Below are 72,089 nucleotides of genomic sequence, written 5' to 3'. Positions count from 1 at the left end.
CCACTACCATTATTATACTTTAATCCCTGGTAGCAGAATTCTTTTTAGGGAGAAGGCTGCTTTTGTTAAAAGATGCTTTGGCTGGCAAGTGATTCCCCTGGTGCCTGGAAGGACACTGATGCCAAGGCTTCTAAAGAAGGAAGAAGCCACATTTAATCATAGAGGAGACTTTTTATTTGTGTATTCCTTAGGACCAACTGGGGAGGAACAGAATAAGAAATAAATGTAAAGGAATGTGAAGAAAGCACACACATGAAAAAGGTAGAAATGTTAGAAAAGCTGTTTCCTCTCCCCGTAATCTTACCACTCTTTAATTACTAGGTGTGAGTAAAATTTCTCACGGAAAAAAGCAAATGTACTGTATTTTGCATTTGGGTTATCACAGATGTAAATTAAGATACTGTGAGAAAAAACTGAAGGAGGGAGATAGAAGTAAAGAGAAATAAACCGTGAAAGCACAGAGTTGGGTCATTGGCCAATTTTAACCACATCTCCCAAAGTCAAGGAAACCTACCTAACATCTGGGTTATATGTGGAAAACTGTTTCATCATTTCTACAGAAGTTAAGAAATGTATATTCCATTGAATTCAATAAAAAGTTTTGATACTGTATTAGTCAGGGTTCTTCAGAGAAATAGAACCAGGCTTCCACTGGGGGTGGAGAGGCAGCTTCCACTGGCAAAGAAGGCTCCAGAAATCAGGGGATCAATGTCCCCAGCTTCATTAGGGTCTTCCCACACATCTCATTACAACTTTCAGGATCCCATTGCTTTCTAATCAGTGGCCTCACTTGAACAGTAGACACCATGAAAGGCTGGGAGTTCAAATTGCATTGAAATTCAGCCAGTCACAGGATGAGATTCTCAGTTTGATTTTCGGCAATCTTGGTGCTTTGGCTACAGGAGATGAGTTCTCCTTCTAGACACACAGAAGCTTTTAGGTCACATGTGCAGTGCTTGAGCTGGGAATTCAAATCCTTGAGCTCATCCTTTACTTTTCCCACATTGTTCAGCAACTTTAGGAGCAACCATCCAATCTCATTTTCATCAGTATGACAAAATGTTCAAAAATATTATATTCACAGTCACCCTGCTACTTGCCTCTTATAAGTGGTTGATTAGGAGTAACTGATGGTGATATTTATATCTCTATAGCCAGATCACTCCATGGACTACCAGTGCTCTCTTTACTACTGGAAATAGAATCATTAGCATCTTTAACTCTAGTCAGATTTGAGAGTCAATTCCAGAGCCCCCAGAACAAATTCGGGAAACTCATCTTAAAACTCTGTTCCTTGAGAGCCACTCTTGGTACCAAATCTGTACAGGTAAGAGTTTTTAAAACAAACAAAAAACCCAGAACCAATAAGTTCCTAATAAGTACATAGTAAATATTAATTTTGATTATTAAGGTCACAGCTGAAGTATTTAATTCCAAGTTCCTCTACTCCACCCAGTTCTGCCCCTCCAAAAGAGAAGCATATTTAATACTACTGAACTGAGAAATTCACTTAGAAACAAAATAATCACTCCTTTCTGATTAGTGAAACAATAATTTCATAAATTTTCACACCACATTTACCCCACCTTTTACTAGGGATAGAGAAAACTAAGGGGAAAAATTTTAATGTCTCATTTCATTATTTTCCTCGATATTATTTGGCAAATTTTTCAAACCTAGTAAAATTAGACAGAAAAGTTAAATGAACATCTATATATTCTTTACCTTTACTTAGATTTACCAATGAGCATAATTCCATATTGCCACATGTCTCCCTCCCCCATCCATCCTTTCCTCCCTCCCTTTTCCCCTCTCTCTCATTCTCTCTCTCTCATTTTTCCCTCAGAACCATTCAAAATTTCAAATTTCATAACACTTCATCACTAAATACTTCAAAATTCACTTTCTAACAGTAAAGGCATTCTCCTGCACAGCCACAATATCATAATCAGACGTAAGAAAATTAACAATTTGATAATATTATCTAAGTGCAATCCATTTTTGAAACCTTCACTTTTTGCCAGTTCTCTCAAATGTGTCGTCTATAGCCTTAAAAAAAAAATCTATCGATAGAACCTAATTAGTGTTTACCCATTTGTGTTTAGCTATTATGTCTCTAAGTTCTAATGAAGTCATATTGGTTATCTTGGCACATTCTGGCTCTGTCTGATGTTTACTTCTGAATAGATTCAGCAAAAATATTTTGGCAAGAATGCCACATAGATGATTGTTTGTACATATTATATTGTATCAGGAGACACTATTGAACAACACTGTGACTATGACATGAGACAAATTCTGTACTATGGATTAACATTTTACAGTGCCACATTTTATATCATGTTATGCCAAGATTCTTCCATGAAAGTTTACCTCATACTTCATTTTTACATCTGAGAAAGCATACCATTTACAGTAGGAGTCTGTGGCATTCTCTTACTCTGGCCTGAGGAAGAACATTTGTTTCCCTAATCACGTCTTTACTAAAATCTGACAACTTTTAAATGTCACTTTCAGCAGGGAAGCCAATTTCATGCACCTTTAGAAATAATAAGCAGGTTATTTTGCCATCTTTTTTTTTTTAATCAGGATAACCGGATGTCATAAATTTTTCTCTAAAGTATCTAATCCCATCTACACTATCCATGACCTTAGATATATTTTGTTTATTCAAATACTTTGTTATACATTTGTTCTCTGTTGTTAACAATGTTGAAAACTGCAGAATACTTACAACCCAGTAAGACAGACAAAGCTGCTTCATCAAGTTGAAGCAAAATTATTAAATTATAATAAATTTACTCTATAATAATTAACAGGCCTTGTATTTTCTGTCTCAATATCTATCATGAATTGATAAGAATTCTTCTGTTTTCAAGTTGTTATGAAACTGAACATCTATTTTCTACCCTGAAATTAAAAAAAAAAAAAAATATATATATATGTATAAGCACATAGGTAAGCACAAGATATGCTTGGTAATAAATTAACAAATATGGTAAATAGTATAGTTCATAATTTATGCCTATTTTATGACTTAACACTAACTTGTTATTTCTTTTTCAACTTAAATCAACTTGTTATTTCCTTTTTTTTCTTCTTTCTTGAGCTAAATTCTTTGTTTCACATAAACTAAAGAAGCTCTGATCAACTGCTGATGGAGACTGTCTCTGTTTTCTAAGTCTCTTTACAAATTGCATGAATAGAAATTGTAGCTATTGAGTGTTTTAAAATTTCAAGTTTATTTAGCTTAGTATAATTTTATCTACTTCACATAATGGGTGTTTTCTAAGGGCTTTTTTCAGAGAAAAGTTTACTACATGAGGAAAATTTTACAAATCACTTTTCTAGGCAATAGAAAATAATTGAGTGACTTGTTTCTAACAGTCATCTCATCTCTGCAAGACTCATCAAGACTAGAAAATGGAGAAACAAGATAGTGTGTGCTATACAAATAAAGTGAAAACCATAATTCTTACTAAAAACCTTGAAATTTTATTTATACATCAAATAAGATATGATTTGACTGCAACAGCAGTTATATGTACCTGAACGTGGCATAAGGCATAAGACCTACTAGAGATTAGAAGAGTAGACAATCATGATTGGCTGGATAAAGCTCAAAAAAGCAGGTGTCTTCAATTAGGCCTCATACCTAGCTGGGATTTCAACATGTAGAAGAGACAAGGGTCAATACACACTCTCCTCATGTACCCTCCTTGTGTTCCTAGAGGATTTTTCCTCATAGCAGGTCCCATCTCTTTACATAAGTGTCATTTATGCACACCAAATTAATTGGATAGCTTTCCTTTCCCTTTATCTTCATGAAGTTGGGTGAGAGGAGCTGTTGGAGAATCATAAATCTCCATCAGTTTTGGTGCTGTGCTGGCTGTTCAGCTCCAAGTAGGCAGCTTATGAGTTGTGATGATTTATAGTTTTAATCTTTTCTATAAATGAGTATGGAGGCTATACAACAGGCCTATATTTACAAAGAAAACAGCAGATAAATAAGTAAATAAATAGGTGGATAATCATAATAACCTTGACATTAAAACATAATGTTACAAGACAAGGTTGAAGAAATGTATTTTTAACCCCTACTTCTGGGGTGATTAGTAAACTGTTATTTCCTGTATGTGTAAATTTTTATGGATGAATAACTCAAAGTATATGGGGTTATTTTATTGTATCCACAATAGTAATGCATTAGAGTATACCCATTATCTTACTGTCCATGACATGGATTCCTGGTTTATCTAACTAAAGTATACTATCTCAACATATTTTCTAAAAGTACAATAGAAATATAAAATATAAGAGATAGAAGACACTTTAAAGCGAGTTTAATCTAGGCCCAAGATTGTTAAAGTATTTTTGGCCAAAGTTATAGTAATAGCTGTTGGCAAAGAGGCAAGTATAGCCCGAGACTCAGTTTTTCACTCTTTGCCCAATATAGCATTCTGTCTGTGTTAAAACTGTGTTAAGATTTAATGTTAACATAACCAATTGAAAGATAAATCTTTGAGTGTTTTACATGAATCTTACTGTTAAAAAATGTGTTCAAAACATATTTTAGACTGGGAAAACTCACCATGGACACTATGCATGTTCATTGGTTTATTGTGATGACCTAATTGATGTTTGAATTAATTGAAGATATTTGCTTTATACATTGTGATGTTTCATAAATTTTGGCAACTACATATTTTTATTTCTGTGAGGTTGTCATCTTCTTTTTCTGTTGCTGTTAGGATAATTGCTCCAATACAAATGCTTACAACAAAGTACTAATTTAACCCATTATGTGTATAGGGAAATGTTATAGTTCAGTTTGTTAGAATAATATGTAGTGAATAAGCATTGAATACAGTTTGATAATAGTGTTTAAAAGTTATGTGGGATAGGGAGCGTGGGAGGAAGACGCAAGAGGGAGGAGATATGGGGATATATGTATATGTATAGCTGATTCACTTTGTTAGAAAGCAGAAACTAACACACCATTGAGAAGCAATTATACCCCAATAAAGACGTTAAAAGAAAAAAATAAGTTATGGAATGACTTAGAATAAAATCTGCTCATTATCATAGCCTGATCAATTTGATCTCTGCACAACTTTGCCATCTTACCTAATGCCCTTTTTCCTCTTTTCCCTTACGCTTTATTTCATAAGCCTTCTACACTTTCAAGAACATGCCAAGTGTGTGACTTTGTAAGTAAGTACTTTGCATCTGCTGTACCCTAGTTGTGGAACATCCCTCTCCTCAACTATTTGCATAACTGATTCCACCTTATTTTCCAGATCTCAATCCAAAAGTTACCTCCTCTTCTGACAACCCCATCTATAGTATGTCCTCCTGATACATTTACCACAATCTGATTGCTCACATAATTAATAAAAATCTGTTAATATTTTTTTAAAGTTATGGCATGGATTTCATTACTTTTTAAAATTAATGTCTCAACTATTAATTCCATACTGGACGGGTGAGATTGTTAGATTCCTGACTTTATGGTCAGTAAGTGATTGTTGTAGGAAAATTCTGTCATGACTAAAGAATTGTCAGAATCTTCATCATCATCTTCATTATTATCATTATAATCACCACAGATACCTGTCATTAATAAGATCCTAGGTGAATTTATATCTAGGTTTAACCTTGACTCTAGAACTTATTATCTGCAAAACATTGAGCAGTTACAAAGTCAGGTCTTCAATTATGAGAATAACAATAGAACTTACGTATTGAGTTTTTATAAAGACTAAATGATTGAAATTATAAAAGTGTGTGTCACAGTGCCTAGCACATGGTAAGCATAGTGATTGCTGTAGTAGTTGTTACAGTTAGAGCAAAAATAGTAGTAGAGGAATATTATTAAAGGATATAGGTAGGATGGCGGTAGTAATATTGGTGCATTGGTGGTAACACCTCATGTTTCCCTAATATTAACCTTGTTGTAGAAATGATGGATAAAGGGCCCTAAATTTAACAGAATTAATTTTAAATTGTATCTGTTTCTCAACAGCAAAATGGAAATAACAAGAATACTCTGAGAACAAAATAAAATCTCATAGGGTTTTCATGACAACTAATGGGGCCAAGGGCAGCCACCTCAAAATATGCTTCAATACATATTATTTTGGATTAAAATTACTTAAGAAATGGCTGATGAAAGAGGGACATTTTGACTCTCCTCTCTATCTCCCTGAAAGCAGGAAATAAATCTCCCATGTGAAAGGTGCCCTTCCTGTATTGGGAGGTAGAAAGACATCACCAGAGAGAGGAAAGTCAGGGCTGAGAGGCCTATATAAACAAACCTTGTTACTTCTATATTAATTTACTACCCAAGCCCAAACTTTGCCTAAGTTCCTTACTAACTAAACGCCCAAACATAAGTTTCTTTGTCTTGTCAATTCCTCTCAAATTTATTGTTTCTTTGTCTAAAAAATGTAAAAGCTGCCAGCTTTGGCCACTTCTTAGGTCCTACTTCCATGAGACCTTCCTATAAACTTTTTTTCCTAATGTTAATCTGTTTTGTATCAATTTAATTATCAGTCTAACCACAAGATTGGTAGAGGTGGGGAATTTCCCCTTCCCTGACAAAACGAAATAAACTAATATACATAAATACTTAGAACAGTGCCTTACTCAAGAAATGATTATTATTTTCTATAGTGTTATGATGTTTTTGTTGTACCACATCACTGGGCTGGAAAGTGATATTGCAGAGGTTTAAATCTATGTCTGTAACCAAAACCTGTACTTTAACCTAACACTATATTGCCTCCCAGATCAGCATCTTCTTTTCATGGGTAGCAATTAACATACCGATAAATGAAGTTGAATTTATTTTTCCATCACAGTAGTGAGAATGGCATAATTTGCTCTAAAGTGAATTAGCTTCCTACCATAGGGAACAGTTGACTAACTTTGTTAAATGTATTTTTTTGTATAACCCGGATTCTCTTTAGATCTGATCTCAGAAGACTGTTTCCACTATATGTTAACTCTTTTGATGCTTTGTGACATCCACTGGGTTTTCCTTGTGTCTACTCCTCCAAGCCTTGGAGTGATTTTTAAGGGCCTAATTCCCTGTGTTAACATTTCTTTCTTCTTAAAATAGTGATGTCTGATATGTCCTCATCTCTCCTTTCTTTTTTTTTTTAACATCCTTATGGGAGTATAATTGCTTTACATTGGTGTGTTAGTTTCTGCTTTATAACAAAGTGAATCAGCTATACGTATACATATATCCCCATATCTCCTCCCTCTTGCATCTCCCTCCCACCCTCCCTGTCCCACCCCTCTAGGTGGTCACAAGCACCGAGCTGATCTCCCTGTGCTATGCGGCTGCTTCCCACTAGCTATTTGTAGTGAGGTGGATGGACCTAGAGTCTGTCATACAGAGTGAAGTAAGTCAGAAAGAGAAAAACAAATACCGTATGCTAACACATATATATGGAATCTAAAAAAAAAAAAAAAAAAAGGTCATGAAGAACCTAGGGGTAAGACGGCAATAAAGATGCAGACCTACTAGAGAACAGACTTGAGGACACTGGGAGGGGGAAGGGTAAGCTGTGACAAAGTGAGAAAGTGGCATGGACGTATATACACTACCAAATGTAAAACTCATCTCTTTTCTTGATACATTTATTTTCAGATTCTAACACTGAATTTATGTTACCTTTACATTGGGTCAATAACAGATTTTTAAGTACCATTCTACTGTCTTGCAGTTCTATAATGACCTTACCTAGATATCAATTACAATAGCCCATCAAAACCATGATTTGTATATGATGTGCCTGAGTGTGGTTTTTTTCTTTCTCTCTCTCCTGCTTGGGTATCATCTAGGTTTCTGAATCTGGAAGTTGATTTCCTTCTCGAAATTCAGAAAATTTAGGGCCTTTATTTTTCCTATTTTTTTCTTCCCTATTCTTTTTCCTGTCTCCTTCTGAGACTCTGATGGTATTTATGTTAATTTACTTGATATCATGCCCCATGTTTCTGAGATTATGTTCACTGTTTAGTCTTTTTCTCTTTGTTTTCCTCAGATTTATAATTTTCTATGGGTCTATCTTCAAGTATACTGAATTTCTTCTGTCTTCTATCTTCCATTAATCCTTATCTAGTGATTTACTTTTCAGTTGTTGTACCTCCCAGTTCTAGATTTTTCAGTTGCCCTTTTTATGGTTTCTATTTCTATGCTGAAATTCCCTATCCATTAACTCATTATGCTTATTTTTTTAAGTTTATGACTATATTTATAATACCTGTTTTTAAATCCATGTCTATTGTTATAATATCAAGGTCGTCTTGGGTTTGATTACTATTGACTGATATTTTTTAAGTATACATGACATTTTCCTGTTTTTCACATATCCCATGATTTTGGTGGGGATTTGGCTGCAGTCTTTTATATCTTACTTTTTATCAAGAGAGATATTGTGTAAACAACTAATCGTTATCCAGTTTGAATGTGGCCACAAAGTAAAGCACAGATTATGGTGGAAGACAAAAGAGGGAATTGACCACATTTTTGAGACAGGAAATATTTTGCAATTTTTTTGAAAATAAGAATGTTCAGGAATAACAAAGAGTACATTGTATCTTTAGTAGTAATATAATTCAGATCAAACTTTAAAAATCTTAAAAGAAACCAAGAGTTATATATAAACATACAGTAGAAGGAAATACTAATTCAGAGTTGCAGAACTTGTCAGCATCTTTGGTTTTTCAGCTAACCAATACAAGCTATTTCTTCACCTGAAAAATGTTAACTCTTGCATAATCTAAGAACATTTCTAAATAACTAATGTTCCTGAGTACACTGAAAAACATTCCTCATTCCTTTGAAAAGCCTAAAGCGCTTTGCAAATTTAATGTGTGATGATCATAATTCCTACAATTTAAAAAAATTTTGCACACTTAAAATTAATTTATCTTCCATCAAAAAGAATAAAATACCCAGGAATAAACCTACCTAAGGAGGCAAAAGACTTGTATTTGGAAAACTGTAAGACACTGATGAAAGAAACTGAAGACATCACAAATGGATGAAAAGATATACTGTGGTCTTGGATTGGAAGAATCAATATTGTTAAAATGACCATACTACCCAAAGTAATCAACAGATTCAATGCAATCCCTATTAAATTACCAATGGCATTTTTCACAGAACTAGAACAAAACAATTTTTAATTTTTATGGAAACACAAAAGACCCTGAATAGCCAAAGCAATCTTGAGAAAGAAAAACAGAGTGGGAGGAATCAGGCTCCCTGTCTTCAGACTATACTACAAAGATACATTAATCAAAATCGTATGGTACTGGCACAAAACCAGACATACCGATTGATGGAACAGGATAGAAAGCCCAGAAATAAACCCACACACTTATAGTCAATTGGTCTACGTCAAAGAAGGCAAGAATATACAAATGGAGAAAGGATGTTCTCTTCAATAAGTGATGCTGGGAAAACTGGACAGCTACATGTAAAAGAATTAAACTAGAATATTCTCTAACACCATATACAAAATAAACTCAAAATGGATTAATGTAAGACCAGATACTATAAAACTCTTAGAGGGAAGCATAGGCGGAACACTCTTTGACATAAATCACAGCAATATTTTGCATTTGTCTCCTAGAGTAATGGAAATAAAAACAAAAATTTCAAAAATGGGACCTAATTAAACTTAAAAGCTTTGTGCAGCAAAGGAAAATGTAAACAAAACAAAAAGACAACCTACAGAATGGGAGAAACTATGCTACTGACAAGGGATTCATTTCCAAAATATACAAACAGCTTATACAGCTCAATGTCAAAAAAACAAACAACCCAATCCAATGTCAAAAAAACAAACAACCCAATCCAAAAAATGGGCAGAAAATCTAGAAAGACATTTCTCCAACGAAGATTTACAGATGGCCAACAGGCACATGAAAACATGCTCAACATTGCTAATGATTAGGGAAATACACATCAAAACTACAATGAGGTATCACCTTAAACTGGTCAGAATGGCCATCATCAAAAAGTCTACAAATAATAAATGCTGGAGAGGGTGTGGAGAAAAAGGAATCCTCCTACACTGTTGGTGGGAATGCAAATTGATACAGCCACTATGGAGAACAGTATGGAAGTTCCTTAAAAAACTAAAACTAGAGTTACCATATGATCCAGTGATCCCACTCGGGCATATACCTGGAGAAAACTGTAATTTGAAAAGATACCTGCACCCCAATGTTCATAGCAGCACTCTTTACCATAGACAAGACATGGAAGTAACCTAAATGTCCATTGACAGATGAATGGATAAAGGAGATGTGGTATATATATACAATGAAATATTACTCGGCCATAAAAAACAATAAAATAATGCCATTTGCAGCAATATGGATGGACCTAGAGATTATCATACTAAGTGAAGTAAGCCAGATAAAGCCAAATATCATCTGATATCACTTATATGTGGAATCTAAAAAAATGATACAAACAAACTTATTTACAAAACAGAAATAGACTCACAGACATAGAAAACAAACTTATGGTTACCAAAGGGGAAACAGTGGGGAGGGATAAATTTAGGAATTTGAGATTATACATATACACACTACTATATATAAAATAGATAAACAACAAGGACCTACTGTATAGCACTGGGAACTATACTCAATATCTTGTAATAATCTATAAGGGAAAAGAATCTGAAAGAGTATATATATATTTATATATATATATAAAAGTCTGTATATATATAAATTGATTCACTTTGCTGTATACTTGAAACTGACACAACATTGTAAATCAACTATACTTCAATAAAAAATAAAATTTTCTGGAAACATCAATGTTCAAATACTAAAAGTTTTATTATAATTTTTTAAAATTCCAGAGCTCTTTCAAATCTGAGATAATTTTGACATTGGTATATCCTGCACTATCCTCTTTAAATCTTTTCTCTTTGGGTAAAAATCTAACACCAATTTAATTGGTCTTCAATTTAAGTAAACAAATACACTTTCAAACAAGAACTTAGTAAAGAACAAAATTTAACATAATATAAGTTAAGATGTAAGAAAATATTAATTTTCTCAGAATTTAAAGAAGACTTATTACTCATATAATTAATATAATTAGAAATGACAACATGATTTATTGATATTTTATTTTTTTATTGTGATTAAAGAGAGTCATGTAGTACCTGGATGCTCTAAAATAGCTCTTCTGTCATAAAATGGTATCTCCTTTACATAAGTATACATTTGTATTACTTTCAAGTTAATTATAAATGTGGTAGTAACTATTGGTTTGAATATTTAGGTCTGCAAAGAAATAAGAATATGTATCATTTTAGTAAAATAACTTTTTTAGTTTTTAGATTGCAGTCAGCATTTGGAAAATTACTGTTGGGTTTTTCATATTCTTGCATGCCTAGAAAGAAGTCAGTTGTTTTCCAATAATGGTGTTTTCGGAAACTATCACCATTTCCTTTCCTTGCTTTAGAATGTTATAATTATTATTTGAACATCACATCTCAGGAGATTTTGCTTCAATCACATGAAGCCTATAAAATGAATCCATGAATACTGAATAAAAATCATTTATCAGTATTTGGAAAGACAATAGTGTAGGAAATCTATTAGTACTATTCATTTCATAGAGATTTCAGTTTTAGAATTGTATCACTATTTAATTTATTGTGATTTTGGTTTGCTATACTTTATAACTCCACTTTTATAAAAGGCTTAAAAATTCTGGGCTCACTCTGAATTTCCCATATCTCTTTTAAAGTGTGGGTCTCATTCTTTACCTCTTTCCTTAGGTCTGAGTAATTCTTTGCTTGACTATCTCTCTCCTTCCCACATTCCTTTTGTTGTTGTTGTTCTGTAATTTTGATGCAAGAGTCTTTCCTTAAATTTCAAACTCTATGCTGCGTTTTCAAGTTGAACTAGTGTGTGCTGGTCTCCAGAGTTTTCCAGCGGACTGATATATGGAAAATATAGAAGTGCAGAAAAATATTACTGTGGTAATTTTTCCTTGTATACTGAGTACCGAGATATTTGTCTATGATGGGAAGCTAGCTAGATTTTGGTTAGCAGGCTGAAATAGTATTAGAAGGATTTTCACACAGGGCAAGTCAATCTTCTCACATATTTGTGGGATGTTTCTCACACAACATCTATAAGAAAAATTGACATTTTATCCACACTGGACAGAAAGAGTTAGTTGACAAGTCCTCCTGTTCAGTACTGCCATATGAAAGTGGTCAGTGATGGAGCTAGAAATTCCACTGTATCAGACCACAGTGTTCAAAAGATGCCTTAAAGAAGACACTATTGAGAGAGTAGCAGTTGTGTAGAAATAACATTCCTAGCAAAGTGTGAAACAGACAATGAATTTACAACCCCAGCCTAGAGCTTATTTTTTTTTTTAAGGGGGCAAAATAAAGAGTAAAAGACACCTGTCAAAAATGATGAATTGAGGGTCTTGAAAATGAAAGTGGAAGAAAATAAACTCGTCAAATTTCAAGCAAAATTTAGCACTTTATACACTCCTTTAGAACACCTTCACAAAGAACAGGTCTGCGATTCCTTGTTTCATGTTATGTGGAAACAATAGAGGTTTCTTGCAAGCAGATTTCAGAGGTGACCTGCATGTGCCTTTCCATTTGGGGAAAGGACTCTTGATGATGTGCTTTGAAGACATGAATTTGCTAGATCAGCATACTGCCTGCTAAAAAGCACCATGGACAGCCTCCTAATTCTTCCTCAATTGCCTCCATTCACTGCCTCATATAACCCTTCTAATACCTAACAGAGGGATCCATGTTCTTAAGGCACAGTTTTGTCAGGCTGTCCACTACATAGAAATCATCAAGGATGTTATTGGTGCATTCAGGGGACTCTATCTTAAGCCATTTTTTCCCCTGAGTGCAAGGCTAGCATTTACTTCCTCTTTCCACTATCACTAGACAATTCTATTCAATTATCTCACTATTACTTCAGTTTCAGTATTTCTCAATCAGAATTCATGATTCTATTTCACAAACCTTACAGTTGACAATCTTTGTTTTGTCTGCCCAACACTCACTCACTCTGTACCACACACCCTTCACCCCCACTAGAGGTTTGGCCATTCAACCCATGCAGCATTATTTGTAATTATCTTTAGTTCCAGAAACGTGTTCAAAGGCTGGTTCAACCAGAAACTGGGAAAGGAAAATTCCTTGCCCTTTGAATCATTGAAGGAGATATATTTGCACCTGAGATGCCAGGAGTTATGTTTTTAATCACATTAAAAAAAAATGTTCAGTAGGAACAAATACAGCAGGAATCAAGTTGAGACAAGTGTCTGAATCCCCCCAGATCTAATCTTTGAAGTATCTCGAGATTCCATGTTTCCCATAGCTTTTCCTTTGGTTTTGTGAAAGACTTCAGTACATTTCCAGTGCATTATTTTGTTCATGTGTGTAAGCTAATTTGAAGGGAGATTTCTGTACGTGCAACTAAATATTCTGACTAGTTGATTCTCCCTCTCCTATTTTGCTTTCTTCTATAGTACCATCCCTGCCCAGGTTTCTAAAGTAGCAATTTGGAGACAGGCCGTTCAGCGTTCTTTTGTTCACCTTTGTTAGTGAAACGGTGACTGTAACATCTTAATGTGTAAGACTTTACTTTAATATTGACATCTTAATAACTCCTAATTTTTCTCTCCATCTCCGTCTCCACTGCCACTACCACACTGAAGCCATTTGCATCAGTAATCTGGATGATGCCAACCATCACTTTGCCTCCTGAATTCTGCTGCCAGTTTAGTCTCTCCCAAGTACACAGGAATTAAGATGGAAGTCTAATCATGGATTCCCTTTGTTCAGTGATTTTAGTAGTCACAAATTTATGCTGCACTCATAATTTTAAGTTTTCCATTTTATATGTCACCCTAATGTCCCAAAGCTCTTCCAATAGAAAATGCTTCCAAATTCATTCATTTTTCCCCCACTTCTGTTTTACTTTTCACTTTGACTTAGTTAATAGCAATTTATTGTGGTGATCATTTTGCAATATATACAAATATCAAATCATTATACTGTACACCTGAAACTAACAATGTTATATGTCAATTATACCTCATTAAAAAAAGAGTAAAGAAAAATGGCGATTCTGGGGCACAAACACAGATTATCTCAATCTAGAATCCTTGTTTTTTTTAATTTATTTATTACATATAAGACTCTAGTCATTGAACTGTACTGCATTTTCTTAAGAAATCCAGGGAAAATACATACTACAGGATTGGTGGTGGGAGCTGGTAAGAGAGACAACAGTAAAAATATTAACAAGGTGCCCCTTGGAGTTGTTTATGTAGACCACTAACATGACAGATAGTTGAGTGACTTTCATATTAAAAATATCAACAAAATAGTGAGTATTTTTAAAATAAGATCATTCTTTCAAGGACATCAGGTATGTTTTTCATACCTGATTTTTCTTTATCCTATATGTAATCTATTCATGGCTTCTCTTTTCATTCATATACCACTGAACGCTTATTGAAAAGCTTTTGCATTCAAAATACTCCTTATAAACTGCTTGTTATGAAACAATTTAAAATCACTTCTTGTCAGTCAAATGCACAATGCAATCTCCCTCTCTTTGAGAGAATGGATTTATATATCCAAAATAATCTCCAAAAACATAATCAAGGAGAAGAATCACTTTGAAAATGCTGCATGCATCATCAAAGGATAGGCCAGAGATATTTTCAGCTGATTTTAAGACCACTGAATTAATGGCAGTTTCACTGGATTGGAATATTTGGAAGCTGAAAGATGTTATCAACTGTGCAAGCTTAGAGAGCAGTGGTAAGGTGCACTGGACTTATTTAGAAGAAAACTCTAACTGGCCGTGTCACATGAGGACCATTATTCAGTATCTTCGGGTGTGCATTTCTTCTTGGGCAATATGAAGGATAATATACCTGATTAGCCATTTCCTAGTTTCCTTTGATCTGCAAGTTTCCCGTATCTACGGGAGAGTCAGAGAAGAGTATGTGCCTACAGTCAGGTCTATATAAATTACAGAAGGAAGAACGGCCTATTTTGGATGCAAAATCAGATGTTGATATAACTGCTTCCTTTCTACTTTCATACGTACATAAATATTTCATCTTTTTATAATTTTAAAAACTGCCTAACGAGGCAGTTTTCTGTTGTCATAATGCCATTTATCTTACTGCATTATGATATTTAAAGTATTAACTCTAACAGCTATCATTTTTGACCACTTAGTAAGCACAAGACATTGTGCTATTCAATTTACATACAGGGTTTCATAAAATCACTTATGAAAGTATCCATTCAAAAATATTTATCAAGCATTTATTACATGTTGAGCACAGTACCTGTCATGACCTCCATTTGATAGATGACAAAAAGGGAAGGAACTTGTCATAGGTCACATACCTTGCAGAGTCTAACAGTACTGTAGTACTTTCAGAGTCCAGTGACCCTGGACAGCTATGGCAGAAATAAGATTCATAAAACATGCTGAAAAAGCAGCTTACAACTGTAATCGATATAGGTAAAACAGTTTATCTAGAGAGCAGGCTACATTTCTGGCTTAGAAGATGGAAGCAAAACTCACATCTATGGATGAATAAAAGTTTAAGACATCTATCTTCCACTTGTCAGAGTCCATCTGATTGTGCAGAGATGACACATGAATCCTTTCCCATTTGGTCTCCAGGGCTACCATTTTTAATGCCCTGGTCTATGATTGTCTTCCTCATTTGATGGCTTGCTCCTTTTGTAGACAATATCCCTTGACTCCTTTGCCTTATTCTTGGTTCTACAAACTTTTCAAGACCCGGCTGTCTTCATAACTCAAGTTGCCTGTTTTACCATTTATCAGGCTGGTTTGTTTCATGCTTAACAACTTCAGAGTTCAAACCTTAGACCCAAGGCCAGATTTGGGGGCCAGGATCCCCTCACTAAACACTTTTAACATTTTCATGCTTCTTCTGGATGTCTAAAAGTGTTAAACAAATCCCTTGGTTTCAGGACAGTGATCTACTGGTTTTTAAAACAATAAAATATTTTCTCAAAAAATAAAAAGGATTTCAAATGCTGGAAGAATTGACTCATCATTATTATATATTTGGGCCAGGGACAATTTCTTTCTGCAAAACGGTCTATAATCTTTTTTTTTTTTTTTTTTTTTTCGGTACACAGACCTCTCACTGTTGTGACCTCTCCCCCGTTGAGGAGCACAGGCTCCGGACGTGCAGGCTCAGCGACCATAGCTCACGGGCCCAGCCGCTCCGCGGCATGTGGGACCTTCACCAGACCAGGGAACGAACCCGTGTCTCCTGCATCAGCAGGCGGACTCTCAACCACTGCGCCACCAGGGAAGCCCTCTATGATCTTTTGAAATATGTTTTACTATCCTTTCTTCTGTAGTCTAATTAGGCTCTCCAAGGTGGCTAGAGGGCTTCTGATCATTGAATGCATTGATCTCTTTTTAGTTCCCATCTTTATCTCTCAGCAGCAACTGGCTTTGTCAACATTTGCAGGAACGATCATGGGCTTTGGAAAAAAGTCCGAAAATTGGTTCTAATTTAAGGTACTTGCAAGCTGTGTATCCTTGGGTATGTAACCAAACTGTCTAAGGTTTATTTTCTAGTCGATGAAAATGGTTTTTTGAACCATCTTGTAGTGTAGCGTTGAGAATTAAATGAATGTTAGATATGTTTCCCAGGGTAGGATTGCACAGGGTGATAGCATCTCTCAATCCATCTTGGTCTGTTAATAAGTTAAACACCTTGCTTTACTTTTATTCAAATATCTGCTATACTGGTATGAGCATTATAGTGACTCACACAAAGTAATAAGGATAGTTTTTCCTTTTTCAAATGCTTTTATAATGTGGATTCATTCATTAAGGCTGGCTGCTCAAGAAGTGTGTAATATAACTCAACATTTGTAGAGTGCAAACTGAATATTAAGTTCTTTCTCCTTTGGGAGAAGTTAAGTTTTTATTTTACCACAGGGGAAACTTTGCCAGTAAGGTTATGTTAGGCACTATGTGCACTTTTTAGATGAAATGTAGCTCAAACTAGCAAGAAAGCACAGCCCTTTAAAAACACCTCGGGACTTCCCTGGTGGTGCAGTGGTTAAGAATCCACGCTCCCAACGCAGGGGGCCGGGGTTCGATCCCTGGCCAGGGAACTAGATCCCACATGCATGCCGCAACTAAGAGTTAGCATGCTTCAACTAAGGAGGCCACCTGCCACAACTAAGACAGGGCACAACCAAATAAATACTAAAAAAAAAAAAAAAAAAAAGAGGGACTTCCCAGGTGGCACTGTGATGAAGAATCTGCCTGCCAATGCATGGGACACAGGTTCGCGCCCTGGTCCGGAAAGATCCCACATGCCACGGAGCAACTCAGCCCGTGCGCCACAACTACTGAGCCTGTGCCCTAGAGCCTATGAGCCACAACTACTGAGCCTGCATGCCACAACTACTAAAGCCCACATGCCTACAGCCCATGATCCACAGCAAGAAGCCACCGCAATGAGAAGCCCGCTCACCTCAATGAAGAGTAGCCCCTGCTCACCGCAACTAGAGAAAGCCCATACGCAGCAGTGAAGACCCAACACAACCAAAAATAAATAAATTTATTAAAAAAAGAATAAGTAAATAAAAACACCTCATGGGCAGATAAACTGTGTCCACCTAAATTGCTAACAAACATTTGCTACATATGGCTCCAAGTGTTATTGCATAATCTGTTTTCCCAGTTTCAGGACATTAGCTTCTTTCCAAGGTTACTTTCCTGAAAGCAGTCCCTAATTAAACCCTCTGAGATTTTGGCTTAGACCTCCTGAACATATCTATTTCCTATTGTTACTGGAACCACATTTGGCGTTCAGCTACTGTTACTTTCTGACCACCAAGTACTTGATGTCACTCAATTTGTATAGTTCAACCCTACATTAACTGCCTTGGTTTTATCCTGAGCTTCTTTAGCACTACAGGTAAGTGGTATGATCAAAATTTAATCATATACATATCCATTCATACATTCATTCAAACCCACAAGTATTTATTGCTTAGTATTGTTCCTATATACTGTCCTGGCCACTGGAGAATAAGTTCACAGAGTAGAAAATATACAAAGAGAATAGAAGCAGAATTTACTCATGTAGAATACAACGGAATTAAGCAAAGGAAATGTGGAAGCTCACTACCTGAGAGGATACTGAAGGGTTTATTTCTGGAAGATGAGTTGGAATATCCACATAAATAGTTAAGAAGAACAATCCCAAATCTCCAGGGACAAATGAATGCATGAAGTATTCTGGTAAAGGGAAAGCTTGTAAAAAAAATAAGGCTGGAAACATATAGTGGGATCAAATAACAAAGAACTTAATACGGAAGACAACGTGGATTTTTTCAACAGTAAAATTAATTCTTAGAAGTAATGTTAAAAGTCATACAAAACTTGAAAAGATGCACATAGTTTTATGTCAGTTTGAGGACTATTATCACAACCTGCCCTTTTGAAAATGAGCATTATTAACTGACATATGAGCATTATCACAACATGCCCTTTTGAGCATTATTAACTGACATATACTGATAGAGGTTTGTTGTCATCTATAAAAAACAAAAGCTTTCCTCTCCCTGGAAAAAAGGGTAAACAAACCTTTTTATGTCCCCATTTTACCTAACACATATGTTTAGTTGTATGTGTGACACTGAATTGTAATAGTCTCTGCACTTTTCTATAGTTTGAAGGGTCCTCGAATGATCACTTTTAACTCTATAGTTCCATTTCTCATCTGTGTGCTGATGACTCTCAAAACTAGAGCTTGAGGGTGATTCTTATTTCTCTGTGCCTGCTAGACATGACAGCTTAAATGTTCTATGGATTCATTATCATCTGCATGGCTAAAACTGAACTAATGGGATATCTTCTGGAAATGTGTCATTAAACATATTCTAAATATCTCCCCTAATTTAATATAATTCGATCCTAGGTAAATGCAAAAACAAACAAAACAAATGGAAAAACACCCCAACTCTAAAATCATTTACCTGTGGTGAACAAAATAAGAAAAAACCCAAGTGTTCCCTCCAAAAGGAATCTTAATAAAATGAGAGCAGTGAATAGTACATGATATAATAATAATTATCACCTGTTGAGAATTGTAATCATTGACCTGGTCTAAAATGGATACGGAAGCCAAACATGCATTGCCCATGCATTCAGGGAAATCTCCAACAAATTCATTGTATTAAAATAGTCCCAGTTATGTAGCATCTGCTGGCAAAACAAACAAATGCAGAACTTCTCAGGAGGAAAGTATCTGCAACTCAAGCTCCTCACGATCCCATAGATAAATTTCAACCAGCTATAACAATACAAAATAATAATAATTACTTTATTCATGAGGAAATAAACTATTCTGAGTAAGAGTAAATAGAAATAGCGAACAACAGTTTTAGATCACCAAAGATTACAGGCATTGAAATTATCAGACACAGAATATAAAATAATGAAGTTTCAAATGCTAAAAAATAAAATAAAATTTAAAATATGTGTGAGAAGCTAGAAACAGACTTAAATTCCATTTGTAGTCACTGAAATCACTCACTTGCACACATCTCCTCTTGGGGGGAGGATTGAATGGGTGATGCACAGGGGATTTGGGGGCAGTGAAACTATTATGTATGATATTATACTGGTGGATATATCACACTAAATATTTTCCAAAATTCATAGAACTTTCTAGTAAAAAGTGTGAACCTTAGTTATACAATTTTATAAGTATTATTTAGGAGGTCAGTGGATACCAGCATGGAGTGCAGACTATGACCAAAGAACTGAACTGTATTAGAAATATACTTAGTATTTCACAGAAGGGGCTGGGGAGAAATGCTGAACTAAGCAAACTGGGCAGTGAGTGGAGTCTATAAAAGTAGAAGTAAAAGAAACTGTACACAGATAGCACTGTATTGAGGTTGGGGTATGGATTAACTATTTTAATATTACTATTCATGTATCCTGGGATTGAACAATTAAATAAATGGATAACTAATGGTGTGAGCCAGGATTCTCATTGTTGGAGCAGGATGTTACAAATAAGCAAGAGAAGAGGCTACAGTGATCAATGTGGTAGTGGATTAGAGTTAGAGATATCAGTATAAACTCACATTTAGCTTAATAGTTATATATAGAAATATGTATAGATATGTGCTGATATATAGTCATTGGTTAGTAAAAACATGGGTTCCCTTGCCCTGTCAGTTCAGAAGGCCTAGAGCAGTGACACTAAGAAGCAATGAAAATGACATTTAATATCATTCTTCAATAAAAGGAAAGAGGGCTGCTTGCAGAAAAGGCTGATTCTAGGACTGGGGCAAGAAATATATAATATGAGCCTGGGACATCTTGTAATGTAATAAAGTAGGGAAGTATTCAAAAATATAATTAATCAATCAAAAAAATATCCACAATGATGGAGGTATGTCCAAAAGACACAGAAGATAACTGAAAGAGCTTGTAAAGGTCAAGGCTGAAAAAAATTGAGCAAATATTTCTAATAAAGCAGTATTGAATTATAACCCAATGTAAAAAATAAATATCCAGAGTTCATACTCAATATCCAGTCACATGAGTGACTAAAGAAGTGGGGGGAGTAGGCACAAATCTGTGCAGAAAAATTCCAAAAAATTTACACAGATACTCTGTCCTTAAAGAGGTGGAGCATATCTCCTCTCTGGGCTGCACAAAGTGAATTCCTTTCAAAGAGGACACTATGGAAAAGGCAGAGGACAGTACCTTTAGAATGGAGAAAACTGACAAATACTACCTCATCCAGATAATCAAGGTCAACAATGATGAGCTGTGTTGATAGTATCTACCCATGAAATTATATGATGAAAGTGGCACTTTCTATCTCTGGTCTTCCTCCCAATCACTCATAACCCCAGTCTAATCATGTTGATAGAAAATCATTATCAAATGCCAATAGACCCAAAATATCTGACAAGTATTCCTCAAATCTCTCAAGGTCATCACAAACAAGGAAAATCAAGAAACTATCACAGCCAAGAGTAGCCTAAGGAGATGTGCCATCAAAATATTATGTGGTATATTGGATGGAATCATGGAACAGGGAAAAAAAGACATTAGGCAAACTACAAGGAAATCTGAAAAATGAATGGACTTCAGGTAATAATACTGTATAAATACTGGATCATTAATTATAAAAAAATATACCATACTAATGCAAGATGTTACTAATAGGAGAAAGTGGGTATCGAATACAGGAACTCTTATATCATCTTCAAAATTTTTCTGGACATCTAAAATTATTCTAAAATGATGCTTATTAAAAGAAGAAACATCACTAGGGACTAAGAAATTTAGTATGAAAAAAAGCAAATTCAATCGCCAGGATGAATAGCAAGTATTCATTTTATGAACCTAATAAAATACTCAAATATATAGATAAATTTATTTATATATTTATAAATATATTCATATATGTATGATAGAACTACTGCTAGTATATATAAAATATACACATCTAATACACTTATAATGTATATTTTATAGATATGTGCATATATGTATATAATCTAATATGTATACATTGAAGGCAGAGGGAGAATTATACAAACCATGTGCAACATAATTTTCTTAATTATTGATAAAACAGATGAAATACTAGTGAAGTTATTAAAAATTTAGTAACAATTAACATAATTTAATGGAAATATATGAATGCTGTATAACAAATTAGAGAAAATACATTCTTATGAAGTACAATAAAACATATACAAAGCAATTTGTGTTCCCAGCCATAAAGTCACGTCTCAACAGAGCAAAACATTTTTATTACATATTCCACTTTTTAAGAACACAATATGCAGTTAAATCAAAAATCAGCAGGTATGGGATACCTTTACCCCCCAATCAATCTGAAAATTACCACAAACACTTCTAATTTATTAATAGTTATAGCTCATAGGAGAAATCATAATAAAATTTTAAATGCTTAGTACTGAAATTGACTAACATTTAAACTTATTTTTTAGCATGAAGATGAGACAATAATTCAAGATAAATATATAGCCTTAAATCATTATATTAAGAAGGAAATAAACTACTGAAAATTAACAAGCCAATAATCAAATTTAAGAATGAAAAAGTAGGAAATAATAGTGGTAAGAATAGAAATGAAAGTAAAGACGAAAAATAAATGGAAATTTTTCTTTAAAAGAGAGTTAAGTATGCCAAGTTCTGGCAAGACAAATTGAAGAAAATAGAGAGATGCTCAAATAAAAGTACATTAGAAAATGAAAATGGTAGTAACATTATCATACATATGAGAGAAATTTAAAAAAATAAGAGCATACCTTTAAGAAACATGTGCCAATATTTTACATATTTATATAATACCATATATTATATATATGTGTGTGTAAATATGTATATATACACATTTGATGTATACATGACAAATTCCTAGAAACACTCTTAAAAAAGGAGAAAACCAAAATTCTATTAATGAAATTAAGTTTAATTCAGATGTTCAAAATATTCTTCAAAGAGAAACACCAGGCTTTATGATTTAAAGGACTATATGACAAAACATTAACAAAATGGATCATTGCAATTTTATACAAATCTCCTAAGGTATAGAAAAAAGAAGGACTCTCTTCAATTAAATCTATGAAGCTAATATAATCTTGATAACCAAACCTTGTCAGAGTAGTATAAAAGAGGAATGTTACAAGTAAATCATCTCCTAAATAAATTTGTAAAGCCCTCAGTAAAAATATGAGCCAGCTAAATTCAGCAACATATAGAAAAGAGATCATAACTCATGAGCAAGTAAAGCTTATCTGTGGCAAGCAAGGTGGGTTTAACACTGAAAAATCTGATGGTGAAGATTATCACACTAACTGACTGAAAGAGGAAAAAAAGGATTTATCTCCATAGATGCAGAGAAAATTATCTGGTAATAGGAAACATACATTCAAGATGTCTTAGTTAATAAAAATAAAAACGATTTCCTTAGTCTTCTAGATATTATCTAACAGAAACTTACAGCAAAGTTGGTTACTAAAATAAAGAAGATGCTCATGAACAGTTTCTATTGGACAATTTGCCAGAAATTCTTGTCATTAGAGTAAACACAAGGGAAAAAAACTTACTTAAATGTTTACAGATCAGGAAGAAACAAAACCACCAATATTTGCAGATAAAATTATCTAAAATAAAAAATACTTCAAAGACTCTACAAGTTATTGGAATGAAGAAGAATGTTTACCAAGGAAACTAGAGGTATAACCAATATACCAAAAAATCAGTGGAAATTTTACACAGCCACAAATGCGAATTATAGTTGTAAAATGATACAATTTACAAAATAGTAACAAAATGTGAGATTCATATCAATATAACTAATCAAGGAAGTACAAGATTGAACCACAAAATTGAAAAATAAATATTGAAGGATATTTATGAAGAGACCAAAATAAGTGTGGAAATATACTTTGCTCTTGGATAAAAAGTCTCAATATTCCAGAGATAATTTTTTCTTTACATTCAGAACCATCAGTGTCAATAAAATTCTAATAAAATCCCCCAAAGTTTCTTTTTTTTTTTTAAAGAAACTTGAGGGTCATTTAAGAATTATATAATAAGAATGACACAAGAAACACCAAACCACTTCTGAAGGAAATGAAGAGGAAAGTGGAAGGATATATATCTTGCATGGTATCAAGAATAAATCAAAGATTACAATAACTAAAATATTAGCTAAGAATTAGAAATAATTGGCTTGGGAATAGAAAAGAGCCATATAAAACAGTAGAGAACACAGGAATATTTTCACTGTTATATAAAAACTTGATATATAAAAAAAGTCTGTTTTGCCAATCACTGGGGAAAGATAGGCTTATGAATTAAGTATGCTTGGACAATTATCACATCACATGCAAGATTCAATTCTAGGTGGATTAAAGAAAAAAACCTTATGTGATGAAGAAAAGTGAACTTTTTAGAAGAGAATATATGAAACTATTTATATGACCTCAGGCTAATGAAGGACTTCTCATTCTAAGATTTCAAATGTGCAACCCATAAAGGGATGCAGTAAATGTAAAATTCTGTTTATTAATTCAACAAATTTTCATTGAGTACTCTGCATTCCAGGCATTGTGCTAGGGGCTATGGATACATCAGTGAACAAAACAAACATTTTTTTTTCCCCTTGTAGAGTTTACTTTCTAGTTAGATATTTGCAATACATGTGTCTCAGTCCATTTGTGCTGCTATAACAAAATACCATAGACTGAATGGCTTAAAACAACAGAAATTTATTCCTCACAGCTCTGGAGACTGGAAAATCCAAGATCAAGGCACTGACAGATTCACTGTCTGGTGCCAGCATGCTTCCTGTTTCATAGATGACTGTCTTTTCACTGTATCCTCACATGGCAGAAGGGATGAGAGAGCTCTCTGGGTCTCTTTTATAAGGGCACTAATCTCATTCATGAGGGCTCCACCCATGCTATCTAATCACCTCACAAAGGCCCCATCTCCAATCAACATTGCATTGGGGATTAGGTTTCAAATATAAATTTTAAGGGGACACAAACATTCAGTCTATAGAAACAGAACTGTCAAAGGATTAGTATCTAGATATATATCTATCTTCTACATGTCAATTTTCAAAAAAAGGCAAAATAACCTCACAGAAAAATGGCCAAAGGTCATGCACAGTGTTTTCCACAGAAGGAGAAGCCTTAATATCCAATAAATATAACATTTTAATGAAACTGTAATCAAGAAAATAAAAGTGAAAACCAAATATAATAGCACTTTATACCCACCTGAGTGGCCAAAATTAAAAATCAAGACAAAAACGAAATACTTGTAAAACTAAGAAACAAATATAAACTTTAGATACTAATGACAGAAATACAAATCATTAAACCACTTTGAAATCAATTTAACATTATCTTGTGAAGTTGAAGACATGCATTTCCAGTAACTTTACTATTCCCCTCTTAGCAAAACACTGGGATGTGTGCACCAGAAGTCATGTCCATGGATGTTCAGAGCATCAGTGTTTGCCAGAGCAAAACGGTGAAAGCAACCCAAGTGGGAATAGATAAATAATTTGAATTTTACTTATACAATGAAATATGTACTTTTTCACATAAGTTTAACTTGAATAAAATGACATCTCATGTTTTGCAAACTTTTATATCTCTGCCCAATATTTCTCTGGAAACAGCCTTTTTACCGTTTACTGAAAACAACAGTATTATGACCTGTGTTATAAATTTCTCACAACTTAGCATATTTACTACTTTGTTTGATAAGTACTATCTCTCATTTTGCAAGGTAAAGAAACAGCATCACAGGGATCAAGTATTGTACCCAAGATCACTCAACCAGTAAGAGGCACATCTTACCTTTAAATCCAGAGTTGTTTAACTACAGGGCTATACCTTTCCCCATCCTTTCTACCTCTTACAATTGGATATATCATATCTTTTAATGCCTACTTTTATAGTTTCTCTTCCACAAAAACTTTGAAATAAACCATCAAAAGTTTTCATGGAAGAAAAATCATATATATTACTATAATACAACAGAAATAAATTATTATACTTATTTGAGTGTAGAATTCTACATTGTAGCATAGTTTTACTTTTTGCTAAATAATTCCTTCTGCTGGATTAAGAGGCTTTTGTGGGTAGTGAGCACCTCTTAAATTTTGATTTCCTGTTGCAATACTTCGTGGAGTGTCTTTCACATGGTAAGTACCGAATTAATTGTATTTTCATTGAATTATATTTCTTCCTATCTTGATAGGTAGATAAAAAGGTACATATAATACATTTAAATACAATATAAGATTACTGTCTAAGAAATATTTTAAATTTTTGTGTGTACTAGATTTTGAGCCATGTGCCAGCACAAACAGGATGACTAATAATGACTGATAAACTGAGAAACTCGGGTGACAGCTAACATTTAGCAGTAGATCACTTCCCCATCACAGAGAACTAAATAGTTTCACTATATCATACAAATTGCAAAATTATGACTACCTGGCAAACTATAAATAATTTACTATGAATCAGAGTACAACAGGACAAACATTTCCAACTGTGTATCTCTCTAGAACACTGATCTTCAAAAAAATTTCAGCCTCTGAGGAAAGATGTGAAATTTATTGTAGTCATAAAGAACAATTTATAATGCATATTTTGATGTCATGAGACTAATAAAACTGCATCCTATGGGCAATGATTTGTCCCAGGATTGGCACAGCCTCTAGAGGGCTGTAAATATTACAAAAATAGTGCAAATTCTCAACACTTCAATGTGCTTATGAAATGAGGAAAATTACTGTTTTAATCATAGTCAAAATGTTATGGAAGGTAGAGCTGGGGCATTTATATGGCAGAGATTCCATTAGACATTATCATTATTAGAACAACCTCTATTATTTACACCATACAGTTAAGTCAAACAAATTAAAAATAAATAAATAAAAGCACATCTCCTGGAATTTACAAAGGCATGAAAGAAATCTCTGTCTCACCACTCTCCTTCATAGGTACAACCATCATCTCCCAGTCTAAACGAGATAGGACATTTCTATTTTCTTTAAATGGTTTTAGCTGGGTGACTCATCATCTGAGTTCATCTTACAGTCTATGTTCCTCAGGGTCTTTATGTCTGGATTTATTTTGTCTCCTAAGTAGAATATGCATCTTGTTTAGCTTTTATTAAGCATATATTTATTGAGTACTAACTATACTGCAGGTATTATTCTAGACATTGCATATACAGTGATGGAGAAAACAGATCAGGTTTGTGACCTCATGCAGCCTACATTCTAGAGAGGACAGAGACAGTGCCAGTTCTGTCACTGGTAATCACTGAGGTGGTGTACAAAAATGCTTTTTAGGTAGTAGGATTGAGGAAGATGATAGGTTTTTTTTCTGATTAATACCTATTATTCTATAACAGATTTAGTTGGAGTATTCACTGGAAATTTTCTTTGGCTTCAGACAACAAAATAACGTGCTTAAATAGTGGCTTATTTCTCATGTAACAAAATTATGTAAGTAGCTAACTTTCAACTTTGGTTCAGAGTCTGCATCTATGTGATTTATTATCTTTCTTCATGAATACAAGATGGTGGCCCCAGCTCCAACCATGACCTACTGACAAAGCAGGGGATAAAAAAGGGAAGAGTGAAAGTACACATTAGGTTTTTCTCATTGGCCAAAACCAGAACACAATGCCTTCCCCATTACTGTAGTCACATGGGAGGTTGGAAAGTAAATATTTACTTCTCTAGCCTCTAAAATAGAGCTAGACAGGACAGAAAGGAAATGGAATTTTGAGTTGAGTGAATCCACCCATATGATCTCCATAACTGAAGAAATAGATTTGGGCATCTTCAGCATATGATATTTAAAATTATGGGAGTGAATGAGATCCATTAATCTAGATCAGTGCTTTTGAATACACCCTTCTGCAATTATTAAATTGTTCTATTTCTCTGCTGTTTAATACAGTAGCTACTGGCCACATGTGGCTGTTGAGTCCTTGAAATATACCTAATGTGACTGAGGGACTTAATTTTTAACTTTCTTTTCTTTTTTTCATAAATTTATTTATTTATTTTTGGCTGCATTGGGTCTCCATTGCTGTGTGCGGGCTTTCTCTGGTTGCGGTGAGTGGGGGCTACTCTGTTGCGGTGCATGGGCTTCTCGTTGCGGTGGTTTCTCTTGTTGTGGAGCATGGGCTCTAGGCACACGGGCTTCAGTAGTTGTGGCTCACAGGCTCTAGAGTGCAGGCTCAGTAGTTGTGGCGCACAGGTTTAGTTGCTCTGCAGCACGTGGGATCTTCGCAGACCAGGGATCGAACCTGTGTCCCCTACATTGGCAGGCTGATTCTTAACCACTGTGCCACCAGGGAAGTCCCATTTTTAACTTTAATTAAAATTTAAATAACCTCATGTAGCTATTGACTACCATACTAAACAGGAAATCTAGCTAGTGTAAGAAAGAAAAGAGAGCACTTAGCATTTAGAAACATAATATTTAGAAGGTTTATAGTAAAGAAAGGATGGCAAAGACAAAATATATACATGCATATGTATCATACATATATATACACACACACATTTATGTTTTGTTTATATACTTTTCTATTTAAATAATGAGATATGATATCTGAAGATGAGAAAGATGGGAAGAAAACTGAAAGATAAGGTATGAAATATTTACTTAAATAAGATATCACTATAGAAATGGATCAGCTAGTGATGTTGGCAAGATGGCGGAATAGGATGCTCCAGCCTTCACTACCCCTAAGGAACACAAATTTGACAACCACCCATAGAGGAATATACCTTCACGAGAGCACAGGAATCCAGATAAGAGATTACAGCATTCAAGAGTAGCACAGAAATGAGAAAAGACATGTTAAAGAGAGTAGGAAGGCCAGTTTCACTTAATCTGCATCATGCTTCCTCCAAGCCTGTGCAGTGCAGTGCTAAGACAGATCCCCTCAACCCAGAAGTTCTCCTGTGGAGGAAAGAGAGCCAAGTGACTGTCAGACTTTGCTATAGACTCTCATACCAGGCCTGCCAGGGTCTGTGGACCTGGACCTGCGAGCTTGTAGACCCTAGCACTGAGCCCACCCATGGATCTTGGTACCAGGCCTACTCACCCACAATGTAGGGGAGCAGAAAAACTTTTAATGAAAACAATCTATAAATAAAATGCTTATTAGAGAGTTAAGGGAAGATGTCATATCCATAAACCAATACCATGGTACCAATACCAAGATAATAAAGGGAAAATGGGAGACCAAGAAAGCATCGTTTGAAAATAAAAATATAAATGGTGAGATTTAAAGAAGAAATCATAGAAGGGTTAAAAGATGAAGCTGAGAAAATCTCTGTGAAAGTAGAACCTCCCCCACAACACTGAAAAAAAATTTAAAAATTGGACAGAAAGAAGAAAATTAGGTGATCCACCCTTATACTAATAGAAGTTCCAGAAAGGTAAGCCGAAGCCAAAAATAACACCTATGACCAGTCATCCAAGCTGATCTGCGAAGACATGATGCTACTGCTAGTTGGGCATAAAAAAAACTACAGATTGTAATGCCAAGACCATCAGCATAGACAGGATTTGTTATAGCTACAACTCCTGCCACTGCTGCCACAACTGGATTGAGCTGCCTGGTCCCTGTTTATTTGTGTCAAAGCTTGTGATCCAAAGTCCAGAGGAGATGGAACTGATTCATGGAAAACAGATGAAGTGTTCATATCCTTATTGCAAGGGAGGCTAAAAAATCATTTATCTAACAATTTCAACTTCTGTAATGGGAGTCTGGCTCATGAAGTAAACATAAGATTTTACCTACATAGGAAGGGTTTAGATACTGGGCACCCAGGAGAAACACAAATTTTCACTACACATGGGAACTAGTAGAAAGCAGAGAAGTAAAGTCTTAGGGTGAAGATACAGAGAAAATCAGAAGGATGGCTGTCTACACAACAGGAAGTCTACAATGGAGGATGAAGATAGAGAATTCTGGGAGAGTTGTAGGCAACAAACAAACACAACCCAACAAAAACAGCGACCAAAAATAAACTGGTTGCATATCTGAAGAATTGAGCATCTAGAAAATAATATTAACAAATGTTTTACAGTTCTTAGGGGGCATTTCAAAGAATTTCACAATAAGTTGATAAGTGCAAAATAAACAAAAAAGAAATGCAAAATCTAGAATAGTATTTGTTGATGAAAATTGAACCCCCCAAAATAAACAAAAGAAATGTAAACACAGCTTTCAGTTTGATTCCTCAGTATCTTTCAGACATTTAGAACCATAAAAATTTGTTTTAACTATATTGGGAAAAATAAAATAGGGAGAGAGGTGTGAACAGAAACCTTTCAACTGATATCAAAAATAAAAAGCACACACAAAATGGTATTAACAGAATTTAGAACAATGACATCAGTAACAGGAAACAGTTGAAAGATTTGAAAGCCCCTAGGAAACAACTTCAAAGTAAGGATGGTAACTAAAGGACTTGCTAAAAGTAAAAATGTTTTAAAAGAGGATCTGAAATGTTACTTCTTCTCTTGAGGTCTATCATGGTAGAGTGAGTTCCCTTCTTTATGTGTTCCCTCAGCACTTTATATACATCTTCCTCATCATAGTACCTATCACATCGATCATAATTATTCACGTCTATTGCCCTCACTACTTGTATATTCTCTATGCCTAACACAGAGAATTGTACCAGATGCAAAATAAATGCCACGTAAATTTTTCTTGAACTGATCTGCACTCACCCTTCTCCACTCTAGTTTGTTTTTCTTTATTTCATCTTTTCTCCATTTTTTACATACATTATTTCAATGATTTTGCTTCTACTTAAAAAAAAAATCTTTCATATCCTCATGGAAGGAGAGCCAGAAACTTTTAGAGTGAATTTTAAATCTTTTTCCAGTTGTCATCACTTCCCTTTGGGCCCATCTTCACATTTTAGTCTAAAATATTAACTGGGCAAAACTACCTTGACACTTACTACCTAACCTTATTTGGGTGAATTATTGATAACTTTTTACAAGAGTATGTTTAACATATTTCACACACTAAAACCTTTTACGAAAGTATATTTAAAATATTTCACACACTAAAACCTAGATAAGGAAGGCTCAATTCATCCGTTGATTAGATGCACGCATTGTGGAAAAACTGTGAATAACCCATGAATATTCTTAGCAGTCCAGATATCTATAGATTACTGACAGATCTGCTAGAGGATTCCAATTACAATCACAAGACAGCAGAGTTCCAATGCCAGGTTATCACTTCTTTCCAGACTTGTAACTTTTAAAATCACCCTTGAGCCAGGAAACAGGATTCTCTTGTGGACCAATGATTTGCACAAGTCTCCAAAGTTAGATTCCTTGTTCTGTGTTAAAACATTCACATTTATTAAATGTTACACAAAGAAACTTAGCCAGTGAGTTTTAATTAATTTGGTCTTAAGCAAACTAATTTTCTATTGTTTTAGCTTTAGGCTATTTCCTAAAAAAATCAAATACTTATTTGGAAAAACTATTGCAAATCACTTTCTCTGAGAACATGGGGTTTGGCTTGACAGGGGGTGTTAAAAAGACTTAATGGAATCACTAAGACTTATTTGAAACTTGCCTAGGAACATTTTTATACTCAATCTGCACACCAATATTAATTTTTAAAAACACAGATGGAGAATTTATTGGTACCCTAGGAGGGAGGGTAAATAAAGACCATAGGGATTTCCAGTTTTGAGTTGGTTGCACAGAAGGTGAAGATCTTGTAAAGGCAGAATGACAGAAGAATAAAGTATCCTCTCAAATTAAAATGAAAACAAAACAAAACAAAAACGAAAATGAAAAAGCAGTGGTATAGTAAAGAACCACAGAATAACACTTGTGACCAGTTTGTTCTCCACTGATGGATAAATTAAATTAAGGGTGTGCTCAGAAGGCTGACATACAGGGATACTTGGAGGCTGTGTGGTAGTTAAGGATCCCATGGTCATTCCCTTCTATATAATTCATTTTCTTGGTTTGAAAATAATGCCATTAAAATTTGATTCAGGTTGAAATTGTCACCACTTAAAAGCAATGTACTTGGCAGTTGAAATAGATCATTTGATGCATTTGCTAGGATAAACATATGTTGAAAATAAGAAAGATGATGTTTTAGCCTTTCTTCTGGGCTCATGACTTTTGCTGAATTTTACATAAGAAATCAATGGATATGACTGAGTGTAGCAGTGGGGTATCATATAATGGAAACAGTACAGCCTGGAGGTCTGGAGACCAGAATTGGGGCTATAGCTTTGCTACCCTGTTGTGACTTTGAACAAAACACATTTGTTGGTGTCTGTTTCTTCATGTGTAAAATAAATTGGTAAGACTAGGTGTTCTCTGGGCTTTTTACAGTTTGAAAATTAAATGCTCCTATGTAACTAGAGATTGGGCATTAAACTAGGGGATGAGGGCCACTGATTGAATAACTCCTATATTCTAGGATTTATATTGACTAACAAAAAGCATGTGAGCCCTGTGGTGAGACCACCTGGGTTATTACCCCGTTTTTACTATTTTACTAGATGTGTGACTCTAGGTAAGTTATCTAATCTCTCTGGTTTTCTCACCTATAAAATGGGGATAGTTATAATACTCATTATTCTATAAAGTAGGCTTAAATAGTACCCATCTTGTAATCTTTAGGAGGATTAATGAGTTAATTCATGAGGTGTTTAGAAGAGTAGTTTTCATATGTGCACACAATGATATTAACTATTATATGTGTATTTGAATCTTCATAGTGATACATGCTCTTTTATAATTGAAAACATTATACTTCTGAGTTTCTTGATTAATTTTTAAAGAATGACAGAATTATAATTTGAATATTCTTATCAATCTCTTTTTAACAAAAGTCCAGGTAACTGTCTGCAAAGTAGTAGATTCTGGGTAGAATGAAGAGATTAATGACTAAGACCAAAGACTCTGTTTGATACTGGAGCCCATGTACTAAGGGTGACAAGGATGAAAATGGATATATTCCAAGCAGGAAAAGCATGCCGTTTATACCTCTTTATAATTTTTAGATAGCAACATTCTTTTTTTCCCTTGCTGATCAAAAGACCTCACAGACTTTTCAGTTACCTTTGGCCTTCATTGCTCTGATATTTATATTTAAAGAAATTGCTACCTGTCCCCAGAGCTCAGCACTCTGAATGTGACATAGAATATTCAGGTGCTTCTGGAAAGGGGCTGTTGAGCACTAGTACTATAGAAGTACTAGGGAATAGCCACTACTAAAATAAAATCAGGGTGAACAGAGAATTGTAATCACTAGAACAATTCACTATGGCTAACAAGCAGTATCGTCTTAATTCCAATCACCACTTTGATCTAGTCAGTAGAGATCCTGAAATATTACTGGGTGAAAATGTAAATGTAGCGGCATCATGATGGCACGACAGGTATTCTCGTCTCTTTTTCTTTTGCTAGGCTATGGTTACATGACAATAGTCACTAATGCTACCAATCTGATTCCCACTAATAGAAGGCCATTTTCCACAAACTTGTGAAGAGTCTTATTAATAAAATAAAGCTTTATCAGTTTATCACTTTATTAAATTTTTTAAATTGTTGAGTATCAAAAACGCTCTAACTAAAATTGAAGGCGTCATATTTGTTGAGAATATCTGTCCCAGACATTTTATATGTGCTTTTTAATTTAATCCTTAATGACAATCCAAGGACTTATATTTTATTACTCAGTTTTACAGATGAATAAACTAGGACACACGGAGGTTACATTGTTCAAATTTACACATCCAGCAAATGAGAGAGCTTGGATGTAAACCCATGGATAGCTGACTAATCCATAATTTTTCATGATGCTATTGGATTAATCCTTAGAAAATTAGAGAAAGTTAAGTAAACCTAGAAGAATCTTTCTATCCAGTTGAATTTGGAAGGCGTGGCTTTGCAGCAGTTCCAATATATACATTAGTTAATTTCATCAGTACCACTCAGCAACCTGGGTCTAATCATATTCATAGCAACTTAGTGCTTACTGTGTGTCAAGCACTGATTTTAATACTTCACATTTATATTTTTATTTAATTTTTACAAGAATAACATGAACATACTATTATACCTCCATTTTGTGGATAAAGAAATTATGATAGATAGTTTAATTTTTCCAGAATGTATAATGAATAAGTGCTTGAGTAAGTATTTAAACCTAAGTGGTCTGACTTCAGAGCCTGTGGTGTTAATCTCTACCCTATACTGCTCAGTCCACATCAAGGGCTGGATACTGGTCAGAGACTACAGACTAAATATAGGCCAAATCTGGACTTTTGTCTGATAGGTGGGATGAAAGGGAATTGAGATTGCTAGTGAAAGAGTGCTTCAGATCATCATTTCCACTGATTTACTTTCTTCCAATGTCCTCTACTAGAATAGATAAATGAATACAACTAACGCATCATTGAGAATTTATTTTATACTAGATGCAGACAAAGCACCTTATAATCACTGTCTGATTTAACACTCACAACAACTCTAGGGGGTAGTTATAAATATTAAGTAAATCTCCAGGGAGGTGGTGGTACTAGCTTGATCCTAGGCAGACTTAAAACTGTCACATCCTTAACCACAATGCTAGGCTACCGATGACATTTCATGCTGCTTTTGGAGTTTTGAGAATAAAGACCTTAGTCTAGAGTTGAAAGAAGACACTGACTATATTAGCTAGCCTGCCCAAAACATAAATAAGTGCTAAAAATCATCGTGGAGCAAACTATATAGGGTAGCCTAAGTAAGAAGTAGCTTAATAGCAATTTTTCTAAGAGATGAACTCTGGTTTGTTCGAGGTACCCCTCAGTGCCCATGCAAATAAATCAATGATAGACCAAAACCACTAACTTTTGAGACAACATCTCAAACCTCACAAAACATGCTCATATATTTTCACATGATATATAAACAAAGAGCAGTTTATATAGTGGTATGAGTGCATATTATTTGAAGTCAAAGGCTTTGAGGTGACACAAAAAGAAACACCATACAACAGCAAAGTCAACGATTAAGGGCACTGTGGCAAGGTTTAGATCAACGTAGCACAGTCTAGGTTTCCATGACAATGAAACTAGATGAGGCTAGAATCAACAAATTTATATTCTATCTGAAGAATTATAAGAAGAATTTGTTAGAAGGAGGAGACCAGTGACCCGTTTAGCCTGTGCTTCACACTTGAGAGGGCTTCAAAATACAGCGCCCTTTAGTAGCAAATATCTGCTGGGATGTAAGTAGAGACCTTTCACATTAGTTCACTCTTGATGTGTAACAAACACTCTGAAATTTAGTGGCTGAAAACAAGTTCCACTTGTTTTCAAGTGGATCTGTGAGACATGTGGGCAGTTCTTCTGGTCTGGTCTGGCTTGGCAGATCTCTTCTGGGCTTGCTCATCTATTTCAAGCCAACTGGCGGTTGGCTGGTGGCTAGATGATCAAGGATGACCTCGCTTCAGTCTGGAACTCAGACACTCAGCCAGGATGAAAGAGGCTCCTGGGACACATCATATTTCATAATTCACAGGCTAACCAGCCTTCTTCGTATTGTGGTCGTGGCAGAGTCCCAACAGCAGTAAGCCTCACGTAAGAGCTTTTTAAGTCTTTGTTTGCTCACTTTGCTAATGTCTCACCAGACAAAGCAGGTGACAAGGCCAGCCCAGAATCAATGTGAGAGCGCTTCCAAAGGCCATGGAAGGTGAGGGATAATTTGTGGTCAGTTCTGCAGTCTTATTAATCCTTATCACAAGTGTTGATCATAATTGAAATACATCAGCTACCAATGCTAGATAAATTTAAGAGGCAAGAACGATTCCAATGATGAAAGGAATCCAAAGGGGATGTAGTCCATGTTTTGTAAAGTCTGTAGAGAGCTTAGAGGTTAATAGTTGTGTATGAGTCAACTGATTACTTTAAAAGAGGTAAAATGTTTTTAGCAGAAAGGACATGGATAGAGACAGATAAAGCTGGTAGGTGTCTTATCCAGTTATCTATTGGCTGAGTGACTAAGACTGCTTAAGTTCTGTAAGCATACATTCCCAATTTGTTAAAAATAAGGGTTAGAAACATTACAAGGCGCTTTTCCTTTTTTAATGCTGCAGTTTCAACTATAAAAAAGACTAAATATATTCTTTCATACCATTTCTTTTGTAAGGATGAATGACGTTATCCAGAAGGACAGGTCTGCTAATCTGTAATGTGCTACATAAATGTTGGTTATTTCAATTAATAAGAGTTTTTATTTCAGTCCCCCCTGTTAATCCTTGAACTCAGCTTTGTTTGATATTGTTTTGATCTTTTGAAGCAACTGGAAATCTAAAGCTTGGTAGAGTAAAGGGACATGAAAACCCTTAAACAAAACTAGCGGAATACTAAATTGGTGAAAAACAGTCAAGTTGTTAAGGTGTTAAATATATTACAATGATCATATCTAGAAAGACAATTTAAATATAGAATAACTTCATGCTAACATTTGTCCTTCACAGTATTTAACAATGTTTCCTAATGTACATTTTGATAAACATGTATTTGGCAATGAATGTATATTTATATTGTCATTCATGAGTCGAAAATTCAATTATTTCCACTTTCATGTGGTCTGTGCCTTTCAGTGAGTCACGAAGTTCTCTAAAACTCAGTTTCCTTATCTGAGGAATAGGGATAACGATATCTCCAAGTATTGTTTGATGATTAAAGGAGATCTTAATTGTTAAGTCTCCAGGCCAGTCTTAATTCAGAGAAGACACTTTCACTTCTCCCTTACATGGCTTCTTCCCCTTACATTTGCCCAGGCAGACTTCAGCATCTCTTCTTTCCACGTTATTGGACCGAGATAGTGGTAATGAGATGTCGTAAAACAAGTTTGAAGGGGAAGATAATATGCTTTCTCTAGGTTGTGCAAAGCTGAAGATGCCTATGTAATTCCAGTTGGTGAGAGGCCCCAGGGGGTTGTGCAGATCCTAACTCCAGGAGAAGGGAGACCAAGGCTTGCCATTCTCTACACCCAACTCTGGATCCCTGTAGGAAGCACATTTCCTGTTCTCCCCTCGTGAGTGCCCCAGCTGGTTTCATCAGCTTGTGACATATTTCAACTCTATTTTGACAATTTATTCAGCCCAACCAGAGATCTGTTCAATTCCTGGTGAAATGATGTTAAAAATGCAGAGCCTGGCTGGGCTGCTTGGAAACTATGGCTCTCAACTTAGTTTCTATTGACAGAAGGTAGTGCAGGCAAGGGCATAAATAAAAAGTTACAATGAATGAGGAAAAACTTGGGGCTTCCAGTTGGACCTCATTACTCTGAGCAGTCAGACTGGAAAAGAGCAGCAGGGGAGACAGAATTGGCTTCTCAAGGCAAGCAACGATAATGAACTAAGCCTAGGAACAGTCGTCACCAACTTTCGTGAAGAATCAGGACAGTTGCACTGCTGGAGACCCAAGGAGGTTTCTACTCAATCGTACACAATTCATGGCACAAAAAATAGTAGTTTGAGAGCCACACAAATTTCTAGGCAGGCTTGAATTGCCAAATTTCCTTTTTGAGTTTTTGTACTGCAGCCTTCTACCATCATGGAAATACGAGTTTTGAAACCAAATTATCTTTAAGGTATCTTTCAACTCTAACATTATTAGAAGTATAATTCTACCCTTGCACAAAAGAGAACACTAGTGCTATATCTTCTTGGAGGGAGACAACGGGGAGACCTTTCTTTATAAAGAGGAAGATAAATTATGATATTTAGAATTAAGGGCCAGAAACATTAGCATACATTATCTGTATTTAATCCCTATATTATCTTTAAGAGAATAGCTGCAATTTTCCCTAATTTTTATTTTCAGATTAGGAAATTGAGGAGCAAGGAGATAAAGAATCTTTCTTCAACTGACATATTATCTAATTTTAAACCATATATTATCCTTACAGAATAGCTGTAATTATTCTTCTTTTGCAGATGAGGAAATTGAGGTTAATTGAGAATAAGTGACTTAGTTCAAATCACACAGATGGAAAAAGATAAAGCAGGGGTTTGAATTTACTGCCATCTAATCCCAAAGCCTGTGCTCATTCCATTTGGCCATGTTAACTCTGGGAACAACCACCTATAGTAGCAACGTGCAGGAATCAAATGAAAAATTCCCTTCAACTTTTTCAGAAGCTATTTTATAGAATAAGAAAAAGAAGTTTCAGGGAGGAAGGAGGAAATACGTGGAGGGTGAAGGATTCAAAAGAAGAAAGGAGTGAAGGAAGCATAAAAGGAGAAGCATAGAAAAATAAGGATGCAGCCATGAAATTAACGTTTATGTTATCTCCCTTATGTACAGAGAGAAATAGACTTTTAACAGCTTTATTGAGGTATAATTGACACCAAGTACGTTGTGCATAACTAACGTGCTTAATTTGATAAATCTGACACTGAAAAACTGTCATGACAACCAGTGTGGTGAACATACACACCACCACAACCAAAAACTTTCTTGAGAATAAGTTATATATATAGATGAGACTGTTTCTGGACTCTACTGTTTTGACTGTAGAGTTGTTTTCACTAATCTAGGTCCTCTGAATTTTCATATGAATTTAAAAATTAGTTTATAAATTTCTAAAACAGTACCAGAATTTTGATTGGGCTTGCACGGAAACTTTAGGTCAATTTGGGGGGAACTGACATCTTAACAATATTGAGTCTTTAAGCCCATGAAGATGATATAGCTCTCCTTCAACTTATATTTTATTCAGCTTCTCTTAGCAAAGTTTTAGAGAGTCCATTTGAAAAGGTTTTCCATATCTTTTTTCTTTTTATCTGTAAGTGGTCCAAATTTCCAATGCTACTGTAAATTGTATTTTAAAAATTTTCTGTTACTGATTGTTTTTGCTACTATATAGGAATATACCTGAGTTTTTAATATTGATCTTCTATTCTACAACCTTGGTAAATTGATTTTTTAAGTCTACTAGATTTTTGTGGCTTTTATTGGATTCCTTACATAGACACTGATGTCATCTGTGAATAAAGACAGTTTTTAATTCTTCTGCTTCAATTTGTATGCCTTTTAAAATATCCTTATTAAATGGCTAGAATTTCCAAAAGTTATTGTTAGTTTGTGTTTTATTTTTTTTCTTTTAGTATTTTATAAAGATGTTGCTCCACTCTCTCTCACTTCCATTGTTTCTGACAAGAAAATATGTTGTAATCCTTATCTTGGTTCTCTATACTTAAATATATTTTAAGCTTTTAAGCTTTTTCTTTCTATCAGTGGTTTTGGTTAATTTGGTTATGATATATATTGGTGTAATTTTTCCTAATATTCTTGTGTTTGGGGTTCATTGAGCTTTTTGCATTTATGGGAGTATAATTTTTGGCCATTATATTTTCAAATTTTTTTTGCATTTCCATAAGGAATTCTAATTACACATACATTAGGCTACTTCATATCATCCCACAGCTAACTGATGGTCTGCTCATTTGCTTTCATTATTCCTTTTTCTCTGCTTTATTTTGGATAGTTTATTTTATGTCTTCAAGTTCACTAATCTTTTCTTCAATATTTAATCTGCCATTAATCTTACACATAAAATTTTCCATCTCAGACATTGAAGTTTTCATGACCAGAAATTCAATATTGGTAATTTTTATCTTTCATGTCTCCTAACTTTTCAAACATATGCAACATGATTATAAAACCCTTCGAATGCCCTTCTCTCTTAATTCTAATAGCTATGTAAGTTACGATTTAGTTATTCATGAAAGATTCTATTTTCTTGCTTTTTTGCATAACTGATGATTTTTAATTGGATGCCAAACATTTTACCTTTTTGGTGTTGGATAATTTTTATATTCACATGAGTATTCTTGAGCTTTGTTCTGGAACACATCTAATTAGACTGTAAGTAGTTTTATCCTTTTACATCTTGCTGTTACAATTTTTTAGGTAGGACTGAAACAGTGCCAATCTTATGGCGAATTTTTCCCTACTACTGAGCCAAGTCTCTTGTGTACTCTGCCCAATACCAAATGAATCTGGTAGAAACTAGCATTATTTCTGGTCCTCTGTCAGCGCCAGGTACTGGGATTTTTGGATAATTTTTTTCCCAGTTTTGTGTATTTTCTCACAACTTTTGCACTAATCAGTACTCAACTGACTTGAGAGTTACCCTGTGAGATATCTATATTTCTCTATCTGCAGTTTTCTCCTCTTTCATACTCTACCTTGTGAATTTACACTCTCATTCCAATCTCCTCAACTCAGGGAGTCTCCTGGGTTGTGCCTCAGTTTCCTTCCCCTACTCAGAAGCTTGACAATTATCTCAAGGTTTTAAGCTGAGGCAATCATAGAACTCATATCATTTATTTCTATTTTTCAGATATCACTATCCTTCTTTGTCTTATTTCCAGTGTTTTGAAAATGTCTTTGTTGTTTCAAGAAGAAATATAAATCCAATTTTGTTACCCCGTTTTGACTGGAAGGAGAAATCTCCCCATGTAGCTGTTTACATAGTGGGAGTAACCAGTGATGCCAAGAACACTTTGTTTTGGGGTCTGACTACTGCAATACAGAAAGGAAAAATGTCTCACACCATATCCCCTCCTTCAATCTACTGTTAAAATGCTATGTATAAAGAATAGCTATGCTTTCTGATATTCATTCTATCTTTTATAGCCAATTTTTTTGTGACTGGGTAAGTTACTGTCTTTTACTTACAACTATTTGAAGTACAGAAAGCAACACTCAGAGTGGTTTGGAGACTGGCTTCTGAATTCAACATTACCATTTTCTGAATGCATGAGCTTGGATGTTGTAATCTGCCTACAAGTCCCAGTGTCATCCCCCTGCAAAATGTTGATAATAGCACCCGCCTTGCTTACCTTAGAGGACTAATATAAGAATACACTGAGATTATAAATATAAATAATAGTTTAAATTACCAAGTATTATACCAATATAGGAGTTATTAAAATTATGTCAATTATGCTTTGGGGGAACTTAAACTTGAAATACCATAAAAAAAATTATGGCTCACTTTTTTGTCCTGAGGATGATCTCCTTGACATATTCACTCAGACCTGTAGGGAACCACTTACCCGTAAAATGCTACACTTTATTCTTTGAGATGCACAATGGAGTATTAGAAAGAATATTAGGCTCTAATATCAAGTAATTCTAGACTACACTCAGACTTTGCTGTTGTGTGTTCTTGAGGAAGTTATTATACAACTCAGTTTTCTAATATCTAAAATGAGAAGAGTAATATCAACTTTGTCAGGTTTTTATAAGGAGAAAATGCTATAATATGTATGAAATGGTTCATTGTAAGCATCCAATAGAAGTTATTCTAGAATGCTGTCACAATTCCATTAAAGAGGCTATGTGGACCCAGTTCCATTCAAAAGGAATATATTCTTTTTTAATCAAAGCTCAGTACTCAGATACCAAACCTCAGTCATTTTTGCCCCTTTCCTATCCCCAGTGCTTCACTTCCAATCATTTCACAAAATTCCAGCACCTCATCCAGGCTTTCTACTCCAACTGCCCCTATCTTCATTTCAAATTCATTGATGACCATTTCCTCTCTCCTGTGTAATACTAGAGCAGCAGCCTAACGAATTTCTCTCCCTGAGTTTTCTCTGCACCAATTTATGCATTAAATTTGAGCCCACATTCTGATAGAATAGCCCTAATCATGACACATCACTTTTAGAACCCTTTAATTGTTCAATTTTAAATACAAAATAAACTGCAAGTTCTCTTACTTGGCATACAGGTTCCTTCCAGGATGGTCACTGTCTTTCTTTCCACCTACCTCCTCCCTCATACCCCAATGCACTCTAGACTCCATTCATTCTGGGCAATCCTTCCAAACATGCATGGTAGCCTTTACCTTGACCTTATTGTTCAAGCTATAATCTTCTGGAATTTTCTCACTACTATCTATCTATCAAATTTATCCCATTGCCCGTAAGCCTCCTCAAACAACAGCTACCATTTATATAATTTTCATGATGTATCAACCATTATTCTCAAAATATTATTTTATCTGATATTGTTGGGTTGCACCCCACAGGCCTACAAGCCCTGTACACGTCCAGCTTCAAGACCTAAGAAAGAGCCCAGAGTCAGCAATAGAGACATCAATGGTTTAATGGATAGGGGGAGCTTACACATCTGAAGCAAAGTCCTGAAGTGACAACCCAACTTGTACGGCAGAGGGTGGGGCAGGACGTGGCAGCAGCCTTTGCTGCCGGTTGGCAGGGGCTTATCAGTAATATGAGGAACTGATGTCAGTTTGGCTCATTGGTTACCAGGGAAGCTAGCAGAGGGTCATGGCCCTCACCACTCCTTTGATAAGCTCTCATGGTGGAGAGGTTCTGATCTAAAGATTAGAACAATCACTAGCTGGAACCAGAGCCAAGTATGTAGGAAGGTCAGTCAGGTGAGTAGGGTTTAGGTGAAGCAGGCACTGGTCAAGCAGAGAACAAGAGAACAGCTATCTTGGGTGGCCTGATCATATATTCCACCCCTATGTACCCTGCACAACCCTTATGATCTTGGCCTGCCCTTCTTCCACGATATCCCTGGGGTCAGGTATGTAGGAGGGCACTGCAACCAGATACCACAAATACAATACAGACAGCAGCAACCAAAGAGCAACAAGAATAAGATACTTAGTATACTAAGAACAGTCATTTGCCAGGAAATGGGCACATTTTGGAGCCAAGTGCTTACCAGGTCAATGGAGAGGGAGTCAGTGGCAGCAGCCTCCTGTACAGTTATAAGGAAGGTAAGGCCATCCCTAGTTTTCACAAACCCAGAGCCACCCCCATGGGGAGGTGAAGGTCCTGGCTCTAAATGAAACATTCTGATGGCCTAGCCAGGAGTCAGCAGTCACCACACAGGTCTGCTACCTCATGTTACGTTGAGTGCCAGTAGGGGTGGACTCATTAGGTCTTTCTAAACAGAAACAGTTAATCCCCCTAGGTGGACTTGTGTGTCCAGAAGCCAGCCTATTCCACTCCACACAGCATAGCCCAGGGGGCTCACTGGCAGTTACCCTGGCAAAGTGTATGACGTGTTGTACGGTAATGTTTACCGATGGGATCCTTCTTATGTACTGGCATTCGGAACAGGAAGATGGTAAGATTCTTCCTTCACCCCCTCCCATTGTCAGTTGTCCCCGCATGGTCACATTAGCCAGGTCTATTTATCATGGAAGTCCAGAGGAAGATGACAATGGCATCTCGCTGTAGACCCAGCAATTAGACTCATTTCACAGTGAGGCCATTGTTGCTGCCCAGTCCTCAAATAGATTTCTTTACTCAAGCTAGGGATGAAATGTAAGACATTTAACAGGCACAACACAGGGGAGAGCATGACAATTAAGCAAATTACAAGCAGTATCGACATTCAGAGATGATACCACACCTGCCTATGGCTTTTGTCCTGGTCTGCAATACAGTTCAGAAAACTCAAATTTTCAGTAATACAGGAATTGTACAAAATCACATCTACAATGACCACCTAGTTTTACCCTGGATATCTGAACCACAGCTACTGCATTTTTTTCAATCAGTACAATTAAATAAGTCTTTATTGAGCACTTTTGATGGGCTAGGTAGTGCACTAGGTCTGGGAATCTAAAGAATGATTAAGGCTGCTTTCGTGGAGCCTACAGTCTGGTTGACATAAGTGTATGAGCAAACCTGGGACAAGCCAGGATGCACTGGCATGTGATGAGGGAAGTGAGATGGATTCGAGAGGTTCATCTGTGGGGAATGAGTGTGGGAGGAAAGTCAGAGAAGGCTGAAGTCATGAAGGATGGGGAGGATTTCAGGAGGATAAGACAGGGGAGGCAGGGACATTCCAGGAAGAGGGAACTGTACCAACAACCATATTTTGAAAATCCAGTGCTTGATCAGGTAATGGGGTAATTCCATTGGACTGGCTGACTGCATGTGCAGTGACAGTTCCCCATCACACCAGCCCTCTGACAGCTACTCCATTTTGACTTTTAAATGCATTCCCCTCCACAATGGCCAAAGCAGATATACAATATATGTTCCATAGTCCACAAAACAGGCCACTGTGGTCAGTAAAGTTTAAGTTACACCATGTATAGGCCAGAACAACTTACACCATACCTCCACATGTGAAGATTTTTTTCCATCATTTCCCATTTTGATTGCAAATCTTTTGATAGACCAAAGTGTATGTACCTTGAAGCCAGAGTGAATGTGGCCTGCCCTGGGTCAAGATCATGTCCCTTGGTACTAGGCTTCCTTTATATTTGCCTAGATACCCATGTTGGGGGAAACCTGATCAGATATTGTGAACAAGCTCAGAGGTATGTTAAGGGGAAACATTTTATAGGCTATACATTTTATCACTTATACTGAATTGTTACACAAACATTGTACTTTTAGCCTCAGACTTAAAGAAAGCAGTAATACATCATGAGTAGTTACACTCTGTGATTTCGCTCATTTTCTTTTCCACCTGAACATCAGAGCAAAAGTATGGCTAACACAATAACTTTCATAAATACAGACCTCAGTTAACAGATCTAGAAATTAATATCCACTGAAATATAATATTTTTCTCCCTAAAATACCTGCATCTCCACCAAACATAGCCAGATCAAGGCTAATTTGTATGCAAAATGTCTGGTCAATTGACCACATAGGTTCTTCCAAACTGTCTGAGATGGAATTCCTCAGAAGGAGTCTCAGACTGAATTCCCAAAAGGCTTCTCAAAGCCAGGAAAGCCATGCCAAAGACCTGCTATCAGGCTCTGCTTCAATGGATTTCTCTCTTCTAGAGGTCCCTAAAATATCGAGATTCCTGTACATGCCAAGAGAAAGTTTTTCCTATTTGCCTGATAAGGCTGCTCAGAAGCCAAGAGTCTCCCATTTCTGGAGGGATCAGACAGAAAGAAAAATGTCTCAATTCTACCCCAAATTGCTGTGAGTCATAACTAACTTAAGGGGAAGGGCTTCCCTATGTCTGGAAAACACAGAGCAAGCCAGTACTACTCCAGAAAAAAACCATAAAAATTATAACCATATTCACCAGTTTACTCAGTAACCAATTCTTTTGTTAACTTTTTGTGAAGCCATCAGGCTTTCCATTAGGATTCTTTAATTTCTTACCCTGTTCAGAAGCAGTATGATCTGAAATTTATCAGAGATCTGTACTTTTCAAAAGGACCTTCCTATGAATCTTCTTGAAGATGAAGCACTTTTGAAAAAGAATCAGTGTACAACAATAACTGTCTACATAAATAACAAAAGGCTTAAAAAGGCACAGTTAAACACCTGATCACAATGTAATCTATAAATAAACTTGGGTACAATAGCTAGAATTATGACTGATTATAATCTTAGCCCTTAAAACTTTAATCTCTGGCAAAAACCAAGAAGTAAGTAATTGTGAACCGTTTGTCATATCAGCATTTCCTGATTGGAAAACTTATGCTTTAGTCTTCCTCCCCTAAGAAGGCAAAGGTAGGTAAACTTAGACCTTCCCAGCAATTAATGTTCCAATTTATTCTTATTTGAAATGACCCAGATATTCAATGAATTCTCTTCATTTAACTTAGTTTAGTTTCAAGTTGCCAAAATCTGGTGAGACTGCTTTAGATAGACATTCCCAAAACAATTATTCCTATAGAGTTTACCTAAAAGCTTTTATCTCACATTTAAAGTTTCATCTATATCAAGTTATTTTCCTTGCTGACAAATTTGCAGCAGATATAATGAGGTTGTATTTGACCTCTAATAATCCTAGGTACAACAGAAGTGTTATATTTAACACTGATGACTCTAAAGTCAGGTTTATATTAATCAAACCAACAATCTTAAGTAGCTTCAATACCAGATATCTATTCAGTACTGAATATTTTTCCCAGATCACCTAAACCTGAAAGTCATTTGGGCCAGTTTCTTTTAAATTTATAAGAATTCATATGAACGCTTAATTTCTTTTAAGTCAATTAAACAGCACTCACCCACAAACCAATCTTGGCAATGCCATTTGGAAGCAGAGACACCTCATACTTATAAGGTACACAGAGACATACATACATCTATTTAGACACAGAGATCTCGTAGTTTTCCTGATAGAGTTATTAAAAAATTCTTTTTTTTCCTTCACTCTCAGGGGTTTAAGTTCCTGAGATCCCAGGTAGATCATTTACATCTCAAAGGCACAATAAAAGAAATACCAATTTCTTCTAGAAAGCTAAGCTCCTCTAATGGCATATGCAAAGAGCAGTTTTAGAATGTCAAAAGATTCCCATGTTGGCCATTTTCAGGGATTTTTTTCCAGTTTCTAAATAGCCAGTTCAGAAACAGATAGAAAGATATACCATGTTCTTGGATTGGAAGAAGCAATATTGTTAAAGTGACCATACTACCCAAGGCAATCTACAGATTCAATACAGTCCCTATCAAATTACCAGTGGCATTTTTCACAAAACTGGGACAAAATTTTTTGAAATTTGTGTGGCAACACAAAAAACCCCTCAGAGCCAAAACAATCTTGAGAAAGAAGAATGGAGTTGGAGGAATCACACTCTGGTGCTGGGAAAACTGGACAGCTACATGTAAAAGAATGAAATTAGGACAGCTACATGTAAAAGAATGAAATTAGAACATTCTCTAACACCATACACAAAAATAAACTCAAAATGGATCAAAGACTTAAATCTAAGGCCAGACAGTATAAGACTCCTAGAGGAAAACATAGGCAGAACACTCTGACATAAATCGCAGCAGTATCTTCTTTGATCCACATCCAGAGTAATGAAAATAAAAAAAAAATTTAAAAAAAAGGAACCTGATTAAACTTAAAAGCTCTGGCACAGCAAAGAAAATCATCAACAAAATGAAAAGGCAACCTACAGAATGGAAGAAAATATTTGCTAATGATATGACTGACAAGGGATTAATTTCCAAAATATACAAACAGCTCATACAGCTCAGTACCAAAAAACAACCAACCAAATCAAAAAAATGGGCAGAAGACCTAAATAGATATTTCTCCAAAGAAAACATACAGATGGCCAATAGGCCCATGAAAAGATGCTCAACATTGCTAATGATTAGAGAAATGCAAAATAAAACTACAATGAGGTATCACCTCACACTGGTCAGAATAGCCATCACCAAAAAGTCTACAGATAATAAATGCTGGAGAGGTTGTAGAGAAAAGGTAACCCTCCTACACTGTTGGTGGGAATATAAGTTGGTGCAGCCACTATGGAAAACAGTATGGAGGTACCTTAAAAATCTAAAAATAGAGTTTCCATATGATCCAGCAATCCCACTCCTGGGGATATATCTGGGAAAGAAGAAAATTCTAATTCGAAAAGATACATGCACCCAGTGTTCACAGCAGCACTACTTACCACAGCCAAGACAAAGAAGCAACCTAAATGTCCATCAACGGATGGATAAAGAAGAATTGGTATATATATACAATGTAATATTAGCCAGCCATAAAAAATGAAATAATGCCATTTATAGCAACATGGATGGACCTAGAGATTATCATATTAAGTAAAGTAAGTCAGAGAAAGACAAATATCATATGATATCACTTATATGTGGAATCTAAAAAATGATACAAATGAACTTATTTACACCACAGAAATAAGCTCACAAACATAGAAAAGGGGAAGGTACCAAGGGGAAGGGGAAGGAGGGATAAATTAGGAATTTGGGATTAACAGATACATACTACTATATATAAAATAGATAACCAACAAGGACTTAACTATACAGTGCAGGGAACTATTGAATATATTCTATATCTTGTAATAACCTATAATGGGAAAGAATCTGAAAAGAATATATATATATATATATACAGAAACATAAAACAATCACTTTGTTGTACACCTGAAAAACTGTAAATCAACTATACTTCAATAAAAACTAAATAGCCAATTCAGTTTAAACAAATAACAATGATAGGCAGTAATACATTTCACTCACATTCACATGCCTCCCTTTCATAGGAACATGAATCAGCATTCAAGTTAACCTTTGCCTCAGCTGTTAGCTCAGCCTCTGTGGCCTTTAACATAAAACTGGCCAGCCCACAGCTGTGGCCACTGCCTTACTAATTTCTTTCTTCCCATTGCAGTGGCAGCCAACTTCTCCTCAACAGCCTTAGGTGTGACTGTAAGTTCTCTGTACTCTCTTGGCAGCCCCCATTCATCAAGGACTGCCACCACAGAGACCCACATACTAGTGGATAGCCACCCCGGCATTTCCTCTGCAACTTTCAGGATCACCCCTGCAACTTTCAGGCCCTGCTTTAGTGGACGGCCACCCTGAGATTACACTTGTAATTTTCAGGCCCCACATGTTAGTGGATGGCCCCACAATTTTCCACCCCCGTCCTTATTTCCCGACAGCTTGGCACTCACGGGAGTTTCCTTGGTCTCCTGGCTGCTCTGTCACATCGCTGGGCGGCACCCCTCAGGCCTGCAAACCCTGTACTTGCCCAGCTTCAAGACCAAAGAAAGAGCCCGGAGTCAGCAACAGAGATGTCAATGGTTAACGGATGGGGGAGCTTACATGTCTAAAGCAAGGTCCTGGAGCAACACCCCATCGTGTAGAGCAGACAGCAGGCAGGACACAGTAGCAGTCTTGGCTCCCAGCGTCAGGGGGAGGTTACCACTTATAGAGGGAATTGACATCAGGTTGGCTCATTGGTTACCAGGGAAACCAGCAGAGGGGCACGCCCCTCACCGCCCCTTTGATAAGCTCTCCAGGTGGAAATGTTCTGATCTAAAGGTTAGAACAATCACTAGCTGAAGCAGGGGCAAATGTGTAGGAAGGTTAGTCATGTGAGTAGTGTTTAGGTAAAGCAGACGCTGGTTGAGCAGGGAATGTACAGAGAGCAAGAGAACAGCCATCTTGGGTGGCCTGGTCATACAGCCTCACCACACAGTGTACAAAATATATAATCAATGCACATTTTTAGACAAAGCAAGGCACAGTGAAGTGCCACTTCTAAGGCAATTACCAAGTAAGGGCTAAATAAGGTTGTGCTGGAAAATTACACTCAACTGCGTCTGCTTAAATCCTAGATTTTCTCAGATTTTTCTCATGTAATCTTTTTCCCCTGGTTTCAGCTGTTACTTATTTTTTGAATACCATATCAATTTTACAATCAACCTTGCACTTTACCATGTGTGTCTATCATCTCCTCTACTGAAACTAAGTTTTCAAAGGCAGGGACCATGTCATATTTGCAGTTAATAACTCAGGTTCAGTCACCAAAATGGACAAATTCAAATCTGACCTGAATTTAAGTCCCAGCCTTTTCCTTTACCAGGTGATCCATCCTGAACAAATTATTTACTCTAAACTTCAATTTCCTCATCTATAAAATCGGATTAATAATAATACCCACTTCATTGTACTGTAAAGATTAAAAGTGATCATGCACGTAAAGCACTAATCATATTGTCAGGCATATGTTAAGAATCAATGCCTTTAGCAATTGTTATTACTATTGTTGTTGATGGCATTAATGCCTGTTTACTTTTCCAGTATTGGAATACTTTACTCCCTTCTTCTAACAGCATTCCTTCCTCTAATGGTGCTGCAAGGGAACAGTGTAATTGATCTAAACATAACGGGGCTGATATTAGCCCTGACATCTCTGACCTTACCAATGTTCCTCCAGATGTTAGATTTCGTTCCCATAAGTGGTGATTTACAATAAATGACACATTTATGAATAGCCCTCAAGAAAGAAATTCCTTCTGATGGGAGGCAACGATGCCCCTATCGAAATACAAAATGACTCTGCCAAGATTAATGTTCTTCCCAGAAATGCCAAGGTGATTAATAACAATTAGCAATTTAATATAAAATGATGCCAACAGCTTGAAAACTGTGCATAGGTTTGCGGCTTGCTGTCCTTTAGAAAAGGTAGTTTCATTAAGAGCCAAGTCTGTTTATAAAAACATCTATATTATAAGGAAAACAAATATGACAACTGAAGGTCAAAGAATATAAAAGCATTAATAAGAATGTTGAGAGCGAGGCTGTTATAGCCCAGAGGCTCACATAACCAATCTGCCTCCCAATTTAGTGCTCAGTGGTTCCTTTAAGCTGTGAGCTCTAACAAAGGTGTAAGGAAGCTAGACACAGGTCCCAAGCTGAGTTCACAGACTTGGGTGCTGAGTCATCATGGCCTAGTACTGGTCATAGGAGGAAAGCCACTTCAACAGGCACTGTCTCTGTATAGAGTCTGTGGAAATAAATATATGACCTAGTTTAATATTCACGGTCTTTTATCAGTGATTTTCAAAGTGCGGCCTCCTGAGCAGCAGCAGTACAATCTAGCAGATTGTTATAAATGTGAATTTTGCACTCCACCCTCAGATCTACCTAACTAGAAACTCCGGGGAATGGGTCAAGCAATCTGCATTTGAACCAGCACTCCAGATGATTCTGAGGCTCTAAAAGTAAATATCACCATCATTATTATCAGCTGAAGAAAATCAGGGTCCAGAGAGGCTTAGTCACCGTCTGAAATAGCATACAACCAAGGATGAAAATGGGATCCAGTCTCAGGTCTGCCTGGTTCCACAACTCTCAATTTTTCCTCTCTGACAAGCTGCCTCCAGAGGCAAAGTCCAAAAATAGGACACTTGGTACAGGCCAAGTTCAGGCCAGGAGTGGAGTACAAACTAGAATCTGAGGTCCTATTTCCTGCAAATGGCTCTTAGGTGGTCTTAACAGTAAGGTACTCTGGCCCTAGCCCCACGAGGCTTCTCAGAGATGATACTTAGGGCTGATGTACTAGGACGACGGTACATGTAGCTCAGAGCCAAAATAAGTGACTAAGAAAAAATAACAATGTGCTGCTGAGGGTTTAAGGCTTGTTACTGATATAGGGCCTATGATGAATCTAGGCCTTGATGAAAGGAGCAAAAATAGCCTTTCATTCCTAGGAGACTTTTATTGAAATGTCCCTATTCTTAGAAAGACAGAAGACTATTCAAGTGCATCGGGTGTAAGGACCTTCATCTTGGAACATTTACGTAATATCTTTGTGATTATTATTTTACTCCCTCTGTCCTCTGTTCAAATGTGAAGTATCAGTAGGCCTTACCTGATATACCTCATCATAATAAACCTAAGAAAACCCAAATAAACCTAAATAAACAAGCCACCCTCCACTTTTAAACCTGCTCACCTCCTTGCCTGCTTTATTTAATATATGCCCACGTATATGTCCATTTAATATAGCACAGATTTGCTTATTTATTAGTTTCCATTGTACAGTATTCTTATCACACAGTTTTTCCAGCCCCTATACACACAATGCTCTTGACTAGACTATCCCATAACTGACAACATATTAGTCATATCAGTAAATATTAAGTCTTTGAGATTTTAAATTTCATTCAAGAATATATGTTTGAACGAGTTAAAAAAAAGTCGAGAGCTCTAAGGAGAGAATCTGGCTGAATATTTACTCAAATATATATTATGCCCTTTTAAGGCAGTCCTGGTCTCTAGACAGAAGCTTTTTTAACTTTCTTTAGTGATAAGACATTCTTGGGAGAACAAATAATAATTCAACTACTACAGATGTCATGCTCTAATATATGTTAAGTATACAAAGATAATTAAGACAATAAAACATAACCTTATACTCAAAGTCATAACCATCTCATAAGAAAAAAGATAAATGATGAATGAGATGATTCTATATGTGTTAGGGTAGAGGGAGAAACAGTGGGCCCTGTGAGCCTAGGAGAGGTTCACCTAAATCAACAGTGGGATGGGGTAGCCAGGAGAGTTTAATGAAAAAGTTGTGGCCTTGAGCTAGTTCTGAACTCATACAGCTTATACTAATATGTTTATAGAAAACCAGCTGGCCAAATGTGAGTTCTAGAGCTAAATTCAGCCAGAGGGTCTCAGGTGTAGCAGGTAAGCTTTCAGCAGCCACATTAAAGTATTTCCTCTGGAGAGAGCTAACATAGCCCTGAAGCCAGATCCACCCCTTTCTCACTTTCCATTTCTTGTTCTCTTCTGTATGATGCTGTTGATAAAACCCTGATGTCAGAGCTGTTGCATGTGCCTACCAATGTCTCATCAACTGTTGGTTTCACACGAATCTGCATCTTGCTGATCACTGAGATCATCAAGAAAACATGCATTTGGGGACTTTCCTGGTGGTGCAGTGGTTAAGAATGTGCATGCCAATGCAGGGGACATGAGTTTGAGCCCTGGTCCGGGAAGATACCACATGCCGCAGAGCAACTAAGCCCCCGAGCCGCGACTACTGAGCCTGCACTCTAGAGCCTGTGAGCCACAACTACTGGAGCCCGTGTGCCTAGAGCCCGTGCTCCGCAACAAGAGAAGCCACCACGATGAGAAGCCCGTGCACCACACGAAGAGTAGCTCCTGCTTGCCGCAACTAGAGAAACCCTGCGCGCAGCAACAAAGACCCAACGCAGCCATAAATAAATAAATAAATAAATGAATAAATAAATAAAATATGCATTTGGCCTTAGTGAAAATACTCAAGTGTTATCTGTATGAAATTTTATAATAACACATGTGTTGTTTGATTATTAAAATATCTGTCAGTTATTTTAAAACACAAACTTGTATGAAAAATTAAAATCAATATCACTAACCCGAGATCACACTCTTATCATTTTCCAAATATAATAACAGAGTAGTTCCATTTTTATGCTGCCTTCATTCCACTTACTATCACAATAGGTGAAAATATTTCTCAATATTGCTTTAAATGTATTCATTTGGTACTAATAAAGTTGAACTTTTTCATAACTTTTTGAACATTTGTATTTCTTTTCTTCCTCTGTCCACTTTTTATTGCTGTCTTTACATGTTTTTATTGGAGGCATTTTGTTTCATTTTGTTTGTTTTAAGATACTGAATTTTGTTATATATTTAGAATTGTGTGTGTTTATATTGTTCTTTAAATTTTATTTACAGTATATTTTTGGCTCAGAAGCTTTACATTTTTTTTCACTTTTTCTTCTTGATTTAATCTTTTCCTTTAAAGCTCAGAAATGTTTCCCTCTAGGCCATACCAATACACATTTACTTTTATTGTCTTCTTTATTGTTTTATTAAATGATTTAATTCTTAACTTCACTCGGAATTTATTGTTTTATGGAATGAGGTAGGGATCAACCTTTTTTATTGAATAATGATTAACTGGCTGTCATAGCACTATTTATTGAATAAACCACATTTCTCAAGTGAATTCAAGTTGTCTTTGGTACTTATAATCCTTTGGTCGTTTCCATGGGAATCAGAGAGGAGACAGGTCAGTTGGAAGAGTAGATCTAGGTGTTACCACACTCAAAACGCTCGGCTGCATTTTTAGATGGATTCACATAATACTGTGTTCTCACTAATTTCGCAAACATCTGCAGGTAAGGCTTGCTCATTAAACTGTTCAGCCAAGTGACTGAATTCAAAAAAAATTCTGTTGCAAAAGCTTAATGAAATTTAATAATGAGGTAATTTAAAAACTGATTTCTATGAGGTTTTCTAAGAATAAAAGATAATATTTGAAAGGCTAAATTACATCTTTTTTTTTTTTTTTTTGCGGGCCCAGCCGCTCCGCGGCATGCGGGATCCTCCCGTACCGGGGCGGGAACCCGTGTCCCCTACATCGGCAGGCGGACTCCCAACCACTGCCCCACCAGGGAAGCCCCTAAATTACATCTTTGATGTCCAAGTTGAGCCAAAGCTTTGATTTGTAAATCAGGTAGGAAAGCGGAAAGTACTTCACCTGTGTTTGCAGGTAATTCTATCCATGAAAATTCAGCTGGAAATCTCCTGATGCATTACCATATCAAAAGACCTGGGGAGGGGAAATTGCTTAGATACCTCAACTAGGAAACAAAGATGTAGACTACTAATTATTGGAAGTTCCTTAAACATGCTGAAGGCTGAGAACTCTTTGTGTGATCTGTGGGCCCTGTGAGTGAGTAAATCTACAAGCTCTTTTCTGAGTGAAGTACTATGTTGCGCTCTGAAGCCACATTTGCATGAAATTCCTTAAAGTTTTAGAAATAAGGATGGATGAAATAAGACTCCGCTAATAGAAGACTTGGTAGTTAAGAGTTGTGACCTTGTAGAAGTTGTTTAGTCTCTTTGTGCTTCAGTTTCCACATATGAAATATGAAATGCTTTACAGGATGGTTAGGATTAAATGAAGTCATACATGTTAACCTTGCCATGAAGAGAACAGATTGTTCTCCAAAGGCAAGACAAACTGCTTACCCTTAGCAAGAATCATCATGTACATAGCATCTACTACATGCCAGGCACTGTGCTAAGCAATGCACATAAATGGATGTATTTGATATTAAAACATTTTGTCGGGTAGGTACAGTCATTGCCCACATGTTACACATGGAGAGGAGAAAATGAGGCACAGAGAGTTTGAGTAACTTGACTAAGTTACTGTAACCAGTGAATGACCAAGATCTATGACCCCAGACCTTGCACACAACAACTAAGCTATTATGTCAAAATCTACAAGATTTGTAAGTGGCATTCCACTGAAAAGACAGTAGCCATATTTACTTCAAAAGCATGAGGATGCTTCTGTGGCTAAGTGCCAACAATATAAAGACTATTTTGTACAACCTCCAGTCTGGATTGTCACCCTTTTAGATCACTGAAACATAAAGGCATTTAGGGATGTTTTAGAGGTAGTGATGAAATCACCACCATGACTGTATAATACTTAAACCTAGATGTGGATAAGGAAGGGGTTGGACATTATTAGTCCAGGATGGAGTTGTTTGCAGGAGTCACTCCAATCCTGCTTGAAGGTAAACCTTGAATTTACAAAGGCAGAGCTTACTTTCCTTCCAGTGATAGCTCAATGGTAGAGACTATATGAGAATGGAGGAAAGTCCAGTGCTGACCAACATAGGCTTTCAGGTTAAATTAGACTTCAGGGACAACTCTGAATCTTACTAGATGTGGGAACTATGGCAAGTTATTAATCTCCTACAAGTCTGAGTAGTTTGTGTGTAAAATGGAGCTGATGATCGCTATTCCATAGAACTGCCATACGTGATATGAGCGACACTACAAGGAAATTCCCTAATATATATTATGATATGACACATTGAAATTATAATGAAATAATCAGAAACAAGGCATACAAAATTGTAGTTAGGCAGCCATTTAGGATCTTGTCCCAGTCATGTCTCTGTACCACTGAGAACTTGAACTTTCTTTGAACTGTACCAGATCCAAGGACACCACCAGCTGTATTCAGAATAACACTTGCCAAAGGCAATAATGGTCTCAAGATTTCACCATGTAACTACACAACCATTTCAAACCCCATTTCAAACCCCAACCTTACTTAACTAGCACCCTTACTTTTTGCCAGCTCCAATTATAATTCTTGATAGACAATCCATGCAACTAACAGTGAGTGACCTTACATTGTTTGCTTTATGTCTCCCTCATTTTGCAGTCAGGCAGAACACAATTCAGGTGCTTTTTGAATCTGTGTCACCTGGGCTTCAGTCCTAACAAACCCCAAATAAACACCTTTTATTTCAATCAGGTCTCCACTTCTGAAATTTTGGTTAACTATCATTTGCTTTATAGTATCTAGGAAAGAGGAACCTGGATCAGTTAAAAAAAAGAATCCAGGCTCATTTCTCATTTGGTTACGTGTGGCTGAATAGTTTACCATTTATAATAATATTTTGGATATCTTAATGGACATAAAGATTGCTGAGTTGTTAATCCTTTCCTACCTTTTTGTCCACAGTAGACAATTTATTTTAATGCCAAAACATTTTGTGGTTGATTACTAGATTCCATTGTCTGAATTTAAATTATTAACTGGGCACTTTAGGCTGGTTAACCCAAGTGAAATATGATAAAAGTAGTACTTATGCAAGGGATTTTTGAGGATTCAGATAACACATGCGAATGATTTGACATGGTACAGTGCACAAAATAAGTTCTCTCTGAGTATTGGCTGATATCAATATTATTTTTACTATTTCATCTTTCTTTACCGTCTCTGTTGAAAGACCTAATAAATTTAGATGTCTGATTAAAATGAATTAGCATTATATAATCATATATTGAAAAAATCAGAGATTAAAAGGATCTTCAAGATTATATTCTTGTTTATAGATGGAAAACCTGAGGTTCAGAGACACACTGCAACTTGCTAATGTCACCCAGGTAGTCAGGGGATGTTGGGATGTTACCCAGAACCACTGAGACCCAGAGGCCTTTCAACAATGCATTTACCAGTATTTTCTAAAGACTCACATAAGGAAGTTTTGCTTCCAATTCTTAAAATCTTGGACTTGATGACTTTATAGGTCCTAGTGCCCAAGGGAGAAACGAATCCTCTTGTCCGAGGGAAAGCTAACGATTGTTCTTCAATAGAGGAATGAAAGCTATGCCTGGAATCCATAGGATCACTGGTTCACAGCTCAGTACTTCCATAACCAAAAATAATGGTACATGAAAAACTACAATACAAAAAAGAGAACACCATAGAGGACTTTGAGCTGCAAGCAATGAAGTTTATCCTATCAGGTTAAAAACCTCTACCAGCTAAGATCTAGCAAAATGTAAAAAGAACAGAGAAAAATAAGTGGAATAAGGCTCTATGATTATCAGTCTAATTTTTGTAACCAGCTACAAAAGCAGAGACCACACGTGGGTTTATTGTCCCCACTCCCACCCCATTCCCACACACAATCTCCTCTCCTGCTTCCCTATATGTAGAGCACAGATGGTACCTAGTTTTACAATGGGAATTCCAATAATGGTATGACTGAACTGATCACCCTACAATGATATAGTAGCTGATAGGACTCTCTGATTCCCCTGGTAGTGACACAGTGTTGTTTGCTTGTTTTTTCATATCTAAAAGAATGACAAGAATGGATACTGAGTGGGAAAATGGATTTGTTGATCCAGTTCCATTTTTCACAATTCTTTTTTCCCCAGTTTTATTGGGATATAACTGACATATAACACTGCATAAGTTTAAGGCGTACAATCTAATGATATATGTATACATTATAAAATGATTACCAAAAACTCACATAGCTACCAATTGTTTTTTCCTTATGATGAGAACTTTTAAGATGTACTCTCTTAGCAGCTTTCAAATACACAATACAGTAATTGTTAACTTTAGTTATCATGTATGTTATATCCCTAGAAGTTATTTATCTTATAACTGCAAGTTTGTGTTTTTTGACTACTTTACCCAATTATTCCACCTCCCACCCCCATCTCTGGGAAACACCAATCTCATCTCTGTTTCTACGAGTTTTTTTTTTCCTTTTAGATTCCACATGTAAGTGAGCTCATACGGCATTTATTTTTCTCTCTCTGACTTATTTCACTTAGAATAATGTCCTTGAGATCCATCTACATTTTGCAAATGACATGATTTTCTTCTTTTTTTAAGGCCTAATAATATATATGTTAGATATAAAACATTTCCTTTCATTTTCTTTCATATGTCATCTATGGATGGACATGTAGTTTGTTTCCAGGTCTTGGCTATCGTAAATAACGCTGCAATGAGTGTAGGGGTGCAGATACCCTGCTTGACCATGGGTACACAGACAGTGGATGTGTTCCTCTCTATGACCACAGTTCCTAGCAGATGCATATAATCCCATGGCCACAGATATCACCAGACTGGAGAAAATCTGTTCCCTTCCACTATCCTTCTGGTCATCCAGTTGGGTGACAATGCACCTTAATGTAGCTAGTTCTTGAATGCTTAACCAGCCCTTATTGACCTCCTTATCTCTCTCCACATCTTTATAAACAGTTCCATCTTTAAACCTTTGTAATTAATTTTTTGAGTGTGCCATATTTTTCTTTCCAGGGTCCTACCTGATTCAACAGGGATCATTTTTAGAGGACTGACAAATAACAAATAATACAATCAGAACTGGCAGTAGAGAAGGCAAGCATGGTATAGGGGAAGAAAAGACCTGGGCCAAGAATTTGGTCCCCAATATATATCCCTTCTTAACCATTTATACCACATTTCAAGTGAATAGAGTTCTACACATATATCTTCTGGCCTGACTGACATAAATTATCCACTTCCCTCTACTTGCTGAAATCCAGTATATGCCCACATTCATTCCAATTTCTTCTAGCATCTTGATAGGGCTTATATATTGATGTGAGAGTCTCCAATGATGCAGTGAGGATTCTGAGCATAGTTTGATAAATACAAGGGAAGTATTTTTAATTCTTAACAAAGGGAAGATATTAGGGAAGTGATGTTTTAGGAAGATTCAGAGCCCTTCCATTTAACGTAATTTTCCCCAGAGTACTCAGCAACAAATCTATTTATGATAACAGTAACTAAATAATTTTTGAATGTTTAAAGGTGACATTTAGAAGTTTGTAACTTATCAACTGAGAGTATCTACAATTCAACTGCTGATAAAAATGTCATATTTCACATGAGAAATACAGAACCTTTAAAATGAATCCTCTTTACTGATAAGGCTTCTCTCAATTTCTCTTAAAAATATACTTTCAGAAATTTTTAACAAACACCAATAAACAAGATGGAATTAATACTTCATGATTCTGACTTTTTTTTAATATTGAAAAGGACATCTTTATCATTTTCATGCCAAAAGCAACTAATTAAAACATATTTTTTTCTGCATAATAAAATACGATGATATTATGGGCTAATATTCTACCAATAAGTTAATCTGTTATCATGTATTGTAAAAATTTTTTAAAAAGTCTATGTGGATATGTTTTTATATTGTCCAGCTGAGCCTGAAATGAACTTTAAGTGTCTCCTCCATCCCCCCTTACACCCCCAAAAAAGGTAGGAAGAGGGTAGAAACACATACAATACAAAACATCATTCTTAAAATCTGAGAACTGCAGGATCATCTTGTTTATTTAATTTAAAAATAGCGTTTATTACAAAATAAAGAATAGCATGGATCTGATAGCCCTTCATTTATACCATGGCAGTCATTAGTGCACTTTAACTTACATGTGTTCACGATATTCATAGTCCTTCTTCCTTCAAAATGCTGGGGCTTTAAATTACTGCTCAAGAGCTAGGAAGTAAGATGGGGCTATTAGATTTAATATCATATATTTTCCCAAGTGGTATACACAGCACTGTTTAAATATGTATGCAGCCTGTTTTAGACTGTAATCTCTCTTCAGTTATTTATACCACTGACGGGCTTTAGATTCTTATTCCTGACACTACAATTTAATGCCATGGCACAAGCTCGAGATTTACAGCTTCCACTGTTGGCCAGAGAGTTCCATTCCACTTCTCTGATACAGTGAATTCAGGGGAGTTGCAGAAGGGAATTTCATCAGCCTTTTTTTCTTTCTTTACAATAAATTTTTGTAGACTCAGTGTTGATTCCTTTGCCTTTAGAGAAGTGCTCTAACTCTGAATTTTGAAGGCCATTTTGTAATCCCTGATTTTCCAAAATTGGAATTCCACTGTATTTATCTACCTAAGTTCACACGTCATTCACTGAAGGTTTACAAGACCATGGACAAATCATTGGACCTCTGTAAGCATCCATTTTCTCACCTGTAAAATGGGGATAAAATATCTACTTCATGAGGTTGTTGTTAGAAATAAATGAGTTTTTGCATGTGAAGTACTTAGAACATCATCTGGTACATAGCAAGGGGCAATGTAAAATAGCATTCAAAGTGTGGGTTGTGAAGTTGGAGGCTATGCACTACACAATTTCAGGGACCTCCAACCCACAGATCACGATGAGAATGGTGTCTTCTGGAATCATTCAGTGTGGTAGCCCTGGCTTTAACCAGAATTTCAAGAATGTATCCCAAAGAGAAAAAGTGCAAACAGACCAGAGATGTATAGGGAGTTGTGTGTGTAAGAATAATTTGAATAAATGAACAGAAGCAATTTAAATGTTTACTAAAAAAAAGATGCTTAAATAAATTATGTAGCATACAAAGAAATACATACTCTGCAGCTGTTATAAAAGAATGCAGAAATATCTGTACCAACATTCTATACATACTATAATATGTTAACTGACAAAAGCAAATTGCAGAAGTGTATATGCATCAAGATTTAACATTTTTATTATATAGTAAGCATATAGGGAAATATTGAATACTGATCCTAAACTATTAACCAGTGATTATACTGAAGAGTGGAATTACAGAACATTTCCCTTTATAAGTATCAGATTTCTGTAATTTTTTAAACAAAAATATTACTTATGTAGCAAAAATGTCAATAAATACATATCTGATAATATATAGTATTTCTATTTGTCTTAGTCCATACAGGCTGTTAAAATAAAATAACATAGATTGGGTGGCTTATAAACAACAGAAATTTATTTTTCACAGTTCTGGAGGCCAGGAAGTCCAAGATCAAGGCACTGGCCGATTCAATGTCCTGCTTCCTGGTTCATAGATGAATGTCTTTTTGTTCTGTCCTCACATGACTGGAGAGAAGAGGGATCTCTCTGGGGTCTCTTTTATAAGGGCACTAATCCCTTTCATGAGCTTTCCACCTTCATGACCTAATCACCTCCAAAAGACCACCCATCCAAATATCAACATGTTGAATGTTAGAATTAAACATATGAATTTTGGTGGGGATGGGAAGGGGGACACAAACATGTAGTTTATAGTACTAGTGACAACCTTTTAACTAATACTCATTACTTACAGGGTAAAGGCCAAGACCTTCATAAACTATATACTTCCCTACCTGTCCGGTATCTTCTATCATTATCCATATTGCCACAAATTCTCAAGTTATAGAGAATGATTGTAGTTCCCATTAATCATATCTTTCGACTGATGTTTTCGTTCATGCTGATTGATCTGCCTATAATGCATACCTCTGTGATACACCTTATTGTAATTGCCTATTTGTATATACAGCTCTCTTTGCAAGTTTTGACCACTTGAGAAAAGACAACTAACAGAAGGGCTAGAAAATAATAATCTCTCAATAAGTGCTCATTAAACTAAAATGAACTATACTGATATTTTGGGAGAGTTGACAGGCCAAGATGAGCTCACACACACAGAGAAAATCTAAGCAATATATGTTATAAACTGAATATTGACCAGTATATCAGTAGGTTGAAAGAAATTTGTTGCAAACCATGTTCAATCGGGCAATATATGATTTTTGTTAAATACATGTAATTATAATAATTCAGCACTTTTGGGTGGTTAATATTATAATGGTTTGTCAGATACATGCAAGGATATAAATAAAGAGCACAAATTGTTACATTAATACAAGATTGAGCAGATAAGTTTCTTAAATAGAGTTACAGACCACTTACAGATAAGGCTGGGGATAAGAAAGGCACTAAGAGGTGGAAGATGGGACAGAAATAATGTAGGAAAATAATTAGAAAGAAATAATGTTGCTTTAAAGGAAGAAAATGTAAGATAGGAGATTGAATTTGAGATTGCTGATGTAAAACAGTAGAGAGGAGATATTTTGTAGAATGTTCTTGAGGATCTTTTAAAGTACCAGCAGAAGCTTTTTATGGTAGTGCTTCATCTCTTTAAATGGATCGATTTAAATGGAAGCCATGTTACTTGGGACTATTTTGATTACTTCTAATAAAACCAATTCTAGCTTCATTTGATAATGTATCTATCTTCCTTTTTTGTTTTTAAAGAACAGCCTGATCAAGGATGAGCTCTCTTAATTTCAGATCCAAATTTATTGGGAAGAGCCAATTTAGCCAACATAAACCAGATGTCCACTTACACTTATTTAGCTGGACCAAGGAGGTTCAATCATGTTTTTAGAACATTGCTTTTAAGAATTCACAGCTGTCACCATGAAGTTTGAGATAGATGCTGTTCACAGAAAAATGTGGGCAGAAGTAATTCCAATTGATGTTCACTGCTACACTCAGACAGAGGCATGAAAAACCCCAGATTTCTCTTGGATTGCTTTTTTGTAAACATTTATGTATCCATTCATTCATTCACTCATACAGCCAATCATCTATTCATTCATTTATTCACTCTCAAACTATGTTTGAAACTGTATGAATGCTGAAACTGTCATGAATGCTATCTATAATCATCAAGACATAACCTTGGTCATTTAAAAGAATACAGACTGGCAGGGGGGTATAAACATTTTGGTACAAGTTAGAAAGTGCTATAATAATTTCTTGGTATATGTCTTCGAGCTGTCAGAGCACAAAGGACAGCTTATTAACTTTGACCAATAAAATCTGTAAGGGGTAATAGTTGAGCTGAGCCTTAAAGGATACATAGGAGCTTCAAGAAGAAAAGGGAGGAAAAAAATAACATGTGCAAAGCCTTAAAAGAAAGAAAGGGCTTTATAAGTTTAGGAAATGGAGAAGATATGGCAGGAGACAAATATAGGGAGGTGGGTTGATCACAGAATACACAGGCCTTAGTGTAGCATGTTAAGGAGTTGGGATTTGTCAAGGATTAAAAATATCTTTAAGAAGGGGAAGAACTTGATTAAATCAGTGTTTAGAAAGAAGAATCTGATAAGGGTGAGGGTGATTGGTAGTGAGATGGTATGAAAGCAGGGAAAACAAATAAGTGGCTTTTATAAAAGCTTAGGTGACAGATATAAAAGTCTAGACTGAAGAAAACATAGTATATAATTTCTCTTAGTAATTAGGTTTTTCACCTAAAAAAGAAAAAAAAAACGAATACAGAAAAAAAACAGAGTTCTGTGACTGATGAGGTGTTTCCCTACATCTGTCGCCTAATTAATTAATTGTTCTCTGATAGATATTTAATTAAATAGTTGTAGTGATCTTTGTAAAGGATGTGGAACAACCAATTAAAATTTTCATTGTGGCCTTTCAAAATTAATTAACAGTTAAATGTCACAGACTAACCTATATCACAGATATTTAGACATAAGGGAAAAATAATGTTTGGATTTGGGTGAATCATAGTGTCTAGCCTATATTCGTATCTCATAGGGAAAACAAAAAGCAATCAGTGATATATTACAGACAAGTGTTTTTCAATAAAACTTTCGGTGATGATGAAAAGTTTCTATATAGATGCTGTCTAATATACTCACTTCTACTCGTATATGGCTAATGAGCATTTGAAATGGACCTCGTATAACTAAGGAACTGAACTTTTAATATTTTTACTTAATAGTAATTAATTTAAATACAAATTTAAATAATCACATGAAGCTAGTGGTTACCATATTGGAGAGCAGAGCTACAGACCGTGAGAAATGTGCAGGTTCAGTAGGACAATACTGTAATGTCTAGTGTGGAGAAGGCAGCGAGAGGCAGCAGGGGAAGAAGAGGGTGGAGACTGGGGATGAAATTTATTCTCAACACAACTGGTTAGTAAGCTGTGACAACTTGGAGAAATCAGTTCACACACAGACGTTGGTATCTTCACACATACTTGCAAGTGATTAGCCACTTAGGCGTCATGTTTCTATAGAAATAAAAGCAATCTGTCACAATTCGACTAAATAACATAGCATTTAAGAAAATGGCTTGGGACTTCCCTGGTGGTGCAGTGGTTAAGAATCCGCCTGCCAATGCAGGAGACACAGGTTCAATCCCTGGTCTGGGAAGATCCCACATGCCACGGAGCAGCTAAGACCGTGCACCACAGCTACTGAGCCTGCACTCTAGAGCCCATGAGCCACAACTACTGAAGCCTGCATGCTCTAGGGCCTATGCTCCAGAGCCCGTGCTCCACAGCAAGAGAAGCCACCACAATGGGAAGCCCACGCACCATAACGAAGAGTAGCCCGGCTCGCCACAACTAGACAAAGCCTGCGCGCAGCAACCAAGACCCAATGCAGCCAAAAATAAATAAAATAAATAAATAAATTTATATTAAAAAAAAGAAAATGGCTTATTTTCCTTGTTTCATTAATTCTTATTATGAATTCCTCTATTCTTCTTATAAAATTACTCTAAGTGTGAATTTGAGATATGAAAGTCAAGAATGTGTGTTTTGTGCAGGTTGAGAAAGGGAAGGCAAATGTGTACACTTGGTGAAAGCTGTTTATTTTCAAAATAGTAATTTATGTATACCTGACTTTGTAATTGTCTTTTATTGCCTTCCCTTTATTGTCTGTTACCTTCTGTAATAGCAACCTCCAAAATGACTTCCAGTAATCCCCAATTCCTGCAATTCACACCCTCCTTTTATCTCCTTGCACAGATTAGCAGATTTGTGAATCTGGCATAAGTAATCTGTGTGAATATGGCAGAAGTAATGGAAATTCACTTCTGAAATTAGAGTATAAAGCCTGAGGTTTCTAAGCTTCCATCCTGAGTTTTCTCTCTCCTACTTTTACTCCTTTGGAAAGGACTACATAGTGAAAAACTTAGGTTTCCAGCCTACAGCTAGTAAGGAAGAGAGGACTCCAGATAACAGCCATGTGAGCGAGTCTCCATGGGAATTCTCCAGCCCCAGTCCAAGCTTTAAATGATGCAGCTTCATTACAATCTTATGAGAGACACTGAGCCAGAATCACTCAGCTAAACTGCTCCCAAACTTCTGATCCTCAGAAACCATGAGATAATAAATATCTGTTGTTTTAAACCACTAAGTTTGGGGTAATTTGTTATGCAGTAATAAATAGCTAATACGTCCTGTTTACTAATCTTTCAAAAGCACTGGTCATCATACTAAACTATCTGTAATCCCCCAAATATTTCCCATTCTTGTGGTCATCCATAATTTCTTAAATGTCATGCTTCTGGTATGCAGCATCCTTCTTCTTTAAAGTATCTTAACACACACTCTCTCTTTTGAACTGTTGTTCCTTTTTAAGAATTCCATGTTCCCACTAATCTGAGTTAAATACCCATAATCATTCATGTTTCCATAGAACCAGGTGCCTGTATCTAGCTTAGCACTAGTCACATTGTTATGTTCATAGTTTTCTACAAAACAGATAGTATTTCATATTCTTCAATCTATATGTATAACATTTCCTTCACCCCTCCCCCCCCAGACATACTATCCTAAGAAAAACTTAACAGAGAAGCTTTGCTCTAGAAAAAAAACAAACTCAGAAACAAAGAGTAGAAAAGTGGTTGCTAGGGGCTAGGGGGTGGGGGAAATAAGGTTCTTGAAAGGACTTAGAATTAAATGTAAAACATGGTGACTATAGTTGATAACACTGTATGGTACAATAGAAATTTGCTAAGAGAGTAGAAGTTAAATGTTCTCACCAAAAAAAAAACAAAAAAAGAGATAAATATGTGAGGTGATGGGATTTGTTAATTTACTCAGTGGGGGGAATCCCTTCACAATGTATACATATATCAAATTGCTACAATGTGCATTAAATGTCTTACAATTTTATATGTCAATTATATCTCAATAAAGCTGAACGAAAAAGAAGTTTGCTCTGACGTGATTCTCAACTACAGATTTAGAGAAACTCAAATCCTTCCATAGTTAGCTCAGAAAATCGTTATGGAGTTTCTCCTTCACTGTGGCCCAAAATGTTTCTGGCTATTATTGACACCTGTCATTTTAACAACCATTGGTAAATTGCTTTCTTTCATTTCCGGTTTCTGTGAAAGTATCATTTTATTGTTCAGTACCAGGTATTTTCAAAAAGCGTTTCAACAGATTCTAACAGTCCTTAATGCCAAAAATTCTATCTATTTCCAGTCTAACAAAATGTTTTCTTGTGTCCCTGGTCTCTTTGAGACTTTAGAAATATAGATCTTTCCACTTAAAATTCAAGATCATAGAGAAGATAGGCTGGAGGGAAAAACAAAGAAGAATAGGAAAAGAAGAAGAGCAAACACCAACCTGTACTTCACTGCTTTTCAAAGAGCTACAGCCAGGTAATATAGCAGAGAAGTGTGAAAGCACACCTTACCCAGATATCTCATGCTCTTCAACATGATTATGTTGTTTTAATACAAAAATAATTTCCCTAAAATTACCTACCATTGGATGAAATTAGGGCTCTGGGAACAAAAACCTGAAACATAATAAAACATTCTTATCATATAATTTTGCAGTTTTTGCACAGTCATCACCAAAAATTCCATCTCAAAAAAATAAAATCTCTTTTCTCTCTTCATAGCAAAACCTACTTTTATTCTAAGCTTATTTTCTTGGTCCACTATTCTGCAAGGATTGATTTTTTTTTTTTTTTTTTTTTTTTATGAGGCTTCTTGGGCTGTTTTGCAATTTATGTCTATGTACTTCAACTTGAGCTTTAGCATATGAAAACCTGTATTGTGTAGGAACTGAAGCCTGCATCTTGAGACCAGAAATATTCAGATAAGGGGGTTTTGAGCAGTTCTGGATGAAGTATTTAGCTATCCTAAAATGAAGTAAAATGGAGCCCTGCATTTAAAAAAAGGAAAACAAAGTTGTATTTGATAAAAACAAACCCACCATGGACAGAGCCTTGACTTCATTATCAGTGTTAGCCATAGTAGATGAAGATGCTTAATAGATGTTCAAATAACACACAATGTATTTACATCTTTTAGACCTAAATTTCCTTACCCAAAACGAAAATAATAAAGGTGAAAATACATACACGCTACCCTCTAAATTATATCACAATTCTATCAGTTGGCTTTCTGTGAGAGTTGGTACACTGCCAGTTATTTGGAAAGTCTCTGCTTGACTGACTTCTTTTACAGAATATATCTCTTGTTTGTAGAAACTGGTTGACATTCCATCACTCCCTGGCATATCTCATTGTTGCTATAATAATGTGATAATAATTTAATGGCACAGTGTATTAGAGAGATATAGTGGCTACTCCGTGCTGAAAGTTTTACAAGGGGTGCTTTTGTTCAGCTCTGAAGAAGGTTTGTTACAGAATTAAGAAAAATTACCCAAGCCACAGTATAAAAATGAGGGTGACTTTTTAAATAAGGTTTTAGGGACTCCTGTCATTTTCTTATTATTGCTTGTGGGAGGCACCTGGAGGATGGTGGAAGAAGCATTGGTTTTAGTGCCAGAAAATCTAAGATTGAATGAGGGTTCTGTCTCATACAGTCTATGTGACCTGGAGCATAATTGTAGGCTAACTGTAGTCTTTTTCCAACCTTAATTTCCTATGGGTAGGAAGAAATATACATTGGTAAACAAGAAAGATAAGGCTCCTCTCCTTATGGAGAAAGAGTCTAGCAGGCAAGATAGAAAGAGAAGTAGTACTTGTGTGTCAGGAACAGGAAGGGTAGGATGAAACAGTGATGTTTAGTGGGGCGTATGTCATGAAAGCCATCCCTGAGGAAGTGACAAATAAGCTGAATACTGAACATAAGCAGATGCTAAGCAAATAAGGAAAAGTAGTGGGCAGATGAGAATAAAACTCGTCCTCACACTCCTAGAAAAAAAGACTCATTTTTCTATAGCCCTGGTAACAAGTAGCCACCCAAAACATGTTTTAAACTCTTTCAATAAGTCAACAAGGGCAACTCACACCTCAGTGAACATGTTCTTACAAGTTGATGAATCTGTGACAGTCCCTCACATTTAAGTCAGTCAATCAGGAATGGAAATATTCCAGTAAAAACTCTTTTAAGTTCCAACCAATCAAAAATACCTCCATTCGATAAAGAAGATGTGGCACATATATACAATGGAATATTACTCAGCCATCAAAAGAAACGAAATTGAGCTATTTGTAATGAGGTGGATAGACCTAGAGTCTGTCATACAGAGTGAAGTAAGTCAGAAAGAAAAAGACGAATACCGTATGCTAACACATATATATGGAATTTAAGAAAAAAAAATGTCATGAAGAACCTAGGGGTAAGGCAGGAATAAAGATGCAGACCTACTAGAGAACGGACTTGAGGTTATGGGGAGGGGGAAGGGTGAGCTGTGACAGGGCGAGAGAGAGTCATGGGCATATACACACTAACAAACGTAGTAAGGTAGATAGCTAGTGGGAAGCAGCCGCATGGCACAGGGATATTGGCTCGGTGCTTTGTGACAGCCTGGAGGGGTGGGATAGGGAGGGTGGGAGGGAGGGAGACGCAAGAGGGAAGACATATGGGAACATATGTATATGTATAACTGATTCACTTTGTTATAAAGCAGAAACTAACACACCATTGTAAAGCAATTATACCCCAATAAAGACGTTAAAAAAAAAAAAAAAACCTCCATTCAAGTATTTAAATATTTATAATTCTCTGAAAATCCAATTAGCCAATTCGGTCTAATACAGGTCCCTGAAAATCCACCAATTACTGAACTCTACATATTCCTAAAACCCTATACAATATCAGTGATCTGTTCTGCTGAGAGAAATTATGCCTAGCAGCATAGCTCTCCCTCACTAAAGAAAGCAAAACATCTAGTTTTTTATTCCCCCAGATATTGAATAATGGTCTATCATCCTTTGTCATAAGTGAAAGTGTGGCATATTTGAGGAAGTGGATGAAAGTCCAGCAGAGCTTGATGGTTATAAACGTAGGGAAAATTGGCAGAGGGGTTAGTCAACAACAGGATTGCGGAGGGCTTTGTAAGCCATGCAAGTGATGTTGGACTTCATCTTAGAGCAATGGAAGGTCACAGAAAAATGTTCAATCCATGCATGGCATGATCACATTTCTTTTTTATAGGGATAACTAGGGCTGTATTGTGGAAAATGGTATAAGGAGGGTATATAGAGAGAGAGCAAAGAAGAGCTGTATTAGTAGTTGGGGTGATGGCCAATTATAGCTTGTACTGGTTTCTGGGAAAGGGATGGATACAAGGGTAGGAATTAAAGAAAATCATAGAAAAATAGAATGAGCTTAATACTTACTGGAAGTTTTAGAGTGAGGAGGGAGAAAGGGCAGCCCTGATTTCTGGTCTATGCAGCCGGATGGTTGCTGTCACCATTCTCTGAGGTCAGGAAACACTGTAGAAAAAGTACTTTTGTGGAGAAAGTGGCATCAGTGTAGTATAGGTTGAGTTTGAAAAACACGAAGAAGTGGAGCAATTTAGTAGGAAGTTGGAGTCCAGAAGAGAGGGCTGAATTGAAGATGCAAATGTAATATGTCCTATTTCCACTCCAAAATTCTGTAATCGCTAATTTTTTTGGAGAAGTGATATCTGGAGATATGCCCTAATAATTTCTAACATTTTTTTCCACCATGCAGATGAAACCATTGTTTTTCTCTTTCTCCTTCTTCTTCCATAACCACACCAGTCTCCTGTGGAGACCGTAGCCCAGATCTGAATGAGCAACATGTCTGTGCCCACTGCTGAACCTCAAAAGACTTACTTATGGGCATGCTGGAATGCTGGTTCTTTCAATGTTCTGGTGGTTGGAGGCTCCAAGCCATTCAAATCAGGCTCCCAGTGCACCTTGCTGGTTGATCTCATAATACTGAATAAATATTATGATTCTCTATGAACTCCAAAATAAGAAAATATTAGGGAAGCACTGGTAAAAACTATTTAATTGAAAGACCTTTGTGCTTCAGTATGGATTTCTGGTTCAAGTCCTAAATTGGCAAGGATCTTAATTCCTTGACTAAATAGAAAAGCAGGAGTTTTTTGCTTATCAGGGGACCAATCAAAGAACGAAATGAAGAATTGTGATGAGAGGGTATCCAGCAAGGTCACAGAGGCTGTACAAGGTTGATTTGGTGCCTCCCCATGATCCTTTCAGACATCTATGAAGTATAATTCTCATGATGTGCATGGTCTGAAAGAATCTGTGGTATAAATAGGGTAATAGGCTTAATTATGTGCCAGGTTTGTTGTGGAGGAGCATGTTTAACACTTACAAAACATGCAGTTCTGAAGAAGAGCCATGGGACAGTAAATATGAGAACTTTTAAGAAATGACAGAGTTTGGGAGTTCTACAGATTGTGGAATCGGAAGTTCAGTCTTAATCAACCTAGATCTGGGTTGTACTTCTCTTCATTTTTTTGTAAACTCAGCTTTTTTTTTTTTTTTGTGGTACACGGGCCTCTCACTGTTGTGGCCTCTCCCGTTGTGGAGCACAGGCTCCAGACGCGCAGGCTCAGCGGCCATGGCTCACGGGCCCAGCCACTCCGTGGCATGTGGGGTCTTCCCGGACCGGGGCATGAACCCGTGTCCCCTGCATCGGCAGGCGGACTCTCAACCACTGCGCCACCAGGGAAGCCCCTGTAAACTCAGCTTTTAGAGCTAAGCCCAAGGAAAAAAGGCTGAACTTCATCTCAACAGCTGATTTATCCCCAAATGATGTAGCCTTTTTGTAATAAGCTCTTGATACCAATATTATTCCCAGCCACAAGGAGCTGTCTAAGAGTAAAAGGCTTGTTTTTCCAAATTATAGGATTTTCTTAATGAAAGCAAACACTTTGGGAGGAATTTAAAAGTTGTTCTGTCCAGCTCATCTCAAAATTATCTTCAGAGCTCTTGTCTAGGATGGCTTTTCCTTTGGGTGGAAAGAGTAAGGGTGTGAAAACCTGAAGCTTTATATCTGCCCAAGAAAAAAACCCAAATAGAGTCCTCAGCAACCTTCCAGGTAAAATGGAAGTGTTTCCTCTGAAATGCAAATAACAAGGAAACAGATAAACTCAATTGATTTTCTAAAAGAATTACAAATTAAGTAAAAGAGGTTTTCTACTGAAAACATGAAGACCTCTGAATTCCAAAAGAGAAATATGGAAAATAACATTTATCAAATATGGACTTTAAAAGGTTAATATAAATTTACATTTAATATTAAATACTACTTCTAACAAGATATTTTCCATCAACATTTTGAAAGTTTTTAGTGACAGATTAAATTTTTAATATCAAGTCAGTGTGTTGAAATGTACAAACTCTTCTTACATGTGTGCCTTTAAATGAGACATCTTTCTAAAAGGGCATAGAGATAACAAACTGTTTCATTCGTATGACCTAAAAAATATTTCTTCTCCTTTTTTCTTTATCTTATAAATTATAAACTTTTTCAAAATTATGGCATTCTAAGACCTTGAAGAAAATATCAACAACTTTGTTGAAACTTTGTACTGGAATATTGTTTCTGAAGTACTCACTGTTCTTCCTTCATTGACTTTTTCTCTTTAATCTAATACCATCCCAGGTTACCTAATGTTTGATCAACAGTGTCTTGTGACAATTAAGTCACAGTGCTGGTTTTTCTCAACTCAGACTGTCTGGAGCCTTGTTCCATCAAGAGGTAACTTTGCACTTAACACCTTAATGGTCTTAACAAAAAGAGATAGAGCGAAATGGAGATCTTCAGTGGTGGGAATAATTAAAGACAGACATACAAATGCATTTGGTGCCAGATTTGATTACCTCAAATGAGTAAAATTAAAGCAAACATTTTATCATCTCCAGTTACACAGTTACTCCCTTGAGCATAATTAAGACAAATGGGTAGAAGACACTAATGACAAAGCTTTACTTGGTTCTCAAGGCAAATGGAAAACTCACAATGAAAATAACTTCAGATCAGAAACAGTTACTATTCAGTTATTGTTTCTGGTTATTATACAAGCTAGAATAATCCTTTTTATTCTCTCCCGCAATCTCTTGTCAAATCATAGACAACATTTAAGTCCCATTTCCTGCACCAAGCTTTATTTGAGCATAGCACTGCTTACACAGCGACAGCCTGAGTTAGCAAGAAGCAATTGGCTTTTGAATTCAGATAACCAAAATCTGCATCTTATTAGCTAAGTGATGTTGACCCAATTAGTGTAAACACTCAGTTTCTGTGAGCTTCAGTTTCTTTGCTTAAGCAATAGGTATTGTAATAATACCCAATCACATTAACCCCACAAGATGGCTGTGAGTAGCAAATGTAAGTGATAATATTCAATGAATGGTAAACTAGTATACAAAATTTAATCATCAGTTACTAACCTCTCACCCTCTTGATCGTTAATATTTTATAATATTCTTACAATAAGATGATTGCCATTGTAAATTCAAAACCCAACTAGCAAATATTTACTCAAAAATTGTTATATGATTCGCATAGCTAAAATCTTGTGAGGACTCAATAGCTCCTTTGCATTGTGTTGGGGTCATTCAGGTAAGATGTGCATTATTCATTTTTATGTCCCAAATGTCTATTCCAAAAAGTGGTAAATTTAGTGGCTCAATAAATAGTAAACAAATATATTAAAGAATATAAAAATGTGTCTTATTGATTGATTTCAGCAACAATATTAGGCAAGTAAATTTTGTTACTGAGAAAAAACACAAAAATTCACAGAGTTAATATGCTCATGGTTAAAAAGATAGCAGTCAATGATAAAGTGGTATTATATTAAATCAATCTAATAAATTGTTTGCTAAGATACTGTTCAGATTGTTTGGATTT

Source organism: Pseudorca crassidens, chromosome 9, assembly GCF_039906515.1.
Source record: "Pseudorca crassidens isolate mPseCra1 chromosome 9, mPseCra1.hap1, whole genome shotgun sequence".
In the NCBI taxonomy this organism is placed as follows: Eukaryota; Metazoa; Chordata; class Mammalia; order Artiodactyla; family Delphinidae; genus Pseudorca; species Pseudorca crassidens.
This window is presented reverse-complemented; position numbering follows the sequence as displayed.